Genomic DNA, 72,089 nt, shown 5'->3' on the forward strand with positions numbered 1-72,089 from the left:
TAAACTCTATAATATACTCAAAAGAGGGTGCCCCTGAGCCAATCAAATCATTCCCAAGAGGAAGTAATTTAATCACTCCATCCTCAAAGAGGTGCCAATAAAGCAAAAAAGACCTAGGTTCAGGAGATGTCCTTAGTCCTTTCAAGGATGCACCAGTGGGTATGCCCATATCTTGTAGAGTTCCAAATAATGGTTCAATTTCCTATCATCAAGGTGACCAGTCTACCTTGATCTACCTTCTAGAGTACTAGTCTTGGAGTCATGGAGACCTGAGTTAAATGTCTACCACAGATGATTGTTGTCCTTCATTCTTGAAGAGGACCAAAATGACACAATTTTGTTGGAGTCAAATTATAGTGTGTCTGATTGTGGTTGATCAGACCAATATAAGCTTGGAATGCCACAAATTGGGCACAAATAGTCCATATGAACATTTGGGGTGGAGATGTCTCTAAATTTGCACATCTCATGTTTCTTTTGAGCTACTGCAATTCTGCTTTGCTCATAGAGCACAGTGCCTTCTTTGATACAGGCATGTTATGCTGGGCAGTCCTTTGCCAGAATCTCTCATGTCACACTATCAATTCCAAAGTCAGAAGAAGAGACACAAGGACACTCTTAAGGTCTCTCCGAAGAACTCTGCCACAGATTTTTACTAGCTGTGTGACCCTGGGAAAAATATTTGACCTCTCTAGACCTCAGTTTATCTATAAAATGAGAGGGTTGGACTAGATAACTTCCAAGTTCCCTTGCAATTCTAAATGTACAATCAAATTTATCCAAACAGATGAGTAAACACAAAATAATTTGAAGAAGCAAACAGTACTAACAATGTTCTCTTTATTCTATTTATCCCTTAAACTGGAAGACTTCCCATTAAGATCAGGGGTGAAGTGAGGATGCCCATTATCACCACTATTATTCAATATAGTCCTAGAAATGTTAGCTGTAGAAATAAAAAAAAAAAAGAAAAAGAAATTGAAGGAATTGAACTAGGCAATAAGGAAACAAAACTATCACTCCCTGTAGATGTTATGATGGTATACATAGAAAACCCTAGAGAATCAACTAAAAAACTACTTGAAATAATAAACAACTTTAGCAAAGTTGTAGGATGTAAGATAAACCTACATAAACCACCAGCATTTTTTATATGACCAACAAAGCCCAGCAGCAAGAGATAGAGAAATTCCATTTAAAGTAACTATAAACAATATAAAATACTTGGGAGTCTATCTGCCAAGACAGACCCAGGAACTATATGAACACAATTACAAAACACTTTTCATGCTAATAGAGTCAGATCTAAACAATTGGAAAAATATAAATTGCTCAGGGGAAGGCAGAGTTAATACAATAAAAATGACAATTCTGCCTAAACTAATTTACTTATCCAGTGCCATACCAATCAAACTATCAAAAATTATTTGATAGAAGCTAGAAAAAATAACAACAATATTCATCTGGTAGAACAAAAGGTCAAGAATATCAAGGGAATTAAAGAAAAAAATACAAAAGAAGGTGGCCTAGCAATGCCAGATGTCAAACTATATTATAAAGTAGCAATCATCAAAACTATCTGGTACTAGCTAAGAAATAGTGTGGTGGATCAGTGATAGGATTAGATACACAAGACACAGTAATCAATGACCGTAGTAACCTAGTGTTTGATAAACCCAAAGACTCCAGCCTTTGGGATAAGAACTCACCATTTGACAAAAACTGCTGGGAAAATTGGAAGACAATAAGACACAAACTAGGTATAGACCAATATCTCAACTGTATGCCAAGATAAGGTCAAAATGGGTGCATGATTTAGACATAAAGAGTGATAACATAAGCAAATTAGAAGTGCAAGGAATAGTCTACCTCTTAGATCTATGGGAAAGGGAAAAATTCTTCACCAAATGAGAGATAGAAAGAATTACAAAATGTAAAATAGATAACCTTGATTATACTAAATTAAAAAGCTTTTGTACAAATAAAACCAATGCAATCAAGATTAGAAGGAAAACAGAAAGATGGAAAACAATCTTTATAGCAAGTGTCTCTGATAAAGGCCTCATTGCTAAAATATATAGAGAACCGAGTCAAATTTATAAGAACACAAGCCATTGCCCAATCGATAAATGGTCAAAGGATAAGAACAAATAGTTTTCAGATGAAGAAATCAAAGCTCTCTACAGGCATATGAAGAAGTGCTCTAAATCCCTTTTGATTAGAGAAATGTAAATTAAAATGACTCTGAGGTACCACCTCATACCTATCAGATTGGCCAATATGACAAAAAAGGAAAATGATAAATGTTGGAGAGGATGTGGAAAAATTGGGACACTATTGCACTGTTGGGGGAGTTGTAAACTGTTCCTGGAGAGGAATTTGGAACTGTGCCCAAAGGCCAACCAATCTATGCATACTCTTTGATCTAGCAATACCACTACCAGGTCTGTATCCCAAAGAGATCATAAAAAAGGGGAAAGTCCCTACATGTGCAAAAATATGTATAGCAACCCTTTCCATGATGGCAAAATATTGGAAATTGAGGAGATGCCCATCAGTTGGGGAAGAGCTGAACAAGCTGTGGTATATGAATGTAATGGTATACTATTGTGTAATAACAAATGATGAATAGGCAGATTTCAGAAAAACCTGGAAAGACTTATATGAACTGATGCAAAGCGAAATGAGCAGAACCAGGAAAATGCTGAACACAGTATCGGCAACACTGTGGTGTGATCAACTATGAATGACTCAGTTCTTCTCAGCAATACGATGATCCAAGACAAGTACAAAGGACTCATGAAGGGAAATGCTATCCATATCCAGATAAAGACCTGATGGACTCTGTATGTAGATCAAAACAGTTTTTTCACTTAATCTTTTTCATGGATTTTTTCCTTTTGTTCTGTTTCTTCTTTCACAAGTGTGACCAATATGGAAATATGTTTTACATGATGGCATATGCATAACCTATATTAAATTGCTTACTATTTTGAGAAGGGGGAGGGGAGGAAAAGATTTGGAACTCAAAATCTTATAAAAATGAATGTTCAAAATTATCTTGACATGTAATTGGGGAAAAATACTACTAAAAGTCCTATTTATTGGGGGCAGCTAGATGGTGCAGTGGATAGAGTCCTGGCCCTGGATTCAGGAAGACCTGAGTTCAAATCTGGCCTCAGACACTTGACACTTACTAGCTGTGTGACCCTGGGCAAGCCACTTCACTCCATTGCCTTGGCCCCCCCCCCCCAAATCCTATTTATCTTTAAAGGTTTGACTCAAAGCTTATCTCCTTCCCATGTCTTCTTTCATTATCTCATTTTAAAGTGCTTTATCCTTCTTTGCATTTCTATAGCCCTTATTTTGTACCACACATGGTGCCAATTGTTCCTATAAAATATTATGTATTTATGTCCATGCCAAAAGCAAAGCAAATAAATTTTAAACCATTATTTGGATATAAATGTGTGTGTGTGTGTGTGTGTGTGTATGTGTGCACATGCATGGGCACATGCATACATGCCAGCACATGAAAATTTGTTAATAGTCTACAACTTTGTTTTGAAAATGAAATTTCCCTACAAGATGAGAGAGGTAGCATGTAAAACTCATTATTTTTAAAGCATTTCTAGAATTCTGGGCCTGGGTCAAAAAGACCTGAGTTCAAATCCAGCTTCAGACACTTACTATCTAGGAAAGTCATTTAACCTCTATTTGCCTTGGTTTCCTCATTTGCAAAATGGGGCTAATGATAGCAGCTACCTCCCAGGGTTGTTGTGGGGATCAACTGGCATAATAATTATAAAGCACCAAGCACAGTGTCTGGCACATAGCACTATATAAATGTTTATTATTATTATTGTTATTATTATTATTAATTCTGGGTTTTTAGAAGCAACGTGCCACATGGGCTGAAGAAGATACAGAAAGGGGGGGATTTGGAGTTTTATTTTTTAATGTTGGAAGCACTGATTGTAGACAGTCGACTTGCATGACAACCTCCATTCTGACATCATGCCTGGCTGTTGAATTTCCTTGGCTTGCCTTCATTATCACTTATCTTTATCTCTAGACAAGACTTGTCTCCTGCATCTTGCTATGCCTACTGCTAAATGATGCTATGGACTGGTGAAACAGTTTTATGTCACAATAGCTACATGGGTATTTTCTGTTTAGGTCTTTCCAGCTGTGATGTGAAAAAATTCAGTGCCTGCTGTTCTCTTCTTCCCACTAAAAGTCAAATGGAAAGAACTGTTACAGGGACAATGGGGCTAGGGCATTCTCCACTAAGCAGCCCTCTTACCTCTGCACTCATGCATGTAATCTGGTCTAGTTTCAGTCCTGGGGAAGTATAGACTCTAGAAGAGAGAACAGACTCCTTTTCTTGTACTCTTTGGCTCATTATATCCTGCATCCTAGTTCCCTGGGAGAAAATTACTTAGGTTCTGTCTCATGTGTAGGGTCTCCTCAAAGAAGGAAATAAAAGGTGTCCAGCATGGTAACTCCAGCTACTAAAGATCCCAAAAGAAGGTTCTTACCACCAAAGTCCTTGACATCCTTGAATGGTTCAAAATCAGAAATCAACATGGTTTTAATAATGGAAGTCTTTCAGAATGAAATTTATTTCCACATTTGAACCAAATACCATATTAAATCATGGGTTATTAGATAGTTGTTTTTTTTTGCATAAATACTATGTTAAAAGTTTTGCTAATAAAATGTGACCTCCAGAAAGCATCTTCTTCCATATGTTGAAGAGGGGACTGTGGATATGCAGTGTTAGATGTGCAGTTGGGCTCGAATGATGTGTGATTTGTATTTCCTTAACTGTTTTTCTTTGTTAGGAGAGAGAGCCTTTTGGGAAATAGGACAGGGAAGGAATGGAAATGACTGTGATGAAGACACGAAAGGCAACAATAAAACTTAAATAAGTGTCCCTCAATCTTGGAGAAACATGTTTTAAAATTTTTAAATGTCATAGATCTGCTATTTTATCAGTAGGTGCATTCCTTCCACCAACACAGACTGCAACATCACAGTATTTTAGTCGATGGGTTTTATGAGTTGATATGGCCATAAAAAAGTCATCAAACAGTAATTAACTCTCTTTTTAAAAAACATTTATTTTTAAACATTCTTTTCTTTCTAAATTTTGAGTTGCAAATTCTCTCCCACTCCTCCATCCACTGAGGAGGCAAACAATATGATATCAATTATATATGTGAAATCACACAAAACATTTCTATATTAGCTATTTTTTTTAAAAAGCAAAAAAATAAGAAAATTTTATTTCAATTTGCCCTCAGTTCATCAGTTCTCTTTCTCATGGCGGGTAGCATTTTTTTTTGTTTTTGTTTTTGTTTTTGTTTTTTTATCATGAGTCCCTTGGTCCAAGATAATTATCTTGGACTACTGTATTAATCAAAAAAGCCAAGTCTTTCACAGCTGATCATCATCGCAACATTGCTGTTACTTTGCACAATGATCTCTAGGTTCTTCTCATTTCACTTTGCGTTAGTAGATATAGGTCTCGCCATTTTTTTTCTGAAACCACCCCCTCATCATTTCTTGTAGTACAATAGTAATCCATCACAACCATAATACCATAACTTGTTCAGTCATTCCCCAATTCATGAGCATCCTTTCAATGTCTAATTCTTTGCCACCAATAAAAAAGCTGCTATAAATATTTTTGTATATATAGGTCTTTTTCCTTTTTCTTTGATCTCTTTGGAATATGGGCCTAGCAGTGGTATTACTGGGTCAAAGGATGCTGGATCAAAGAATATGCACAGTTTTATAGCTCTTTGGGCATAGTTCCAGATTGTTCTCCAGGATGGTTAAATGAGTTCACTGTTCCACCAATGGTTCATTAATGTACCTATTTTCCCTCATTCCTTCCCATGTATGCCATTTCTGATAGGTGTGAAGTGGTACCTCAGAGTTGCTTTGATTTCTCCAATCAATAGTGGTTTACAGCATTTTATGTGATTATAGATAGCTTTGATTTCTTCTGAAAACTGCTTCTTCATATCCTTTGACCCTTTGATCATTTATCAATAGGGGAATGGCCTTTATTTTAATAAATTTAACTTGGTATCATATATATTAGAGAAATTAGGGCTTTATCAAAGAGACTTGCTATAAAACGTTTTTATGTTACTTCATTGTCTATGGTACATTTTAGCAAAATACAGTTTCCCTGGTTGTGTCTTTCAATTGGGCCTATTTTTGCTTTCACTTTGCGATGATTACTAACCTGCCCTGTTCATTTTAGTGGAAGCAGAATAGACTCTGCTCTAGCCCTTCATTTCAACTTTGTGTGTATCTTTCTGTTGCAAGTATGTCTCTTGTACACAACATATTGTTGGATACTGGTTTCCAACCCACTCTGCTATCCACTTGCATTCTTTGTGTTAGCTCATCTCATTCATATTCCCACTTATGATCACTGACTCTCTATCCCATTTCTCTCTGTTTATCCTTCTCTCTCTCTTTATTCTGTCCCTCCTCAAAAGTCTATTTTGCTTTCAATCACTGCCTACCCCAACCTACCCTTCCCTTTAAGCCCCTCCCCCCATATCTCTTATCCACTTCTCCTCCTATCTCCCTATTGGGTAAGACAGATTTCTATATTCAACTGCGTGTGTATATATATCCTTTCCTCTTTAAATCAATTCTGATGAGAGTGAGGTTCAAGCATTGCACCCCAATTTCCTCTTCACTGTAAAAGCTCTTTCTTGTGCACCTTCTTTATAAGAGAAAATTTGCTGCATTCTACATTTCTCTCCCCCTTTCTCCCAGGGCATCCCTCTTTTTTACTGCTATGTTTTTCCCAACTTAATAGACTCACACCTATGACCTCTGTCTATGCAGACTCCTTCTAACTGCCTTAATAATGATAAAGTTCTTAGAAGTTACATGTATCACCTTCCCATATAGGAATGTAAATAGTTTAACTTCATTGAGTCCCTTATGATTACTCTTTCATGTTTATATTTATATGCTTCTCGAGTTTTCTGTTTGAATGCCAGATTTTCTATTTAGCTCTGGTATTTTCATCAGTAAAGCTTGGAAGTCCTCTTTTTCATTAAATAAATATTTTTTCCTCCTGAAGGATTATTTTTAGTTTTGCTGGGTAGGTTATTCTTGGTTGTACTCTTAGTTACTTTGTGCTCTAGAATATCAAATTCCAAGCCCTCTGCTCCTTTAATGTGGAAGCTCATAAATCTTATGTGATGCTGACTGTGGTCCCATGATATTTGAATTGTTGCTTTTTAGCTGCTTGTAATATTTTCTCCTTGACCTGGGAGCTCTGGAATTTGGCTATAATATTCTTAGGAATTTTCATTTTGGGATTTCTTTCAGGAAGTGATCAGTGGATTCTTTTAATTTCTATTTGACTCCCTGGATCTAAGATATTGGGGCAGTTTTCCCTCAATAATTTCTTGAGATGTGATCTCTAGGCTCTTTTTTTGATCATCCTTTCAGGTAGTCCAATAGTTCTTAAATTATCTCTCTTGGGTCTTTTTTCAGATCAATTGTTTTTTCAATGAAATATTTCACATTTTCTCCTAGTTTTCAATTCTTTTGACTTTATTTTATTGTTCCTCAAAGTCTCAAAAGTCATTAGCTTATACTTGTCCAATTCTAATTTTTAAGGAATTATTTTCTTCAGTGCGTTTCTGTACCTTTTTTCAATTTGGCTAATTCTTTTTTTTAAGTTCTTTTCTTTAGTAAATTTTCTGCCCCTTTTATCATTAGACCAATTCTGTTTTTTAATGTGATATTTTCTTCAGTATTTTTTGTGCCTCTTTTACCAAGCTGTGAATTCTCTTTTCATAATTTTCTTGTATCACTCTCATTTCTATTGACAATTTTTCCTTACCCTTCGTATCTGTTTCTTTAGCTCTTCCAAGCTTTCTTGCAAGCTTTGGGTCCAATTAGCACTTTTCATTGTTGCTTTGCCTGTAGCAATTTTCACATTGTTGTCTTCATCTAAGTTTCTGTCTTGGTCTTCCCTGCCATTATAGTAGTTTTTTATGGTCAAGTTCTTCTTCTGTTGTTTGCTCCTTTTTCCAGCCTATTCCTTTATTTTTAACTTTATATTAAAATTGGACTCTGCTCACTTGGGGTGGTGGATGCACTGTGCTAAGCTTTTTGTGCTGCTCTTTTCAGAGCTAGTTCTTAGAGTCTACAAGTTTTTGATGCTTCCAAGGTGGTGGTATTCTTGGGAAAGGTGTGGTCACTGCTCTTATGGTCTGTGCTCTCATCTTTACCCAGAAAAGGCCCCTGCTCCCTTGTAGCCACAAGTACAAGTGCTTCTTTTGGCTTTGGAACTGTGACTAGATCCAGCAACCACAAAACTAGCTCTCCTTTTGGCCCTGAAACTGTGACCAGGGTCCCCTATTCCCTTGTGACCTACCACTAGGACTCCTCTCCACCTTGGAATTGTAATCTAGCACTGTTTATGGGCAAAAGAGTTGCCAATCAGTGCCAGCTGCACCCAGTGCCAGCAAAGAGTCCCCTGTAATTTCTGACCAGTTGTCCAGCCTCCTTACCATCTCTGGACTGAGAACTCCCAAAGATGCTGCTGCTGCTGCTGTAGTTGCTATCTCCAATGCCTACTGCTGGTGTTCCTACAGTGTTCTGGGACTGTACCCACTCTGGTGCTAAAGATCTTTCCTGTGGACCCCCTAAGTTGTCTTAGACTGGAAAATGTCTCCCTCTGCAGTTTTGTTGCCAAGTGACATGACAGAGCTTATGCTACAGTATCTTAGCCTTTTAATAGGGGATCATGACCCTTTTTTTGCCTCATGGATTCCCTTTAGCATCTGTTGAAGCCTATGGACCCCTTATCAGAATAATGGGTTTTAAATGCAACCCCCCCAAACAAAAACAGAGAATTACCAAATAAACCAATTAGATTGAAATATAATTTTAAAGATATATTAAAACAACAACAACAAACAACAACAACAACAAGAAAACCAAAATAACAAGTACACAGACTCCAGGTAAAAAGCCCCTGATCAAAGAACTCAGGCTTATTTCCATGTCATGCTGAGGCTTTTGATTTAAAATTTAGTAAAGGACATTTTAAACTCAATTTATTTGCAAATATTTAATATTTTCCTGCTTATTTAAAATCAATAATGATTTTTACTTGTTTATTTCTAAATGAGATCTGTGATTTCATTGGTTGAGGAAGTTCCCTGTGAGAAATTCCTACCAAAGCTGATCCTAAGTTCTTCTTCAACATAGTCTTAATGAGTTGCTTGGGGCAGTAAGAGGTTATGTGACTTGCCCAGGGCCACACAGGCAGTCAGTAGGTATCAGAGGTGGTATTGGAACCCAGATCTTTCTGACTCTAAGGCCAGTTCTCTATCTACAATACTTCTTAATAAATAACAACTTTTACAGACAGAATGAAAAGCATTTTATATATACTGTACTAAATAATTTACCCCTCATAACAACTCTGTGAAGGCAGGAAGGATAAGTTTTATTGTCCACATTTTATAGATGATGAAACCAAAGTTCAAAAAAATGAAATGACTTGACAAAGGTCAAAAGAGCTAGTGAGTGGTGAAGCTGGATTCAAACCCATTTTGAGGAATCAAATTATTAGATACTGTTAGCCTTACTAATCAGTAATTTTTTAATTAGGATTAATTAGTATTCATATTCATTTTCATGTTTTTTAAAACCTTAAGAGTTACTAGGAATAGAAGGAGAATGTTAACTCAATTTGATAGTCATTTGTCCCTTAAAAGTAGATTTCATTCATTTCTAAAGCTTTTGAATCACAGAATATTGTGATGCCAAATATAGTAAATGAGCTCATATTCTGAAATGAAACAATATTCTATAAACTAAAATAAAGTTCTTAGTGAGGGGAGCAAGAAAGACACATTGTTGATTGTCATGAAGATGACATTCAATGCATGAAGACTCCTTTTAGGTTCTGGATCATAATCAGATTTTTACTATTGCCCACTAGACCTTGGCCGATTTGATAATACCTCTGGGCCTAGTTTCCCCATCTGTTATCAGGAAATAATGGAATGGGTCCCATTGTTGCCCCTAAATAGAAGGAGCCTAATAATTTTTAAACTTCATAGAAAAAGATGCTATCCTATAGTTTGAAAATATCACTGGGCAGCATTTTCATGTCACTATTTTAGTCAGAGAACAGAGGAGGAAACAGCTTGCTCTTTTTGACAGAGGGCTAAAGGATACAGGTGTGGACTTCTGCACATACTTTTAGCCAGAGTCACTTTGGAGGTAGGGTTTCTGCTCGATGTTTTCTCTTCAAGGGAACAGTCAGTAGCAGGGGCATATTGGGAAGTGATTCTAATTTTAGAAAAAAAGGCAAAAATGAAAATCAATTCAAAATAAAGCAAAATTGGCCTTGTATATTAGTCCAAAAGGAAGTTTTCACCTAATGACATTCAAAGAAAATCACTTAACCTTTTTATTTTAGAGATGTTTTGAAATGTTTTGAAACTGTGATTAAAACAAAGTCACTTAAATGTCACTGTGCAGAAACTTAAGAAGAGAGTACTGTTTACACTGGCAGTGAGAAAATGTTCTACAATGAAATTAGAACATACCCAATTACCAAAACATGATTGTTTCAGACACAAACTTTTTTGGATGCTTTTGAAGGGAGGGCTGGGAGAAGATGATAAGGAAGAGGCCCAGAAAGACTCTAGAATCAAAGTCCTGCAGGAGAAAGACAATGATAGTCTTGTTCTTTATGTCCCCTCCCCACCCCACAATCACAGATGCAAATCTTGCCTCCACAAGGAAAGCATAAGCTTCTTGAGGAGGGAATCTAAATTTTCCTTGCATTTCCCATAGTTCTTCCAGTTCAGTGCCAGGAACATTTACTGAAATGAATGAACAAAAGAGAAATTTTCACCCTTTTAGATCCATTGCCTCCTAATATGGGTAGTGAGAAATATATTTAAACTACCCCAATATATCCAGAGTAAGAGGCTATAGATATACCCAAATTGGTATGTGGTTTATGAGGTGAACTAGATGCCTCATTTTCTCCTCCTTTGCTTCTCAAAGGCATTTCTAGTTCTCCAAATAAGTTTGTCATTTGACGCTCGGATGACAGTCTTGACCTAAAGCCTACCTTCTTAGGGAGGTTGATAACTCCACATAAATTAGTAAAAGAACAATAGGAATATTTTATGAGAAAGTGTGAACAAAAATCATGTAAGATGAGAAAGTATACAGGAGCTGACAGTTGCACTACTCATACTGATGGATTTATAGACCTACCAAGGTTTTTGGTTTGTTTTTGTTAATGTTATTTTATATGTCAGGTAACAAGTATTTCGGCAGCTAGGTGGCCCAGTGGAAAGAGTGCTGGACCTGGAGTCAGGAAGAACCATCTTTCTGAGTTCAAATCTGGCCTCAGACATTTACTAGCTGTGTGACCCTGGGGAAGTCACTTAACCCTGTTTGCCTCAGCTCTTCATCTGTAAAATGAGCTGAAGAAAGAAATTATCCACTCCATTATCTTTGCCAAGAAAACTCCAGATGGGGTCACAAAGAGTGAATCCAAAATTTCAAAAATTGAAAAACAATTAAACAACAAAATAAGCATTTATATTTTTTCCTCTCCAGTTCACTCCCAAGTTTAAAAGAAAAAGAGAAAACCAGAACACATAGCAAATATTCATTATCAAGCAAAACAAATAACCATGTTGGCCATGTTTATAAATGTATATCTCATTCTGCATCATGAATCTATTTCCTCTCAGTTAAGAGGTGAGTAGCATTGATTGTTACCAGTACTCTAAAATTATGTTTAGTCATCATATTGCTCAAAGTGCTTAATTTTTTTCCTTTATAATGTTGTTGATATTGAATAAGTTGTTGCCTTAATTTGCTTCACTCTGCATCTGTTTATATAAGACTTTCCAACTTTCTCTGAAACCTTTTGCCATTTTTTATAACACAATAGCATTTTCTTGCCTTAAGTTTCTATATTTTGTTCAGCTGTTCCCCAATTGGTGGACACACCCTTAGCTCCCAGTTCTTAAAAGAGCTGCTCTAAATATTTTTCTACATGCAGGCCTTTTTCCTCTTTCTTTATTCTCTTTGGGGTGTTGACCTAGTCAAGATATCACTAGGTCAAAAGATATGTAGAGCTAGCGACTTTTGAGACATAGTTCTAAACTGTTTTCCAGATAGCTGGAGTAATTCATGGGCTCTACTAATGGTGAATTAATGAACTTGTTATGCTGCCCCTCCAGCATTTGTCATTGCCCTGTTTTATTGTCTTCACCAATGTAAGGTAGAGCCTTGTGATTGTTCTAATTTCTATTTCCATAATTATTTCTATAATTTCTATAATTATGAGTGATTTGCAGCATTGTTTTTATATAGCTGTTGATAGCTTAGATGTCTTCCTTTGAGAACTGCCTGTGCATATCCTTTGAGCATTAATCTTTTTTATTTTAATTTTATTTTTTATTGTACAAACATCTTGGTTACATTTTTAATGTTCATTTGAATTATTTTTTGAGTTCCAAATTCTCTCTCTCTCTCTATCTAGCCTTGCCTCCACCCATTGAGAAGGCAGGCAACATGATACCCAATGTATGTGAAGTCATGCAAAACATATTTCCATATTAGCCATGTTGCCAAAAAAAGGTCAAGAAAAATAAAGAAAGTGAAAAATAATATATGTTAATGTGCATTCAGAGTTTATCAGTTCTCTCTCTCTGGAGGTGGATAGCGTTATTTTTTTCATCATGAGTCTTTGGAGTTGTCTTGGATCATTGTATTAATCAGGGTAGTTAAGTCTTTCACAGTTGATCTTTGTAATATTGCTGTTTCCGTGTAAAATGTTTTCCTGATTCTGCTCACTTCACCTTGCAGCAGTTCATGTAAGACTTCCCAGGTTTTTCTGAAACCATCTTCCTCATCATTTCTTTAGCACAATTCCCCAATTGATGACATACCCTCAATTTCCAATTCTTTGCTACCACAAAAAGTATAAGTATTTTTGTACCAATAACTTCTTTTCCTTTTTCTTTGCTCTCTTTGGGATAAGTCCAAAGACCCTAGTAGAGGTATTATTGGGCCAAAAGGTATGAACAATTTTATACCTTTTTGGGAAGATTTTCAAATTATTCTCCAGAATGGTTGGACCAGTTCACAACTCCATCAACAATGCATCAGAATATCTATTTTTCCCACATCCCCTGCAGTATTTGCTATTTTTCTTTCCTGCCATGTTAGCCTATGTAATAAGCATAAGGTGTTCCTCAGAATTGTTTTGATCTGCATTTCTCTAATTATTAGCGATTTAGAGTATTTTTTTTTCATGCGACTACTGATAGCTTTGATTTCTTCTTCCGAAAACTGCCTGTTCATATCTCTTGATCATTTATCAATTAAGGAATAACGTTTATGTTTCTTTTATAGATTTAACTCAGTTTCCTATATATTTTGGAAATGAAGCCTTTATCAGAGAAACTTTCTATAAAATCCACCCCCTGCCTTAGTTTCCTGCTTTTCTTTTAATTTTGGCTACATTGGTTTTGTTTGTGCAAATACTCTTTAATTTCATGTAATTGAAATTATCTGTCTTACCTCCCATGATCCTCTCTTTTTCTTGTTTGTTTATAAATTCTTCCCTTATCCATAGATCTGACAGGTAATATTTTCCATTCTTCTTTCATTTGCTTTTATTACCCTTTATGTCTAAATCATATGGCCATTTTGAGCTTATTTTGCTACATGATGTGAGATGTTGGTCTATGCCTAGTTTCTGCCAGACTGCTTTCCAGTTTTCCCAGAAGTTTTTGTCATATAGTGAGTTCTTGTTCCAAATTCTAGGATCTGTGGATTTATTAAATGTTAGATTACTATGATTATTTACTACTATATATCATATACCTAATCTATTCCACTGATCTACCACTCTATTTATTATCATGTACCAGATTGTTTTGATGATTACCACTTTGTAATATAGTTTGAAATCTAATACTGCTGGTTCTTCTTCCTTCACATATTTTCTCCATTGGTTACCTTGATAATACTAATAATAATAAAGTTATTTGGTAGCTTTATTGGTATGGCACTGGATAAATAAATTAATTTAGGTAGAACTATTATTTTTGTTATATTGGCTTGTCCTAGCCATGAGTAATTAATATTTCTCCAATTGTTTAGACCTGTCTTTATTTATGTGAAAAGTGTTTTATAATTGTGTTCATGCAGTTTCTTAGTGTGTCTTGGCAGGTAGACTCCCAAGCATTTTATACTGTTTGTAGTTTTTTTAAATGGAATTTCTCTATCTCTTCCTGCTGGGTTTTGTTGATAATATATAGAAATGCGATAATTTATGTGGGTTTATTTCACATCCTGCAATTTTACTAAAGTTGTTAATTGTATCAGTTAGTTTTTTAGTTCACTCTAGAGTTTTCTAAATATATTATTATATCATCTGCAAAGAATGACAATTTTGTTTCCTTGTTATCTATTCTTATTCTTTTATCTACTTTTTATTATTGCTAAAGCTAACATTTCTGGAACAATATTGAATAATACTGATGATAATGGACATTCTTACTTCACCCCTGATCTTATTATTAGTATTTCATTTAAAATTTTTGCATCAAAATTTACTAGGGAAATTGGCCTATAGTTTTTTTCTCTGTTTTTGCTCTTTCTTCTTTGACCTTTTGTCAATTGAGGAATGGTTCTCAGCAAAGTATTTTTAGTGCATTTACATTTTAATTATTTATTTAAAATATTCTTTAAAAATTTTTTTGAGTTACTGATTCTTTCTCTCCCTTCAGCCCCACTCCCATCCATTGAAAAGGCAAGCAATATGATATCAATTATATATGTGAAATCATACAAAACATATTTCCTTATTATGTACATAAAAAAGCAAGAAAAATTGAGAAAGTGAAAACATACTTCAACTTGCATTCAGAGTTCATCAGTTCTCTCACTGGAGGTAGATAGCATTTTTTTATCATGAGTCCTTTGGAATTGCCTTAGATCATTGTATTGATCAGAGTAGCTAAGTCTTTCACAGTTGATCTTTGTTGCAATATTGCTGTTACTGTGTACAATGTTTTCGTGATTCTGCTCATTTCATTTTGCAGCAATTTATAGAAATCTTCCCAAGTTTTTCTGAAACCATCCCTCTCATCATTTCTCATAGCACAGTAGTACTCCAACACAATCATATACCACAATTTGTTCAGTCATTCCACAATTGATGGGAATCCCCCTCAATTTCCAATTCTTTGCCACCACAAAAAGAGTTTCTATAAAATATTTTTGTACATGTAGATCCATTTCTTTGTCATTTTCTTTGATCTCTTTAGGATATTGACCGTGTTATTACTGGTCCAAAGTGTATGCATAGTTTTATAGTTTTTCGGGCATAGTTTCAAATTATTCTCCAGAATGTCTGGACCAGTTCACAAATCCACTAACAGTACATTAATGTACCTATTATTACATATCTACCTAAGCTAAATGATTTTTTAAAAAATATTAAAGAGTAAACTCTATGGATCTACTGCCATAATGATCCACTAGTTGTTAGTAAATCCCTCTACAAAAATCAATATTTATCAAGTGCCTACTGCATGCAAGACAATCAAAATGCAGATTTTTTAAATGACAGAGTTCTTGCTTAAAAACTGAGGGATTAATGTAGCTAATTAACTAGGCCCTGAAACAGTTTATGAAACAGATACTGGATTTATTTTTGAGGACATGGAAAGTGGGATTCTTCAAGAAAGTAAAATGTGTTGAAAAACTGGGCCTCCAAGGCTCTGAGCCAGGGGGAAAGCATGCATCATTCACTAGTTTCATGCAATGCTCTTCTCATTCTTTTCTGATCCTTGTTGTTGGAGGAGAGAAACAGCAGCTCAGCTTACTTTGTACTATGGGTGAAGCATCTGCACTTTCTTTGTCTTCTTCCTTAAAATGCAATGCAAAAAGCTCATTTTCTTTCATTCTCATAGGGAACTAGACAATGAGTAGATACAAGGAGGGAATACGGAAGAAAGAATAGTTCCCACCCCTTTTGCTACTCATATCCTTAGTTTCCTTCTAGTGGCAAGAATATAGAGCTTTTTACTATTTCAGGCAGGATACATTTAGGCTAATAGATTAATCTATGTTATGCCTTCATTTTGAAAAGCACACAGTGCTCTACCACTAAAGGAGGATTTATGGATTTATGATTTAGTTTTGAGCCATTGAGGTGTTTAAGTATTTGCCAACCTCCACTCTCTTCTTAATTAATGAGGCTTTGCATGTACTGATTACCATGAGCTCTACTTACAAAAGCAAATGGGTGTATGGAGCATCACTGATTCAATACACAGAGATACTGATTTTAACAAATTGATGGTAATAAAGAGGCTATAGGTAAATGACCTGCTTTGTTGTTGAAAATTTCATTATGAGAGGAAGGATAATAGAGGAGGCATAGAGATACTTGATGTCAGAATGGAGGTGGGGGAGAGTAGGAAAGTGTCATTCAACTTAAACCAAAATAATCTCCAGTATTATGGCAAACATAAAATATGCATCTGGGAGTCTTATGGCAGCGGGAACATTAGAAGAAGTGGAGGAAGCTTGCCTCATGAAGGGGAGGGGAGAGGATTATATTATATTGTCACTTCCGGGGTCTGGTAAAATCTGGTGATTACAGGACAGGGGGTCCTTGGCCCTCAGAAAGTCCCCTAGAATATGCCTCTAGGAGCAGTAGCAGTGGTCTCCTGTTTCTCCATTCTCCTGGGGTCACACAGAAGGTACAAGGAAAGAGTAGGTATCCTAGACTCTACAGTCCCCCAGAAAAGACACCAAGAAAGAAGTATATCTGTTTATTGTATGACCAGCCTTATACAGGTGGTGAATTCAAGGGCCTATTCCCAACTACTTACTGAGATTTGAAATCATCTAACCAGGGGAATAATGATAATAGGTGACATTTACATAATGTTTGGAGGAATACATAGGACTATACATACATGATTTAATTTGATCTTAACACCTTAATGAGAAAGGTATTGTAAATTTATCATTGCCCTCATTTTGCATCATTTGAGGACCACAGTGGTTCTGAGTTATCTGAGTGAGCTAGGTGGTACAGTGAATATAGAGCTGGGCTTGCAGTTAGGAAGACTTGAGTTCAAATTCAGCTTCAGACACTTTACTAGCTAAACCATAAGCAAGTCACTTAACCTCTGTTTGCTTCAGTTTCCTCAACTGTAAAATGGTGGCTTTTCTAATTTCTGTTTTCAGGTTAAATAAATGTGTTTAATAGTCACCATTTGTGTTATTTTGTGTAACCAGCATTGAGTGGGAAGGAGCTAAGTTGTCAAGAGTAAGCTAAGGGCTGTCCTCCTCCTTAAGAATGACAAAGGAAGCAGCTTTCCTTCTGAAACTCTAAATATCTGGAGGCAGATATGATTCTAGCCTGATACCCCTCTTGGAGATAGGTGAGGGAAAGAACAAGCATCCATAGTCATAGTCATAGCCTTTCCCCTGCTCTCCTTGAGGTATAAATAACAATCTCCCTTGGAATGAATGCATAGATAGATAAAGCATTTATTAAGCACTTACTATGTACAAAGCACTGTGCTAAGTGCTAGGGATATGAATAGAAAATTAAGACAGTCTCTGCTCTCAAGGAGCTCACATTCTAAAGGGGGAGACAACATATACATGGAAGATTTCAGCTGCAAGTCAGATGGTAAAGTCCTATTGCCCTTAGGGAGAAGAACCAGAGCAATGTTAATGTCTCCTCCTTAACGGTATTTCCTCTGATAAAATCATATCAGGTTAGGATGTTGAATCATCTGACAGTGAAAAGGCTTTTGATAGCTAGAACTAACTTTCCTCAGTCCTTAGGAGCTGTAGTTGTAGCACCTGTAGGAACAGTCGCCAGGCTGTATGCCAACAGAGGCTGCTTCCCAGGATGATGGCTGAGGGCATTGGGCATGGAAGTGATGCTACTCCTAACGTTTTGGGATGAGAGTTCCCATCGAGATCTGAGGGGAAACGCTGGTCAAGGTGGTGGTGGTGGTGGTGGTGGTGGTGGTGGCTTGACTTGCCTGACATACGCTGTCTCCTGTCTCTAACTCTGATTGCCTTGATACTCCAGCTGGGCTTGCTTGCCTGTCCTGTGGATGGCAGTTGGTGACAGGTGGCAGAGATATTTAGCCCCTTCTCCACAAGAGCTGCTTCCTCTGAAGATGAGCCAGAAGCACACCTGGGGAGTGTGATCTGAGGGGTGCTGCTCCTTCCCGGGATCTTGTTCTTATTTTCCTCTTGGTAGCAGTTGGTCAGCAGTTGCTGATGGTGTGGATGAGGAAGGTGAAACTCCTCTCAACAAAGATTTTCCCCCTCAGTGATAGCTATGGGGGCTTGTATGAAAGCAGATCTGGTAGTTTATGGGGCACTGATATTCCCAAGGCTCTTAGATTCAGGGTTTTGGGCTGTCCCCATCAGGGTCTGAAGGAAGATGATGGTCAAGAGAGTGGAGATGGTTTGACTTACCTGATGCATGCTAGGCCCTGTACCCTCATTGGGGTTCCATGCTGCTTCAGCTAGGCTGTCATGCTTGTCCCATGTGTGGCAGTTGGTTATTCTGTGGTTGTCCTTGAAGAGAGATTGTCCAGATTCCAGACTTTTCTATTCACGCCACCTGCTTGCCATGTTTATACATTTAGAGAACTCATATGAACATAGCTCTTTTACATGGACATACATATCCTACACTTTTCACAAAGCACCCTAAGTTCTCCTGCTATCTTCTCTGCTGATGTTCCACCTACCCCTCCTCCTGGAAGAGCACCATCTAGACAAGAGGACCAGAGATCATAATTTTCCCCCTAGGGAGTTAAGCCATTCAATTTTGGAACTTCACTTTGGAGCTGATCTGTTGTGATTTGAGTGAATGAGGGCTAACTCATTTTACCCACATTTTCTAGGTATTCAAGACCATGCTGTTTCACATATATCCACTCCAAACATGTTACCATATGCCCAGTCACCATGTACTTCTACTGCTCTACTCTCCCCTTTCTTCTTCTAGTTATAGAAACAGTAATCAAACCAACCTACTCTAGAAATGGCATAGAAAGGGGATGACAGCTGATTGATCTATGATTCCTATCACCATTCCCATAACTCACCAGATCAAAACTCCTTTTCTTGCTTACCATTCACTGATAAATATTGTCTCACTATATTAAAATGTAAGGGGCCCCTTGAGGGCAAGACCTATCTTATTTTAGCATTTGCATAACTAGAGATTGGCCCAGTGCCTGGTATTTAGTTAATGCTTAATACATGGTGTTTCATTAATTAATTTACATTTGCTTAATACATACTGTTTCATTAATTAATTCTCATTTGCTCTTTTGGCTGCCATATCAAACCGCAGATTCATATGGATCTTGCAGCCCACTAGAATCCATTGTTTGCTACCCTCCATTGTTGGTTTTCTTTTTTTTACATGAACTACTTCTTAGCTATTTTTGTCCCATCCTATACTTATGCAGTTGATTTTTCTGAATCTAAAGGCAGGATTTTGTATTTATTCCTATTCAATTTCTTCTTATTATCTTCAGCCTACCATTCACAGAATGACAGCACTTAGCGCAGTGCTTGGCACTTAGTATCCAATAATGCTTGTTGACTTGACAGTATCCGACATTTGGAAGCAATCTAAGAAGCTATCTATCAAAACTGTTTTCTTATTTAAAGAATCTCCTATATAACATACCCAACAAGTCAAGATCCAGTCTATCAAAATAATTTTGGATTTTGATTCTGTCACCTAATATTTTAGCTCTTCTTTGGAGTTTCCTATATCTGAAAATTTGATTGACTTGATTGAAGTCAGACCAGGATTTGGTCTGGTGTATTTTGTAGATCCACTTGGAGGAGGTGGGCACATGTGTGGCAGGGAGGTCATCTCACTTTACTTTTTTGCTAGTCCACCATCTTGACTCTGCCTCCATTTATCTATCTTTTCCGTAACAACAGTGTGAAAGATTTTTGCCCAATGTTTTGATAAAGTATAGGTAAATTATATCTACAGTATATGTAAAAAAGGAAATGAGATTAGTCTGGCATGATCTGATCCTCATGAAGCTTTTCTGGTTCTTTGTGATCACAACTTCTTTTTCCATATAGTCATTAACAACTTCTTCAATCATATATCCCAGAAATTTGCCAGAAATCAAAGTCAAAATCACTGATCTATAGTTCACAAGCTCCACTTTCTTGTCATTTTGTTTTTGTTCTTTTGAAAATTGAAACAGCATTTACTATTCTCCAGTCCTGAGGCTCCTGCACATTTTCTACAGCATTTCAGAGATAACCAGCTTTGTGTCAATAATCACAGCTGCTAGTTCTTTCAGTTCTGTGAGTGTCATTCATCTAGGCTTGGTGACATTAAAGGTAAGTTAGGTGCCTTCTTACAATCAATCTCCTTACTTATCTCAGATTTAACTCTTCATTAGCCATTGTCCCCCTAATAGAACATAAACTTCTTGAAGGAAGACATGGTTTTATTTTTGCCTTTGTACCCCTCATTACTGGCTGTTTGAAGTGGGCCTTGTTAATTCAGGCTCAATGACTTGTATGTTATTTAACAGCTAACAAAAGGTTTACTTAGCCATTAAAAGGATATTCATCAAGGATACTCCTGCACTTAGTCCAGGTTGATGCAGCTTCCTTTGTCCCCATATGGATAAAAGCTTGGTCAGCAGACCAGGGTATGGTGACTCAAAAGGTCCCAGGACATCTTCCGGATATGAAGACCCTGACTATGATCAGAGATGGGATCATTTTTTTATGCTCTTAGGTCAAAAAGGCTACCAAGAAACTGCCCCACTCCCCAAACAAGTCCCCTGACAGCTTTGTCACCTTTTAGGGAAAAAGTATACTAACAGATGTTGTGGTAGGAAGGGAAGAACCCTGGTAAATATCACACTAGCACAGTGCCTGACACATAGGACATGCTTAATAAATGATTGCTGATAGATTGATTTACTAATATATAAATATTCTGTCTCAGAAAAAAAATAAAAGTTGAATTGTTCCTGCTTTTTTCCATCATTGTCATAATCATACTGCCTATCCAAGCAGATCCTCCTCTGTGACTGTCCTCATCTTTCCTTGACAACCTTAGCTCATTTTGAGCTTTAACCCTTCTGACATTTCAATAGGACCACATTGTATTTATCTTTCATTGTCTGCCATTGCTTCTATTTTCTGTAAAAACATTTTAAAAATCAAAGCAGCTAATGAGTTCTCTTTTCATCCATACTAATCTCTACACAGTTCCCCCTTTTCCTTCTCATCATATTTGTTTTTCTCAATGTGTTTTCAACATTTCATTCTTGAGAATTTCATGTGCTTCCTAGGTTGACTGTCACTATAGAATTTTAGGACAAAGGCTGCTACCTACCTTTTCTCAGAATTCTTTGAAATCTGCTCTCCTAAAATCCATGCTGTGTGTAATATGCCTCTGACATATACTGATTATGCAACTCTGGGCAGATCAATTCATCTCTCAGTGCCCCAGGGAAATCCCTAAGACTTGGAGTTGCAGGAACTGATTTGCTCTGGTGGAAGGAGTTTCCTTACTGAAAGTTACTCTATACCAATAAAATCATAGGTCTGGTCCAAGCCACAAGCACAATAGAATTATACCAATCCTCATAATCACCCTATGAGAAACATTTATAAATATGTTTCAATCTACTGTCTATTACATTTTATACAGTACTACAGTACTACTCACTTTGTCTATTGTCCAAAGACCAGCCTAGCTAAATATTGAGTGACTCATCACAGAAGATTAGTCTATCACATTTTATTCAATTTAATTACTATTTATTAAGCATCTAGTAGTTACAGAGCACAATGCTGGACAATTAGGAATGGGAAGACAGAATAACATGGTTCCTCAAGGATCTTACACTCTACTATAGAAATATAACATGTATATACATATATATGTGTGTGTATATATATATGCATATATATATGTATATAAATATGACACAGGTAAGTAAATACAAGGCAATTTGAATGAAAAGACAGACAAAAAAATTTGGAGGACCTAGAGTCTATGAAACAGACAAAATTATAAAATGGGCCTCATTCCTTTGTGTAACATAAGTTCCTTGAATGGAAAGACTTTCACTTTTGTCTATGTATCCCCAGCACCCAAATTGATAGTAATAGAGTAGTGACACAGTGACACAGTGATATCTGTGAGTAATTGGCATGTTTTTGTCCTGTAACTGGTATGTTGCTACCTTTGAGGGTGGGTGCTCTTCATGCTGGATCTGCTGGTGTTGGAGTTGCTGGTGGCTGTGGTGGTGGTGCAAGTGTTGCCGCTGCTGGTGCTGATGCTTTGACTGCTTTTCCTCCTTCTCCTGCTATTTTTGCTGTTGGTGGTGCTGGTGCTGGTGCTGGTGGCTGATGTTACTGGAGCTGGTGCTGCTGCTGACCTTGCTGCTTCCTCTACTGGTGCTGCTGCTGCTGTTGCTCCTGGGGCTGTTGTATTTGGTGCTGGAGCTGCTAGTGCTTGAACTCCTTCTGGTTTTGGTGATGCTACAAGTGCTGCCGCTTGCGGAGTGGCTGGTAGTGTTGGTGCTGGTAGTGGAATTCTTGGTTGAGGTGGTGCTGGTCTTGCTGCTTGTGGTGGTGCAGGTGGCTTTCACAGTAAGTTATCTGTTGATGGCCTGCAATTAGTGTGTTGTTGCTGGCTTTCATTGTAATATGTTAGCCTCTTGTTGGTGTGTAACTGGCACACTGGGGTGTAGGGTGTGTTCAGGGAAGACTAGTACCTCTGTTGTAAAGGCTTTCAAGCCCTATTTAGGGTTGCTTTCTACCTTTGGTGTCCACCTGTTCCACCTAACTCTCACCTGTGGCTCCAAGTAGATATAGCTTATGTAGCAGCCACACCGGTAAACTGGGCAGGCTAAACCAGATTGAGGGTAACCAAGGGGTCTCTAACCATTGGTGAGTTAGGGGGGTGTCTACCCCAAGCATGTGAAGACTTCCCCTGGTGGAATGGGTAGATGAGAACAATTTGTTACAATAGCCTTGAAGGCAGCTGAAGCAGGCGCTATGGAGCACATAGTTTGATTAGACTTTCACTGCATCTTAAGCCATCACCAGCCATCTTGATTCTGTCCTGCCACTGGACTATGATGACTCTGGAGGAGATAGTGAGGCCGGCAACTTCATGCAACTCTGTCTCATTTAAATCTAATTTATTCAGGAATCAAAAGACATCACCCATACCAATTTACCTATCTCAAAGTCCTGTGGCACCAGGCAAGTGATGAAGTAGCAGGTGTGGATACAGTGGGAGCTGTAGTCACAATCCTGCATGCAGGCAGCCCAGTCAAAGGGTTGTCTTCTCACTGGAGGCAGTGGTGGGATTTGGTAGCCCCCTGGGTGTCTGAGCAGCCTTTTAAGGATCACACTGTCCACCTCCTGGTCTGAGGAAGGGACTAGAAAAGATGCCCTAAAAATTGCTTACTCAAACCTGGTCTGATTTCCGCAGTAGATGGGGAATACCACGTTGTGGCTGAAATACAAAAAAAAAATGTACAAAAAATGTGTGCAAAGACAATTCCACTCACCATCAGCACACATAATGTGTGCACACTTATAGACAACACAAAATCCAGTAGACCTGAAAGATGAACAGTTGTTCATCTCTTGTTGCAAGAGAACTCATTAGATATTGCATCCAAATAGCAGCCTTCAGTGAAACAAGGCTGGCAAATGAAGGCCAGTTTACTGAGGTTGGAGCTGGATACAGGTTTTTCTGGAGTGGCTGAAGTGAAGGCAAGCGCCTTGAAACTGAAATAGATTTTGCAATCAAAACTAATATAGTCAACAAGCTTGTATGCCTACCAAAAGGAGTGAATGACAGGCTCATGACAATGTGATTGCTACTTGCAGGAAAATGTCACACCACCATCATCAGTGTCTATGCTTCTACCATGTCGAACTCTGATGACATCAAAGAAAAATTTTATGAAGACCTGGAGACCCTTATCATCCATGTGCCAAAAGAGGACAAGCTTGTAATTCTGGAAGACTTTAATGCTAGAGTAGGCTCAGACTACCAGATATGGGAGGGAATCTTAGGGAGGAATGGAGTTGGAAACAGTAATAGCAATGGTCACTCACTACTGAAGGCTTGTGCATCTCATGACCTTCTCATCACCAACACTGTCTTCCATTTACCTAAACCCAATAAAACTTTGTGGATGTACCCTCAAAGCAAACATTGGTATTTAACAGACTATGATTGTAAGGAGAAGAGACAGATAGGATGTGAGAGTGATGTGTGTGCACAGAGCGCTGGACTGATCATAGACTTATCCTCTGAGAGCTAAACATTTACATTCAACAAAAGTGGTAACCTCAAGGCAAAATGACTACCAGAAGAATTAATGTCAGAAGATTAGAGCTCCTCTCTGAGCAGGGGCAGTTTGTTACTAACTTGGAGGGAAAGTTGAGCCAACACACAGTTGGCAACAGTGGAGCAGAAAAGGAGTGGGCAGCTTTCAGAGATCTGGTGTATAGCACTGCATTTGCTCATCTGGGTCAGAACACTTGCAAACATCAAGACTGGTTTGATGAAAATGATGGGGAAATTCAGAAGCTGCTAAATGAAAATGAGAACTCCACAGGGTTTACCAGCAGGATAATTAATCCATCTAAGAAGGCAGATTTTAATTCCAAAAAAGTAAGTACAAGTGAAACTTAGAGAGATGCAGCATTCTTGGCTCAGTAAGAAAGGCAGATGAAATTTAGTTTTATGTTGATAGAAACAATCCAAAGCACTTTTATGATGCCCTGAAGGCCCTTCATGGTACCTATGGTACATTTCAACTACTCAGTGGTGATAGGGCCACTTTGATTAGTGATCAGGATATGATCCTAGAAAGGTGGGCTGAACACTTCCATAGTGTTCTCAACAGACCAGCAGCAATCAATGCTGAGGCCATTCACCTTTTACTTTAGATTGAAGTCAATTCCTCCCTAGCTGAAGAAGAGGTTTTGAATGCCATTAGGCTCTTTTCATGTGGCAAAACACCTGGTGCTGATTCTATTCCACCTGAGATTTACAAGGTAGGGGGTCCATTGCTCATACAAAAGCTAACTGAAATTTTCCAGGTTATATGGCAAAAGGATTTTATCCCCCAGGAGTTCAAGGATGCCTCCATTGTCCATTTCTATAAAAGTAAAGGAAATAGATTGTCCTGTGACAATCACAGGAGGGTTTCTCTCTTAGTCATTGCTGGCAAGATTCTTGCCTGAGTCCTCCTTAATAGGTTGATCCTTCACCTGGAAGATGGTCATCTACCTGAGAGCCAGTATGGCTTCACAAAGGGCCAAGGAATGGTTGATATGGCATTTGCTGCCTGACAACTCCAGGAGAAATGCCAAGAGCAGAACAGAGGTCTGTACACAACATTTATAGATCTGACCAAAGCCTTTGATATTGTCATCATAAGGACTTATGGAAAATTATGTCAAAATTTGGTTACTGAAGAAGTTCATTAGGATTGTATGTCAATTTCATGATGGCATGCTTGCCCTGGTTCTGGATAATGGACAATACTCTTGTGCTTTCCCAGTCACCAATGGAGTGAAACAAGGTTGTGTGCTTGCTTCCATGCTTTTTAGCATGATGCTTTCAGTCATGTTGTCAAATGCTTCCAATGAGAATGAACATGGCATCAAAGTCAGCTACCTCACTGATGGTAAATTCTTCAACTTGAAGAGGCTACAAGCCAGGACCAAAGTGGAGGGAGTGATGATCATGATTTTCTGCTTGCAGATGATTGTGCACTCTATGCAGCCTCTGAAGCTAAGATGCAACAAAGTATGGATCGATTCTCTGCTGCTTGTGCTAATTTTGGTCTAACAATTAACTCCAAGAAAACACCGATGCTCCATCAGCCACCACCACACCATCCATACATGGAACCATTGCTTACAGCAAATGTAGAAGTTTTGAATGCTGTGGATAAGTTAACTTACCTTGGTAGTGTACTTTCCAGGGATGCACACATTGATAATGAGGTTGACTCACACATTGCCAGAGCTCCTTAGAAGGAAAGTATGAAAGAGAAGAGGTTGATACCTCTTCTCTGACTACCAAACTGAAGGTCTACAGAGCCACTGTGCTGACCTCATTTTTGTATGCCTATGAAACCTGGATAGTATACCAGCATGATGCCAAGAAACTGAATTGCTTCTATTTGAATTGTCTTAGGAAGATGCTGAAGATCACCTGGTAGGATAAGATACCAGACACTGAGGTTCTTTCTCAAACTAAACTGCCAAGCATTCAAACTCTGCTTCAGAGAGCACAACTCTGATGGGTTGGCCATGTTGTTCAAATGAAAAATTTACGCATGCCCAAAAGTCTGTTTTATGGAGAACTCACAAAGGGCAATCATTCACATAATGGTCAGAAGAAGCAATAAAAGGACACTCTCAAGGTCTCTCTTAAGAACTTTGGAATTGATTGTGTGACATGGGAGACAATGACACAGGACCACTCAGCATGGCATGACCACATCAAAGAAGGTGCTGTGCTCTATGAGAAAAGCAGAATTGAAATTGAAACAAAACAAAACAAAACAAAACAAAAACAAAAAACAAAAATACAAGATGCACAAGTTTAGAGAATCCACCCCAAATGTTCACATAGGCTATCTGTGCCTGACCTATGGTAGAGCATTTTGAGTTTGTATTGATCTGATCAGCCATAGTCAGACACACTAAAACTTGACCTTAGCATAGTGATATCATTTTGGTTCTCTTTGAGAATGAAGGACAACAACCAACCAATAGATCAGCAGAAAAAAGAGCAAAAGGTGCTTAACATAATACCGTAATCTGGTTGTTGCAATGTCTACAAACATTAATTTAAGTATTAGGGATCTTAATGTGCACTCTAACCAATGTTCAACAAGAAGACACACTGCTTGGAAGAACTGAATCGTACGCATATTGACAGAGAGCAGAAAGGAGGCCACTGATGGGACCAAGGCTCTCAGAAAAAAAAGAAGTTTTGGCTCAGCTCACATTTTTTCCTAGGGTTGTGCCCATTTATCTTCATTGATGAATGGACTAAACTGTAGCTCTACATGTGAAGGTACTTTTGTGCTATACAACTACTGCCCCCATTACTCTGATTTGTGAAGGTGAAAAAGATGCAGTTAATTTCATCATGATTTATAGAAATTTCATTCATTGAGTTCATAGAGTTTAGGACTGGAAGGGACATTAGAGGTTAGTTAGTCCAACTTTATTTTATAGGTAAGGAAAGTGAAGACCAAAGAATTGATTTGCCTCAAGTCATTCAATAAGGCAGAGTCAGGATTCAGATCCAGGTCCTATGCCTTCCCTCAAATCCCCCTTACTAGCAGTCTTGAAGCAAAGACTTGATGTCAATATTGAGGGTATCCTATGGAGGATTTTTTGTTCAAATATGGGTTGCATTAGGTGTCCATTGCATTCTTTTCTGACTCTAAATCCAGGATTCTTTGCATTAAACCAGGGGTGGGGAACCTTCAGGTCAGAGTCCACATGTAGCCCTCTAGGTCCTCAAGTATGGTCTTTTGAATGCAATCAAAGGCCATATTTGGCCTCCAGGCCACAGGTTCCCCAGCCTGCATTAAACCATAGAGTCACAAATCAAGAAGGTTTCACTGTATTTGATTCCTTCCATGAATAGGAAAGGTTGAGTTGCTTCCTGAAGGTGTTATTAGCTAGAGTAAGCAACATACTTAGAAAAACTTCTTACATAAAAATATATCCCCCATAAATTCTGTCAGAACTAGGGATTAGGTGGTGGTGCCAATATGTGCCCAAAACACAAAAGGCTGAGGTAGGAGTCTAGGTAGAGGTTAGGAAGTCTAGAAATTGAGACATCAGAAGAAGGCAAGGGTGTGGACATGTATCAGACCAAACTGGGAAAGCAATTTTGCTGAAAGAGATATCAGCTCCCTCTTTCCCTTTCTTTCCTCACTTTCCTTCATCCATCCAAGTTGTGATTCAATCATTAGGCTCAATTTACCACCTGCCGATGCAAGTTTGTTGAAGACCACACTGCCAGAACATTCTGTTGCAAAAATGTTTTAACTGCTACCTTGTGACTAGTAAATTCTATAAGGTCTTCCTTAGCTGAGTTAGCCGAATTCTGCTTGCTCTGCTTTCTTCCTCCTAAATATATTACACTCCTCCAATTTAGCCTCCAACATCCAATTTTCTGTTTCCTTAATCCCTTTTACCCAGAATTACTGCCCTAAGCACAAAGTCCTTTCAAACTCTCATATTAGTCTAGCTCAATCTCTTTCTCCCCAGGCTCACTCTATCACCATCTACCCTTATACTAGTCACATCCATTGTGACCTTTGGAACTTCCATTTTGTTGTGAACAAGATGTTCTATGTCTTTGGGGAAAAAAAAAACCTTTTCATTAAGCTCTCTCTTTATGCTTTCTTGAAATAATTGAAAGCTGGTTTCCACTACTTCTCTTGTGATTCTCTACAGTGAATCATTCTTCTCTATTCTTCTTGAAATCCCAGGCTACATGAATACATTTTGCTTTCTTTTAGATGCCTCTTTTGGACCAATGTTTATTTCTATGAAAGAAAGGTAGGAGCACTAGACCTCTGAGCATGGAGTTATTAATCAGTCATTTCTGGCCTCAGACACTTACTAGCTGTGTGACCCTGTGCAATCATTTGACTTCTGTCTGCCTCAGTTTCCTCATCTGTAAAATGGGGATAATACTAGCACTCACCTCCCTGGATTGTTGTGTGGATAAATGAAATAATATTTTTTTTTGCCTTTTTTTTGGTGAGGCAATCAGGGTTAAGTGACTTCCCCAGGGTCATACAGCTAGTAAGTGTCATGTGTCTGAGGCTGGATTTGAACACAGGTCCTCCTGATTCCAAGGCCAGAGCTCTATCTCCTGTGCCACCTAGCTGCCCCAAAATGAGATAATATAAAGGGCTTTGCAAATTTTGAAATGTCTTATAAATGCTACCTGCTATTTATTATTATTATCAATTATTTATCCTCATCTATTATGTGTACCATCTGAAACTGAGGGTATTCTGAGGTAATTGCCAAGCTTCCTGTTCTTCTGTAGGGTTCTTAGACAAGTTGGATACCATTTAAACCTTAGCTCTACCCCTTTGAAAATAATGTCTACATTCTCACCTTTATCTAGGCCAGGTTTGGTTTGTATTATCAAATAAAGTCTCATGTCTCAGGCCCTCATTCCACTGACTCTCTTCATGCTGTACTTATTGCACATCATTAGAGGTCAATTGAATGAATACTAAAAAAAAACCAAAACCCAAAAAACAAAAAAAATCTTAAACAGAAATCTAGGTAAGTTGATATAAAAGTATAATCTTCCCAGTCTGTGATACTTCTAATCAATCCCCTTGTATGTAGGGCAACCCCCCAGAAGTTCAGTTCTCACTCTCAGCTAGGAATGGATAAGGGCATTTACCCAGAGATAGTCACTTAACTTCACTTATCTCCTTCCCTCCTACTCCTGGCATTCACCCCAAAGTGGACTGACTTTTTAGTGATACTGTAGTAAAGTTAGAGCACTCTGCAGAGTGCCCTCTCTCTCCTCCTTCCTTCCCTCCTTCCTTCCTTCCTTCTTTCCTTCCTTTTCTTTTTCTTCATTTTTTCTTTCTCTTTCCCTCTCTAAATTTTCTTTTTATTTAATTATGAATTTGACAAACATAAAAACCTTGAACATTCCTTAAACAAGAAGACAAAAAAAAGAATGGCATATAAACTATGAATTTCTATTCCATATAGATGCTTTCTTCTTTTAAAAGTACCTGTAAATTTTAACATGCTAATGCCAATACTGCTCTGATTATCTCTGTCCTTTTCTGGTTTTCCTTTTGCTTTCTGTATATTTTTAAAATGTTTCATTAATTTCCTTTTTTATTTTTTTCTGAATATCTATCACTACTATCTCCCCTACTTCTTTCCCCAATAACTCACCCTATCCTTACCTCCTCCCAAATAAAATCTTTTAAAAAATATATAGTACTCCACAAATTTATGTGTCATCATTGTGTAGGTACTGTGTTAATCTCTGTATTGTTCCCATTTTAGTATATGTATTGTTGGAATGAACTGTTAGTCTCTCTTGAAGGTAGCCAGAGCTGTGCAGACAGAAGGGTATATGGGGTTTGCCATGCTCCCAGTTGACTCCCAATTCTTTCCCTCCTGAATATGTTTAGCTCCCTGTTAGCTGAATACATTTAATTGTATCTCCATCTCTTTAATAATGGGCAAGTCTGATGGGGTTTCCCTTCAACATTAAGATCTAGGTTTCAGGGCTTAAACTTCTGCCTTTCTTCCAGGGCCCTCTCTAGAGGCCATTCCCAGGCCAGATGCACCTCAAATTGCTAGTTCCTGCATTCGGTACTGTCTCCTCTGGTTGTAGCTTTTCCTCTTCTTGCTAATCTCTCAGACCAATACCACCAATCTCAGGACTCAATACCACCATCTACCACAAGGTTGGACACTGAAGGAGGGCCCTCAAGAATCTAATCACCTCCCTCTCTCAGTGGACTTTTTTTCCAGTTACTAATAATCTGCCTAAACTCATTCCTGGTTAGCAGTCTCCCACCCTGTCATGCTCTCTCCTTTCCAGTGAATCCGAATCCCTGCCTGTCATCATATAAATAGTCTCTGTTCCCAACTGCCCACTCCCTTAGCTTCATCTTCCTCAACCTACCCCTAATATCTGACTCTAATTCTACCCAGTCTTTCAACTGTGCTCTTCAGAAAGCCTGCTCCATAGTTAAGAAACTTGCTTGTATTTTAGACCCTCTTCTTTTTTGCTCCTCTTTCTTCTTGCATTCACTGAGACTTGCTTCTCTCTTGATGACATTGATCCTTGTCCAACATTTCTAGCACTGCTTACACTTTCACTCATTCCCTCTGACTCACTGGTCAAGTTGGGGGAGTTGGAATACTCCTTGTTCTCCATTGTCACTTCCAAACTCTTTCTCTACTATCATTGCTTAATAACTTCTCTACCTTTGAGGTTCATTTAATCCATATTTATCACCCAATCAAGATTCTGGTAGCTATTAACTCCCAAACTCCAGGATATACTCTTTCCTTCCTCACTGATTTCATTGTCAGGCTAATAGTCTCTCCTTTTTCTCATGCTAGGTGAATTCAACATACATATTGACACTCCCTCACACACTCTAACTTCCCATTTCCTCAGTCAACTCATTTCCCATGACGTACTACTCTGAGGAAGGGCATTAGAATTAACAGGGATTGGGAAAGGTTTCTTATAAAAGATGGAATTTTAGTTGGGACTTAAAGGAATCCAGGGAAGCCAGGAGGCAGAGATGAAGAAGGAGAGCATTCCAGGCATGGGGAAGAACCAGAGAAAATGGCTAGAGTTGAGAGATGGAGTGTCTTGGTCTTGTGATAGCCAGGAGGCCAGTGTTATTGGATAGAAGAGGATGTAGTAAGGAATAAGGTGTGAGATTAGAAAGGTAGAAGGGAGTTACATTATGAAAGGCTTTCAACAGAGTGTTTTGGTTTTGATTCTGGAAGTGATAGGGAGCCATTGGTTTACCAAATAGTGGCTGAATAGAGGACAAATTGGGGCGGAGGAGAGACTTGAGGCAGGATGACTCACCATCAGGCTACTGCAATAGTCTACATTAGAGGTGGTGAGGGCCTGTGCTTGAGTGGTAGCAGTGTCAGAGTAGAGGAGGGGACATATTTGAGAGATGTTTCAAAGGTAAAATCAAAAGATTTTGGCAACAGCTTCAATATGGGAAGTGAGAGATAATGAGCAGTGAAGGATGACTTCTTGGTTTTGAGCCTGAGGGACTAGGAAGTCAAATGATCTGCCCAGGGTCAAACAGCTAGTAATTGTCTGAGATAGGATTTGTACTTAGTTCTTTCCGACCCCTATGTCCCATGCTCTATTTACTGTACCATCTAGCTGACTAACATAAGTAACACAGTCATTCATACAGCAATAAGCAGTATGCTATCACTGAGAGAACGCTGGATTTAGAAATGGGAAGACCTGGGCTCAAATCCCACTTTAGAGACTGCCTTATTTGACCTCATTGCTCAGGTTAGAACAAAAACCTAGGTTTAAGGATTTACAGAATATTTGTAATCAGGAAGCTAGTATAAGCATGAGCTTTATTAGTATGTGGCATAGCAAGCTGGCAAAACAAAAATATACATACACATACTATATGGCAATAGAGACAGACATTCAGCCACACATACACAAGGTCAGGATTACTCACATGGAGCAGGGAAACATGTGCCATGACAAAGACATAAGAAAGGGTACACACTCAGAGTGGGGTCTGAGTAGGGAATTTTTAAGCCTTAACAATGGGCTTGGTTAAGAACAGGCAATCAATGTTAGATATGGGAAGGGGCATTTCTAATCAGATCCAGATGTCATGGGCAAATTCCCTGGGTCACTTATTGATAATAGATTTGGGGGAGGAGGGAGTTTCATGATCAGGAACAGAAATTCAATGAGATTACATTGGTAATAGGGTCCCAAAAATGATGTTAGCAGGTAGCTGCTTCAATCTGCTTGGTGCCTTTTCCAATCAGGAACATCATGGACATGGATCATGGACATGTTTGACACAGGGTCAGAATGAGTCACAACTATGGAAAGCCACTGGCTGGCTGTCATTGCTTATATGTTTATTTAGGACCACTTATCCCAAGTGACTCCATGTTGGAGTCCTATCATTTATAACTACAACATCAAACAATGTATTTAAAAAATCATAATTATCATAGACTTGCTGGCTGTATAACTCTGGGATCTTAACCTGTTTGCCTCAGTTTCCTCACCTGTAAAATGAATTGGATAAGGAAATGGTGAACCATTCCAGTTTCTTTGCCAAGAAAACCCCAAATGGGGTCACAAAGAGTTGGACACAACTGAAACAACTGAACAACAACAGTTTGATGTAATAAAGGGGAAAGAGGCAAAGATAGCCCTGAAACTTTTTTTGAACATGGTTGGAACTTTGATAGAAACATGATAATCAGAAGGTAGAGTTAGTTTAAAAACTCTTCTAAAAGACATGATTTATTTAAAACATGTTTCCATCATAGCCCAGCATAGTGGACAAAAAACTGGCCTTGGAGCCAGGAAGACTTGAGTAAATTCCCACATCTGACACATATCAGCTGTGTAACCCTGGCCAAATCATCTAACTTCTCAGAGCTTTAGGTAACTCTTCAAGATTCTAAGCTGCAGGGAAGCCGTATTGGTAAAGGGTGTTTCCTCATTACCACCTCCCTGTATCAGTGAAATACCAGGTACTTATCCCTCTTCCAGTGTTTCCATTGATGGTATTGAGTCAGACCAATGCTTAAAGCCTTCTATCATCTTTGATTTCTACCCTTCCATACTATCCTGAATAAATAGGTAATTATTATATATCAACTTATATATAGTTGATAGTTATTGTATATCAACTTATATATTGGATCAATAGTTTGCATTATCCCTGTGACAGGCAGGGTGGTATAGTGGATAGAGACCTCCATTCAAATCCAACATCTTAGAACATAATGTTTGTGTGTCCCTGGGTCAATCACTAGGCTTTCCAGCTCTCTATGAAACTCTCCAAGACTCTTTAAGAGGTACATCAAGTGTTTATCTGCATAAGTAGGGGAAATTTCCTATCCAGAAAGGCCCTGCAACAATGAAATATGTATCTACTCAACTCTAGGCCAGGCCTCATGCTCCATCAACCCATCCCCTTCAGTCATCTTCTTACCAGCTGAAGAACCAGGGAACTACCATCAGGCTAATTTTCCGTTCAGTCATTTTCAGTCACATTCAATTCTTTGTGACCCCGTTTGGGGTTTTCTTCTCAAAGATACTGGAGTGGTTTGCCATTTTCCTTCTCTAGCTCATTTTACAGATGAGGAAACTGAGGCCAACAGGGTTAAGGATCTTCTTGACCAGTCACACAGCTAGTAAGTGGCTGAGGTCAGATTTGAACTCAGTCTTCATGACTCCAGGTCTAGTGCTCTATCCACTATGTCACCTAGCTGCTCTACTAGATTAATATCAGAATTTTAAAGTAATCACCTGCTGATGTTGAGATTTTTGTGGTGAAGCTTAGCCTGAAGATGGTGGTTAAGGTGGTTAAAAGTGACAGGAAAGACTGGACTACAAGGAAAGACAGATTTTATTCCCATGTAGACTGGGTAAAGGAAATGTGGGAGAATTTCTCTTTCAAAATGCAAATAACCTGAGGAAGGCCCAACTATATTCATATATTAGTATGAATTATTTTAATATAAAAATCAAGTCAACATCTAGCTAAAGTAAAAATCACTTGGAAAATGGAAGTTCTTTGGCGGGGCAGGGATAATGGAAGGGATAATTTGCAGGAGAAGGCAGACCTGAATGGAATGAGGGAACTTAGAGGGCAAGCTTGAGATTTTCCAGAGGGCAGTAGTTGGTATCTAGGGCCACTGTCAGAGGCATAAGGTGGAAAGGGGGATTCAGAAAAGGAGAGAGTCAATTAAAACAAACTGCCTAATTCAATTTAAACTCAACTGGCATGCCACTAAATTAATGGGTTCTTGATATTTGGATGAAGGTCAAAGAACTAATTTGGAAGGATAAAAACTTCAGTTTTCCTATATTTGCTCCAGCCTCTCCAGAGCAGGTCAATCTGCTTCAGTCTCTCCAGCTGACCAGAATGTTTTCCTAACCCTTCCTCACTGAAGAGAAAAATGGAGAGATATGTGCATGTTCTTCCATCCCTCATCTCCAACTCTTTCCTTTCCTTTCTTTCCTTTCCCTCATTATTAATAGTATGGTACCATATTCATGGAATTTCCCTATCCACGGGGGCATTAAATATGTACCTCCCAAGAAAAGGAAGTTAATGGAGAATGCAGTAATTTGGCACTTTGAAATGTAGTCAGCGATAAAAATGATGATGATGATGATGATGATAATAATAATAATAAATAGGATTTATATAGCATCTTAAAGTTCTCAGAATGCTTTACCAATACCTCATTTTATTCTCACAACAACCCTGGGAGGTTGGTGCTATTATTATATTCATTTTACAGATAAGGAAACTGAGGCAGCCAGGTTAAATGCCCAGAATCACACAGCTAGTAAGTCTGAGGCCAGATTTGAAATCAAGTCTTCCTCGCTCCAGGTCCCAGTACCCTGCATACTTTGCCACTAGGTACTTAGGTACATATATATAGTATATGCAAAAAAATCCTGCCTTCTGTTGACAGGCAAGTATCCATGTCAGTATACGACAGAAAGAAATCATTCATTTACATAGACAATTTACATGGGGGTAATTGAGGTTTCACCACATTGAAATTAGCGATTTCCCTTCTCATACTAAAGAATTTTACCTTTTAGTAGCTAAAACATAGTATTTTCTATGACTGCTCCATGATTCAGGAATTATTTTTCTATTCTGTTCTAGGAGAGTATGATTTTCTAAAGTTTGGGTATATGAATCAAGATCTGTCTTTTTAAATCTGGCAAACTTGGAAAGCTTAGAAAATGATTATTACTTGAGAGAGATTTGTAGGAATTAAGTTTTGAAAAGCTCTAGCAAGTCAAGCACTCATAAGAGAACTCAACAAATAAGTGGAAAAAAGAACAAACACAATTGTATGGGTTCCATTAGTAGATGAAAGGTCACTCATATGGTCACTGACATTTGTGCATATACATTCCATCTATTGTCATAATAGAAAAGTACAAAATTCTAGGATTTAAAAAATTATTTCAGAGCTAGAACAACTAAATGGGTATTTGTAAAATGAAATTTTATTGGAAACTCTCATATGCAGAATCATTAATACTCTCCTCTTCCCCATTACTGACAGTTAATCTGTACCTTCCATTTAAAAAAAAAAGTGTGTAGATCACTAGGCACATCTCTTTTGAGTGCTAATGGACCTCATCAGGGAGGCCCTGTAGTATTCTGAGAGTTGATACAATCAAAGTATCTATAAACAGGAGCATCTGGAGAACCTATTCATCTATACAGAATCCTTCCACTAGGACACTGAACAAATCATCTCTCAAGTACTTCTCAAAGCTAGCATTTATAGAGTGCTTAAGGTTTGCAAAGTGTTATCTCATGTGGTCCTCACAACAATCCTGTGAGATAGGTGGAAATATTATATTCGTTTTACACATGAAGAAACTGAGGCTAAGAAAGCTTTTAGTGATTTGTCTAGGTTTCACAGGGATGACTTGTAAGTGTCTGAGGCAGGATTTTAACTTAGGTCTTTCTGACTCCAACACTTGGGAGTATCCATTATGCCACCTTGCTGTTCCCAAGATGTGATCCATGTTCACTCAAAAGAGATCACCTTAATATTCCATACAGGAAAAACCAATTGGATGAAGAATCTCTATTGTCCAAACTATGTCATGGAAAGACAGCAAATATTTATTAAGCCTAATTTTGTTTTCGTACCTTAGTTGTCAAAACTATTTGGTTAGAATGCTGACAAGGGCTACACTGGTCCTAATGGAATGTTAAGACCTAAAGAAAGGGGTTTCCAGAATGCTGGATAGGTCTTTTATGGAGCATTTATGTGAAGTAACAGATGAGATTTGCACAGGAAGGAAGGTATGCATATGTTGCAATCTGTCCCACTAGAGAAACAATTCTCAAACTTTTTGGTCCTGGGATCTCTTTATACTAAAAAATTAAAGAGGAACCAAAGGAACTCTTGTTTATATGGGTTATATCTATAGTACTTTAAGGTTTGCAAAGCTTTTGCTATTTATTTCTGCAGCATATTGTTAATGAAAAATAACAGTATTTCCTAAAACAAAAAAAAATAGTGAGAAGAGTGGAACTGTCTTAAGTTCTTTTAGCAAATCTCTTTAATGTCTGGCTTAATAGAAGACAGATGCTCATATCTGCTTTGCATTCTATCTGTTGCAATATGTGGTTTTGGTTGGAGTATATAAAGAAAATCCAGCCTTCCACATATATGTAGTTGGAAAAAAGGGTATTTTAATAGGCAAATAACATATTATTATTATTATTATATTTACTTATTATTATATTGTTTACCCCCTAAGGGAACTTGAAGTGCCTCCCAGGAACTCCCAGGGATACTTGGACCACAGTTTGAGAAGTATTGCTCTAAAGAATCCCACAACATCCCACAAGAAATCATAGCTGCATTGAAACATAAATTATACTTTGTGGTTGTAAGTGCTTCCTATTTCCAAACCATCACTCCCATAAGAGCCCTTCTTCCCTCTGACATTGCCACCATTCTGGTGCTGGCCTTCATGACCTCACTCATTAGCCTGTTGGTTGGTTTCTCTGCCATAGGTGTCTCCCCACTCCAGCTCATCCTTCATGCACCTGTCAGAGTGATCTTCCTAAAATGTAGGTCTCACCCTGTCACCTTTCTACTCAATATACTCTAGTGGCTCTCTCGCACCTCCTAGCACTGTCAAATAGAAATACTTTTATTTGATTTTCAAAGCTTTTTATAACCTGAGCACTTCCACCTCCCCTCCCCACAATCTTTTCAGGTTTCTTATACCCTACACTTCCACACATACACTGCAGTCCAGTGACTCTTGCCTCCTTGATATACCTCAAGCAAGATAATTTATTTCCTCACTCTGGGCATTTCATTCTCTCTTCCATACCTTGAGTGCTTTCCCTCCTCATGTCTGCCTCCTGGCTTCCTTTCTTTCTTCAAGTCCCAGTCAAAATCCCACCTTCTGCAGGAAGCCTTTCCCAATCATCCTCAATTCTTGTGACTTTACCCTGTTGATTATCTAGGATTTATCCAATATATAGCTTGTTTGCTCATGGTTGATTGTATGTTGTCTCTCCCATTAGACTGTTAGCTCCTTGAGAGCAGGGACTATCGTTTGCCTTTATATCCCTAGTTCTTAGCATACTCTGGTACCTAATAGGCATTTAATAAATCTTTATTGACTATCACCAACTGAATCTCACTTTATGCTAATAACCTTCAACTATGGATAAAATATGGGCAGCTAGGTGGCACAGTGGATAGAGTGCTGGGCCTGGAGTCAGGCAGATTCATCTTCCTGAGTTCAAATCTGGCCTCAGACACTTAACAGCTGTGTAACCTTCAGCAAGTTATTTAACCATGTTTGCTTCAGTTTCCTCATCTGTAAAATGAGCTGGAAAAGGAAATGACAATCCACTCCAGTATCTCTGGCAAGGAAACCCTAAATGAGGTTGCGAAGAGTTGGACATACCTGAAATGACTGAACAACAACAAATGGATAAAACATTAGTATCCTCATTTTGTAAGTTGGAAAACTAAGGCATACATAACTGGTCAAGGTCACACTGCCATTGGTAAAAATGAAACTAGAGTCCCCTTCAAAGAAGGAAGCTTGTCTCTGGGATCAATAGTAAGCAATCAAATCAATGCAACCAAACCTTGCACTACAAAGATGTCTCCATTAACATTCTAGAAATCACCCCCTTCTTGTCTATTGCTCATACTAGTTGCTACATTTGGTTGGACAATACAGGTGCAGAGGACAAAAATTCTCAGTCCAAATTACTACTGCTGGCTCCTCGCTCATTCATTCAACTTAGTTAGAACTAGAATAATAACAATTTCCATTTTTGTAGTGCTTTAAGATTTAAAAAAAAAGTGCTTTCCTCACAATCATCCTGGGAGGTTGATAGCACAGATAATATTATACCAATTTTATGGATGAAGAAACTGAGGCCCAGGGAAGGTAGGTGATTTGTCCAGGGTCACATGGTTAAGAAGTTTCAGAATCACTATTTCAATCTTGGTCTCAACTTAAAGTTTAGTGCTATTTTCCATTATATCATAGATAAGATGTGGATAGGTAGAAGAGACGGTCTGGAAAATTTCCTCAAAGAAATTGGAGAAGCTAGGGATAGCCTAAAAGGGACTATATGAGCCACGTTGTGAAGGGAGGAATGATTAATGTGTATTAGGAGGATAATTGTAAGCCTGTCTAGCTGAGTCAGAAGATTCACAACTTACACAGTGAGAGACAAAGTTGCAAATGTAGGTGGGGATTTAAATGTGGAAACCTTTAATGTTGGACTAACGAGTTAGATGTTTTGTTTAGTTAGGCAGTCTTTTAATTGCAGAGTACAAAAGGTCAAAAACCATTTTATTTTTTTCTGCAATGACAAATTAGTTGCAGAACTTGTAAATACATAAGCAATTTTTGAAAATGTTTAATTCTTTTAATTCCTTGAAAGGAAAAAAAAATAGCTTGATCTTTTTAGTATTTTAAAATCTGAATTAAAGGCAAAAAACTATACTTGCTTTAGGAAAACCTTTAAAAATAATTCTAATATAATGAATGGCTTTTTATGAAGATTAAGTCTCTACAATAGCTCAATTTAAAACATTTCTAAGAACTTTGGTGGTAAGGGGAAATAAAAATTTACCAAATATGTATGTATGTTAACTTTACTATTAGTAATTAGTTGTTTGAAGAAAAGATACTTACTTTGACTTATAATTCCCTTCTCTAGACACCACTTTCCTCTGCGTGATTTCTTCACTATTAGAATAGAACCCCTTTTAAGGTAGGGACTATTGCATCTTTTGTCTTTGTATTCCTCAGTGACTAGATCCCTGACACATAGTAAGCAATTATATGTGCCTTTTTATTCACTCATTCACCCACTCACTTACTCATTGTAAAAGGTACAAAAGTGAGAAAACTTGAATCATAGAAAATAGTTATTTCACTTCTTTCACAAAAACTTCAACATTAATTTTTAAAAATTAGCAAATACATACTAAAATAGACCAAGTGACAGCTATACTCTATAGTGCCTCAGTGGGGGAACGAGATTGTTCAGTATGGTTGATTAGTCAAGGAGGAATTATTGAAGGTTTCTGAACAGGAGGATGACATGAAGAAAAGAGTGTCCCTGATTTTAATCTGGCAAGAGTTTACAGAAAATGTTTTGGGGGATGATCAGATTAGAGAAAGACAACCCAGCCCCTAAGGGTATCCCTAGATCCCTGGGGGTAGAATATAGCTGGCCTTGCAGCAGAAGCCTGAGGCCATAGTACTTGTAACACCTTTAACAAAGAAATATAATTAAATAGAAACAATCATCAGTGTATCCATGACTGATGATGTTAGGCAACTATATGTTTTAGCAGTCTCTAATCTCTGCTTAGAGGATGAAAGGATGTTTCCTTACTTATTTTCCAGCACCATTACTGTCTTCTTCATCATTCAGAGTTTGGCTTACTTTAAGTCATCTTTTTATTTGCAATGTTGTATTCGTTATGGGTGTAATTCTTCTAGTGTTGCTGATTTCATTCTGTGTTAGCACATACGAATCTTTCCTTGCTCCCCTTAAACCATAAATTCTATTTGATGGAGAAATTAGTTTTAATGAAGTGACCAGATTGACATTAATATTGAGTTGGAAAAAATATTCTAAACTATTTTGGGCTTTACAACGACTTCCTCTTTGTGGAGGCATACAGTAATAGCCTGGTAAAAGGTCTTTTCTATTTGAAGAAAGAATTCAGACCTGCTCTCTTGGTTTTTTTTCCCATCTAGTTTTAGTAATCCTAATAACACTACCTTTTGTTTATATCACTGTCCCAGAATGAATAAAGAATCAACTTTAAGTTATTTTCTAATTGTGGTGATGGATTTGTACCAATATGTCTAGTTTTCTCAGTTAAAGACTCCCTTGTGACCAAAGGCTATTAGGAACCAGCAATATAGTCTATGGACCTGAAATAAAGAGCAGCTTAGGGACCAACCCTAACTAAACTCACAACAGATATTATTAGAATAGTACCTGGAGCAAGTGGGGTCCTCAGTAGAGTCACCCCAGGTTCAAGGGAATCTAATGGGTCCCCTTTCATTCAAAATCCAGAACTAATGAGCCCCCATCAATGTCTTTTGATATTTTTGTATAGTCAGTCAGAGGACACAATTAGTTTAAAACAAAGGCATTTAATGAAATAGCATAGTTTCAAAAGCTGCAATAAAACATTGCATCCATAATGTCAAATGGAATAATATTTGTAAAGCACTCAGCACTAAGTCTGGCACATAGTAGGTGCTTAATAAATGCTTGTTTCTTTACCCCCATAAATCTGTGGTATAATCTGCTATAAATCCATACAGTGGGAAGAGCAGACATGCACACAAAGGGACTATGTTTGAGTGTCATTCACATAAAGAAAAAGTGTTACCAGAGCATGTTTAAGAGGCCAACTCATATTTTTTGATGCTGCAGGACCACTGATGTATTTTGATTACTATGCTTTTGCTATATCAGATTCCCACTCAGCATGTTGCCACAAAATATGTTGCTCTGCTGGTCCTGGGATTACTGCTCATGATTGCTCACTCAGGGTCAGGCATTCCTAAGATCCTATCTGGCTTGGTATAAAAATGAATTTGGGCAAGGTAAGAAGGCAAGGTCATTGCTGTCCACTTAGTTAGCCCTCATTCCTGCCTTTGTTCTGTCAACTGTAGAATACCAGTTGCTTTGGTACTTTATCCCAGATAACCAAAATATCTGCTTTTCCTGAAGTTCATAGGGTGAAAACCCCCTTATCCCTCAAGGTGGGAGATTTGGGAGTACCTAGTGTGAAAGTTCTTGTTTTTTTCACTTACCACAACAAAAGTCCTAATCAAGAAGTTTTTTCCGTCCTTAAGGAAGTATTAAGAGGACTATCAGTAAAAGAAATGAATGAATGCATTATTCAAGACCATATGCTACCATAATAAGATTTTGGTATGATTCAACAAACATTAGGCACCAACTGTGTACAAAAGGTGTGGTAAGTATGAGATGAGAATGAGGAAAAAGGGAACTGTGATGAGCTCACATTTAGGGGAAGAGTGTTATCCCAGGGAGAAGAAAATGGAGAAAGATGAGCAAAAGATGAGCTAAGACCTCAGTAATGTACAGTAAAATATGCCTCCTCACCATATGCTCATTCCATGAGAACTTCACTAAACCAACATGAAATGAGAAAGTCATGTGCTTGATATTGGAGTTTCTGGCAAGAATTCCCTTTACAAATTTTTTTAATTATTACCTCCAAAGGCTAAATTGTGATGTTCAGTATTAAGATGTATTCTAGACCAATCTATCCTACAAATATAAAGTGTTAGCTTATAAAACTCACCAAACTTTAAAATCTAGTTTATGGGACATCTCTCTGTTTCTCTTTTATTTCAGGCCTCCTTTTCAAGCTCCGTTGTGTTAATGGGTTATGTGTTTCTAGATTTTTTTTTAAATTTGGGTTTGTTTTCTCTTGCTTATGTGAATCCAGCCTTCATGACATAATGTTGCTATAGCAATGAATATGATACAAATAGATCGTTACAAGGTAGGGAGGAGAGGTTAAAACTTGAGCAAGCCAGTTTTTGCATTTAAAAACAAAACCGTAAAGGCACAAATGCTTTCAAAAGGAAACTTTGTTACAGATTACAAGCAAAAAGATTTGATTATGTTTTCCATTATTTCTTTTAAAATAGCAATCATATTCAACTCAACATAAGAGGTCACAAAAATGTTTCCCAAAATAGTCTTAAAAAAAAAAACAAGTGTACAGGTTGTACCAGGTTAAACATTGTTCTAATAATAATATATATAACACCTTATCTGGGCTCACTTTCCTTACACCCACTTACACTGGCAGGTGGGGTCCCCAGAGAACAGCTAAATACCACTCCCTTCAGAGTTCTAGGGAGTAACCCTGAGGTGTGGGAGATTTCTAGTTCTGTCACTCAAATCTTCATCCAGTCTGCTTTCCATCATTAATCAACCAATAGAACTCAACCAATAGAATTAGTATCTTTAAAGGGAATTCCAAATAATAGCTATAGGACAATCCCCCAAGCCAAAGTATAGTCTCTCCTTGAATATGAAAGGGAGAGTGGGCTTAAACCAAAAGTAGAACCAAAGTGAGGCTCATATATAGCCAAGGGGCACCTCCCAACTCCTGGCCCCGGAAGTTCTTCTCTCAATTCATGGAGTCCTCCTAAGGTTGCTTTACTGGACTTGGATCAGAGTCTTTCTAGAATCTAAAATCAGCATTTCTATCTGTCATGAGGTTCATGATTCCTGGCAGACTGGCTGTTTGCTGCATTTCCTCTGTTATCAGCTACCACTAATGTGGGGGGCTCTGCTACCAACTCCCATTGCCAGTGGAAACTCTGGTGGCCTTGAAGGCTCTCTCAACTGCTTGGGCACACACTTTTCAGAATACTCATTCATCTAAGACCAGGAAAGAAAACACAAAAGAAATAGAGGTGCTGTGTGCTTAGAGACATAAATGGAGGGTGAAGAGAGGCCAATTTCCCTATCTCCCTTACCCCCCAACAAGCTCAAAAAAATCTTTCTCATTCAAGAGCGACCAGAGGAAAAAAAAGGGGGGGGAAAGGAAGAAAACAAACACAGGAAGGAAACAGGCACTTATTAAGCACCTACTATGTTCCAAGCACTGTGCTAAGTGCTTCACAAGTATCTCATTTGACCCTTAACAACCTTGCTAAGTAGATGCTGTTACTACCCCCATTTTACAGTTGAGGAAACTGAGACAAATAGAGGTTAAGTGACTTGACCCGGATCATACAATTAGTAAGTATCTGAAACTGGATTTAAACTCAGGCCTTCCTGACCCAATGCCCAGTGCTCTACCCAGAGCTACTGGAGAAACTATTCTGGTTCAGCCTCTTTTGAGTCACTAGCACTTTCTTAAGCCACTGGCTAAAACCCAGCTCCCCCCGACTTTCTATGTGGTCACTTGGGTTAAGACTAGGAAGGGGATATTTATGAATGGGGCAGCTAGGTGGCACAATGAATGGAGTATCAGGCCTGGCGTCAGGAAGACCTAAGTTGAAATCAGGCCTCAGATACTGACTAACTAACTGTGATCCTGGGTAAACCCTATTTCTCTCAGTTTCCTCATCTGTAAAATGAGCTGGAGAAGGAAATGGCAAACCACTCCAGTATCTTTGCCAAGAAAATCCCAAGAGTACGACATGACTAAACAACAACAAATTTAAGCTTACTTTGGGGACTGGGTCTTCGTTGTGCAGTTCTTCCATTACATATAAATTATACAAAGTTCATTACTAAACAACGTCTTAAGTAAAAATAACCTTTTTTTGCCATGAAGCTACAGTTAGGAGATTAATTTGTAACAGTGTAATAATAACTCTGATGTAACTATCTCTTTAAAGTTTACAAAGCACTTTACTAACAACAATACTATGAGAGAGATATTGCAAATATTATTATCCCTATTTTATTTTATTTCTTAGGCAATTGGGGTTAAGAGACTTGCCCAGGGTCACACAGTTAGTAAGTGTCAAGTGTTTGGTCTGAGGCCAGATTTGAACTCAGGTCCTCCTGACTTCAGGGTCTGTGCTCTATCCACTGTGCCACCTAGCTTCCCCGATCATCCTTACTTTACAAGTGATGAAACTGATGCTTAGAAAAATTAAGTGATTAGCTTGTCGTTATACAGTTAAAGACTATCAGTAGGCTTTTGAACCTGGGTCTTTTTAGTTTAAGTTCAATGTACTTTCTGCAATAACACTCTTGTCTCCAATAGTCTACTGTTCTAGCCATTCACTTTTCTTTACTTATAGTTACATTTATTGAAAGGTAGTTGTTTTATTCATCACATATATAGAATCATAGATTCTCAGAGTTTAAGGGACCTCAGAGATCATTAAGATTCTCCTGGAATTTTAATTTTGGAAGAAGAGTTTACATATGCAATGAGATATTTTGGGAGGATGAAAAGGTAGCATTTGAAAGATATTTTACAATGCCTTAATATACCAAATATTTAAATTTGAAAAAATTGACTTTTACCACTAGTTCATAGAACTTTGAGCTAAAGACTCAAAGAGTCCTATCAAGAGATACAGATTCCTTCACTGACTTGCCATGTGATGACTTACAAAGCACTTAAACTTCACTTGCCTTGGTTTACTCGCCCTGTTTTCAAAGTAAAATTGTTATCTATTCACTAACAGGATTCTGTAAGGAAGAAGGTTGAAGAGAAGGAGGACATGCAGTTTGTTGTGAATACTTAAGTTATTAAATAGTTCTGTAATAACAGGATTATTGAGGCTCTAGCTTCTTATCTTCCCAGAGGTTGCAGTATTTTTTTCAACCTACAGATATGGTCATATTCAGTATATAGGCAGTCATCAGTATGCATGGTGCAAGTACTAAATAATGAATAAAAGAAGGCAGTGAAAATCTGATGTTTTCTAACATTTTGTTGCATAAGTTTTTGGTATGTGTATTTTTTTAAAGCATCTGTTTTGTGGGTGTCTGGAAGGCCTTAGAGGCTTGTCCTACCCCCCTATTTTTTTCTTTTTAATTGATTCAGGACAAAATAGGAACAGAATATTTCCACCCTGTAGAGTTTTTTTGTGCCCTTAAAAGAAAAACAATCCTCAATTTCTGCATGGCCACAACTTTAACAGACTTGCAAAATGAATTACTGTTCAGGGATCATCCCATTCCTAGTCCTGAGATGTTTGTGTTCTTTGGACTAATAGGGACCAATTACTGTCTACATCTTGAACCTATTAAGAATAGAGAATCCTGATATTTTTGCTCTCAATCAAGTAAAGGAACAAAAATAGTATGCTTCCTAAGTCTAGAGGAGAGCCTTTGATTCTAAAACCATTAATTTCTATTACTGAAGAAGCCTTTAAAGACAATGAAAGCAATCTTCTTCTAATAGTAATATTAATAACATTAAATATCTTATTTTTAGCTTCCCTGGGTGGCTAAACTAAAAGCATTCAGTTCACTCTCTGCACATGCCAAGACTGGATAAAGTAGAAATGAATTGTGGGTTAATTGTTGCTAATTAGTGATTTCCCCCCATGACTATATTTCCACTCACAATAAGTGTGTTAGTTATAACCATTTAATAGCAAAGCTTCAGTGGCATAAACATAACCCTTTAATTAGTTGGGTTTTTTTTTGGGGGGGGGGTGTAATTTAAAGCTGTGCACATTCTGAAATACACTTCTGTTGATGAGGGTGGCAGTCAAAACGGTCACTTCCAGAGGAAGAAATTTAGGGGGTTGGAAACCTGCGATATATGTACATACTCACAGACACACATACACACAGTACAAATATGTTTCTTATCACCTGGGGCAGGTGACAGTATCTTGTAAAGGTGGGATTGAGGCATCGTGGGTCGAGATGTTAAGAGTGAAATGAAATTTGCAGAACTCTTGAGGGGCTCATCCTAAGCCCATTTACTCAATTTACCATAGTTTTATGGTAGCCAGCTACGAAGTTTTAGGGAGAGGTGGTGCTTTCCAGGTACAGCACATTGGCAGATTCCTGAAGATTTTGGGGGTCTGGGGGTGGAGGCAGCACAGGGATATACATCTGGTAATAGATCGGCACCCTGATTTTTGTGCATTCCAGGCAGGATACAGCGAGTAAACAAAAAGTCATAATAGCTGGGGGCAAGAGGGAAGGTTCGTCATAATGTGATGAAACAAGAGGCATATTTAGAAACAGCCTCGACTAGAAGTCATACGAATACCTGGCTACAGGAACCACTTCCTTCCAGAAACTACTTCCTACAATGCTGACTTGCTAGGGCTCCACTCTTGCTCCCCTTTCCTCCTCTGATAGGTACTCTTGCTTCGTCACTTTCCCCAATCTGCCGGTCTTTTTTGCTCACCTTTCCCCAGTGCCCGGAGGGCTTAAGAGAGGAGAAAGGGGCGGAGGCTCGCTCCGGGAAAGCCGTAGTGTGACAGGCTCTGCCTACCTCCCCCCAAGTCCACCCCCGGCCACGCCTCCGCGACTCCCCGCGTGTCCTCGTGGCAGTTGGGGCCGGTGGCTGGAGCACCACACACCTCCTGCCTAGGGGGGCGTGGGATGGGGGAAGGGGAGGGAAACGGAGAGGGGCGCAGCCACCTACTAGTGGCTACCGCACACTTCAAAAAGCGTCCCCGGGCTGCGCTCTACTCCCGCACCCCGGGAACTTCAGAGTGCCGCGCGCCCGCCTTCTCTCCTTTCCTCCTGCTTTCCCCAGTCCTTCCCCACTTGCCTGGCCTGCAGCCGGCCCCCTGCGATGGCCATGACCCGGGCGCTCCACTTCGCGCTCCAGCAGGCTCTGTTGCTCTTCGCCATCGCCGCCTCTCTCTCGGCAGGTACGGCCGCCTCTCCACCGCCAGCACTGGCGCAGGACCATAGGGGTGTCCAAACACTTGCACAGCTGAGCTCTCCGCGCTCTTGGGCGCAGCGCAGATCTGGTCTTTCTCTACCTTGGGTCGCGCGGCCAGAGCTTTGGGGAGGGGGTGCCCGGAGCAGTGGCCATAGGGAGGCGCAGAGGGGAGCGCGGCAGCCAGGATGATTTTTGGGGGCGGCATTTTAAGGTGCAGCGTGGGCACTTGCTGACTGACAGCCCTGGGGAGAAACAGGTGTATCCAGGAAGGGAGGTTCGAAAGTGCGTATATTCTCTGGAGCTGCAATCCAGGAAGAATTGGGGGGGGGGGGGGGGGGGGGGGATTTTGGGGGGGTTGGTGGAACCCAAGGGGGGGCATGAGGGGGGGGGTCGGGGGAAGTTTAGTGGGTGACAGTTGTGTGGGTATAAGGAGTAGGTTGTAGAAAGCCGAAGGGGTGTGTGTGTGTGAGTGTGTGTATGTGTGTGGACTTGTATGGGGCCGTGGGCTGCTCAGTGCTTGCTAAGGGAGCAGTCTGGAGGATTGGTGCTATGAAGACAAGGCAGCGGGGTCCACTAGAGAGGTCCTTGCCTTTTCAGTGTCAGGGTTGGTTGGACCATGGGTATAATGGGAGGTGATTAAGCGGAATGGGGTAACCGAAAGATGGGTGCGTGCCTCAGGGTAAAGTGGGAGCTGACTGTAGGGTGAGCTAAGTCCTGAAGCAACCTACACTATTTTTGAGATACTATCTTTATTAAGGGTTGCTTTAAAAAAGAGAAAGAAGATTGATAAACGCCCCTGCATTTATGACAGGTCTGTTGCTCAGTTATCTAATCTTAGTAATCATAAATCAAACTTCTTGTTATTATTATTTTTTACTGTATAATATTTATGTGCAACCGGGGAAATGGTTTGTTTTGCAAAATCTCTTGTCCAGTAGTTTCTTTTTAAATAAATAAAAATTCTAAGATCATTTCCATCAAAGTTTCTTTGAGTTGTAAGACTTCTCAATTCATTCTTTCAACAATTCCATGAAAACTACATATTTTTGTATTTGTATATATATAATATCATGCGTATTGTATAAATATACATATATATCTTTTCTATATATATATGTATGTATGCACATCTAGTGCACAAAGAAACATTGTTTTCAGAAAGTTTACTTGGTCCCAAACTTGCCAGGTACTTTTCTACTTCTCTCCCTTTCTTCCTCTCCACTCCCCCCCCCATGTGAGTCTGACTTAAAATAGCTGGATTTATGATACAGTATTTTTAGCCTTAGTGACATGCTTATGGCAAGGTTTTGAATAATTGCTATTGACAGACATTCTGCAATATAAACAGCCTTGGACAATCTGCAGGTTGTAGAGATATGTATTGAGGGGAAATCAGGGGGGGAAGCCTACTTCAAAGCAAAATTGTCTTTGAAGAGAGTATCAAATTCCTATGAAATGGCGAATTTGGTCGGGATAAAAAGGGAATAATGGAATAAAGGGAAAGACAACATAGTTTTCAGAGAAAGTTGATGAAAACAACAAATGGAGCTAAGGTAAGTCTTAACATAAGAAAGGGGTTTAAATTCTGTTAACTGGAAGCTTTAAAGTGAGCTTTAAAGTGATTTAGTAAGACTTTCTTGTCAAACCTGCTAAGTACAATAGTTTTGACAGGAAACCTATGAAAATATTGTTTTAGGTCCTCCACTTGTAGAATACTTATCTGAGTACATAGATATAGACCTCACCTGAACCGGACATCATTTGGTAGGTCTTGAAAACTTTCGTGTGAGTCATTGGGTATTACCATAAAAGAATGCTTAGAACGTTTTAGCCTTTATAATGGAGTTTTTGGTTTCTATAGCAGCCTTAAAAACCCAACCAATGAGACCCAAAGACTAAACTATACATCAACTTGGTTGTTTTCTTAAAATAGTGTTAATTACTGGGATTTAGAATCTTTAGTAATAGAGGCAATATATAAAGATTTACAGTGGGGTGGTTATGAGAGACATGAGTTTATTACAATATCTTTTCTGGGTCAAAAGCAATCATTTAAAAAGCCTGATACTTATCTTTGTGGAACCTGTTAGTATCAATATCTACTGACCTTTCGCTTTTTGTTTCTCAAATTGGTCAAAACGATCTCTCCTTCTTAGAGACCCATGTGAATTCTGCTAAGAGTATGAAGACTTTTAGTTTTCCTAGTCTTAGAAATAGGCATTTAGCAGATTGCTAGTATCATTCATGTAGGCCACATATGTAAGTGTGTGGGTTATCATTGAAAATCTATTTGTAATGGGGAGATTGGCTAACGTGGGCCCAATGTTTAGGGCATGTTCAGTATGCTCTACTTGCTATGAAAGTAAAATATGAGATCCACAAATTAGGGCTCATTCCTCCCATTACATATATACGGGTGCACTTTAGAATAAATACAACAGCTAACATTTGTGTAGTACTTTGTAACTATAAATTCCTTTGCATGCTTTATCTCATTTAATCTTTTCCACACTGCTATGAGATAGATAATGCACATATTATTTTCCACATTTTATGCATATGAAAACCAATCCCAAACTTGCTAAGTACTTGAGAATCCAGAGCTCAAATACGAGTCTTCTGATTCTCAAGTTCAGTGGTCTCTACTTTATGTCATATGTAGAGTGCTTAGAAAGACACACACATGGAACATGCTAGCTGTATATTCTCAATGATCTGAGGACACATGCCAGGTTAAGTTCCCAAAACTATTTGAAAGACTTGGTTAATCAGGAAATCCTTTTGCCTTGTTGATTCATCAACCCCATCACCTCACTCTAAATATGAACAGGTGAGATTTTTCACCCATCAGAAATGAAACAAAGCCCATCAATCTGCAGTTTGAATGCTGAAATTACATTTACTGATCATGTATCAAATATCAAGCCAAAGAAATGCTTCAGGGGCAATGGTTATCTCAAGTAATCTAGATTGTTGATTAACTGAAGCTTGGATAATGAGTACTCCCACTAGACTCCAGAGAAGTCATCATGCCTTATGAGGTAAAGTTAGGTAGGTAGCGTGGAATTACAGCCACCTGAAAGCTCTCTATTTTAAGGGTGTGTTGGTGTTGAGGGTGTGTTTTATTACATTTTAATTGTTTATCCCTCTAAGACATGAACCTATTACATAGGCCTTTAAAAAAAGATGATTAAAGGACAGCTAGGTGACACAGTGGATAAAGCACTGGCTCTGGGGTCAGGAAGACCTGAGTTCAAATCTGACCTCAGACACTTGATCACTTGATACTTACTAGCTGTGTGACTCTGGGCAAGTCACTTAACCCCAACTGCCTCAAAAAAAAAGAAAAAGATGATTGAGATTTTAGAATACTACTATGCAAAGTGCTGAGCAAACCTTAGCTTTTTATGACCTCTAGGATGAGGGTAACATTGTATTTAATAATTTGACAGACTGTATCCCATTTTTCTTTTTCTTTTTCTTTTTCCCTTTGGGAGCATCATTAAAAGTGGGTGTCCATACAAAAACCTGTATGTTATCCTATGGATGAACTGAAAGTGAAAGCTGTCAACAATGTAGATATTAGACACTGAAATTCAGAGCGGGAAAGGGTCCTTGAAGATCATCTAATCTAGTGTTCCTTCATTGCAGGTCTTCCATAGACTGGCATTAGTCAGTGGAAATTTTTCCTAATTGACAAAACTTTATTATCAAAGATCCTTACTTCTTACAACCTGTAAACTTTATACAAAAACTGATCCATCATCCATGTTTATCATTTTTTCATCTCTCCCAGTCTCCTTTTCCCTGGCTATCCCCTTAGGACTACTGAGAGTCCCTTGGCTGAAGTTGTAGAGGGCAGATCAATCTGCTATTGAGAATTTATGTTACTGATCAACACTATATTTTGGGTTGAGAAATACTGGACTTGTCCAAATCTTTTTTTAATTTTATTGATGAGGCTGCAACTCATAATATAACTGATTCATCAAGGTCACCCAGCTAGATGTTACTAGTATTTTGACTCAGTCCCACAGCTAGGACTCTTTAAAGAGAATGTCATTGCTGCAAGATAAACTTTTGAATGAATGAATGATTTATTAAGCACACACTGGGCATACAAATAGAAAAGTAAGATAGTCCCTGTTCTCAAGGAGCTCATTCTAATGGAGGAGACAACACATGTGGAAGGTTTAAGCTGCAAGTCAAATGCAAAGGTCCCCAGGGTCCTTAGGATGCTGTGGCAAAAAAAAAAATGGTAATGATCATTTCCACTGATAAAATCATAGTTTCTGATGTTGAACCATTTGACACTGGGCTAGAAGCATCGTTATTTACAAGACTCTTGGGTTCAGGGTCCTAGCCTATCTCCATCAGGGGCTGAGAGAAGATGATGATGAGGATGGTGGTGGTGACAGTGGTTGATCTCATCTCAGGATACCTTGCTACTTCAGCTAGGCTTGTTTACCTACCCCATTAATAGCCATTGATTGGCATTTGGTGACACTGGCTGGCCTCTTCTCCATGGGAGTCACTTCTTCAGATGATGGCTACAAGGATGGGACTCAAGGTAGGATTGTTGGACTGGGGAGGGGGTGGTGCTGCCATTGCTAGGGTTCTTGTGCTTATCTGTCAGTTGGTAAGTGGTGGTTGTTGGTTGTGATGAGGAAGTTAGGCCCCTTTCTCCACAAAGATTTCTCCCCTCAACAATGGTCATAAGGACTGGAAGCAGGCCTGCTTGTTTGGGGAACTCTTTTTCCCAAGGCTCTTGGGTTCAGGTTCTTGGGCTGTCTCCATCAAGGTCTGAGTGTAAGTGGTGATCAACGTGGTGGTTTGACTTGCCTGCTGCTTCCCATCTCCTTCAGGGTTTCCCACTGCTTCAGCTAGGCAGGCTTGCCTAGTATCAGTCGGTTGGCAGTTAGGAAAAGAGACTGTGGGCTGTATTTTCTTTCTTTTTTTAACCCGGGGTCATCTGGAAACCTAGTCACTAACTTCAAATGTGATTCCTCAAAACTGAGTACTGTATAGCAGATTCAAGGAAATATCAAGAAGAGAGTGGTGGGAGTAATCATTTCCTCCAAATAGCTAAAATTGTCTAAGAATAGAAAATGCATTTTTTTTCTTGCAAGTGATTTATATGCAAGTACTCCCACAGCAGAGTGTGGTGCTTCCTACTGATCTTAGTACTCTCTTGCAGGCTAAAGATTGTGGTTCTCCGAAGTATTGGGCTATTAAATATGAAAAAAAAACAGGACAAGAATACCATAGGATCTTTGGAGAGCCTCCTGTCCCTTTAATCTCTGGCGTTTCTTTCTACTAACTTACCCAGGACAGAAAACATAAAAATACCAGCTCTTCCTCATTGTCAAACTTCCTGTGACTAGGGCTGGCCTCTGTTTTCTTGGGACATCATTTCGTTCTTAGAGAATTTCTTTCTAGTCCTCTCTTTTTCCTCTCAGTTTAGATTTTTTGCCTTATTGTGTTAGGCTTCTCTTTCATTACCCGAGATGGGCTTTTATGCTTTAATATAGAATTTCTTTTCTGCTTAAAGTAACCTCCTCCCCCTTCCCCCCCCCCAAAAAAAAGACAGTTCTAGGTTTAGGACAAAAGTGCCTGCCCAAAAGGCACATTTGATGAGAGTCATTCTGCTATTGTGATTTTACTACTGTGGTAAAGCCCCTAGTCTTATAGTGATTTGAAGACTGGGTCTGAATTAGAATTTTAGTCTGAGATGTTTTCCTTTTTACTAATTGAGGCAGCTGGGTGATACAGTGGATAGAGCACTGGGTCTGGAGTCAAATCTAATTCAAATCTAGCCTCAGACACTTGCTAACTGTGTGACCCTGGTCGAGGCAGTTAATCTCTGCCTGCCTCAGTTTCCTCAAATGTAAAATGGGGATATAACAGAACCTACCTCCCAGGCTTGTGAGGATCAAATGAAATAACTGTTTGTAAAGCACTTAGCATTGTGTCTGGCATAAAGTAGGTGCTCTATAAATGCTTCTCCCTTCTCCTTCTCTTCTGCCCTCCCCTACTCTGTATTTTAAACTAGAAGAAGAAGGGCACAGTAAGTAGATGGATAGTCTTGAAGTCAGGAAGACCTAGGTTCAAGTCCTGTCTATGATGTATACTAGCTGTGTAACTGAAGTACTTTCAGTACTCAAGGCAACTACGATTACATATTATGAATGAATTGCCCAGACCTTCTGGAAGTCATTAAATTTTGAGTCTGGACCTTTTACTCCATCCTTTCCTCCATAAAAAAAAATTTGAACTGGAATGACATCAGTGCAAAAATACTGAGCTAGAAGGAGGTATTCAAGGTGACTTTATTCCTGGATCCTTCTTATACCACAGCAAAGCTTGGTCTAAAGAGTTCTGGAATGAGAATTAATCTTCATTCAATCCTAACTCAGCTGTTGTCCATTTGTCCAGGGGTATGTTATTTTTAATCTCTTCCCTCAAATTGCCTCAGCTTTCTCTTTATAAAAATGAGGATAATACAAATTTTCTACCAGGCTCAAAGGAAGTCTTGATATGAAGTGCTTAGCACAGTGCCTGGCATATAGTAGGTTTTCAATAAATGTTTATGGAATGATTAATATGAAACTTTATGGTAATACAGAAGTAGTCTTCTGAGCTCTTTGGAAGTCAATGATATATAAATATATTTGGCCTGTGCCTGAGATTGTTGTCTTTTGAATACGTTAAGTATACATCTTCTAATGTCTTCTATCTTATTAATCTTTTGCACATAATTTGTGTGTTCACTAAGGAAGCCCTTGAATAGGCCAAACATGGTACAGCTAGTTGCATCTCTACTTCTTTTTTATTCCTGTTATACCAAATGGGGATGGGCCAAAAGATCAATTAGAGCTATCCAAGAACAGTGAATCAATCCAAAAGGGGAATGGGTGTGCCTTCTGAGGGAGGCAGTGGATTCCCTAAATGGAAGTTTTCAAGCAAAGGTTGTATAACATCTTGCCTTTACTGGTTGAAGGAGGCAATCTTGTTTCAGGTTCAGGTTGGTTCAAGTTTCTGAGGGGAGAAATGGGCTAATTTGGAAATAAGCACTATAGAGGAAGAGAGCATGTTATAATAATTGCCTTAGACTTTGATATATGAGGATGTATTCCAAAGAGGACATTTTGTCCCTGCTGTGGATTATTAAGCCTTTTAGTGGTTGTCAATAGATTCTGTATTAGAAGCTTCTGTATTAGCACACTATGGCTGCTGTTTGGTTAGCCAAGTGTTGAGAGTCATATGCCTTGTCTACAGGGGGATTATTTTTTTTTTAAGCCACAACAACTGTAGAAGATCATCTATTAAATTATAGAGTGATTAACATCTGCATTGGTAGAAGGAATATCCCCCGCAATGAAGTCATAGGCCCTTTAAGCATTGATTGTAACATAGTAGAAATATAACATGGTGGAAATAGGAGTCAAGAAGAAATGGGTTTCAATCTTGCCTCAGATACCTACTAGCTATGTGACCATGGGTGAGTTATTTAACTTCCCTGGGACCCATTTTCTATATCTGGAAAATGAGGGGGTGGACTCAATGACCTCAGAGGTTCCTTTTAGATCTAAATTCATGATCCTATGAAGTAAGTACTTCCCCAGATTTGGACATGAACTCTAGAAGGTTCTTACCAACCTGGAAAGGCTTTGAGTTTAGTCCAGCTGATGTACTGTGTCTTTTTTTTCTGAGAATATAGCCTAGCTAAAGGAGAGATTACTTTTTTTTTTAAAGTGGGCCACTCTCTGATTTTTGGTCATGGAGTCCCATCAAATGGCATAATATAAAATGATTCTCAAGTCTTATTCAAGCCCCTTCTAATCCTACAGTGATGGTGGTGGGAACATAGAAAGGGGGGCAGAGAGTACCAAGAATTAGGGGTTAGGCCAGCTACAAATAGGAAATGTGTGATCATTTTCTAACTACTAATGAGTTGGCCAGCTTCAAGAATACCTGAACAATTACCCATGTTGATGTATTCTCATTGAAATGAAAAGTCATAAAGATATTTGTTTTACTAAATTGACAGCTGTCTCAGAGGTTTTTCTCCCACAGGCATATTGGTAGAGATTACTTCATTGTGTACTTGTGATCAGCCCATCTTCTTCTTTGCTGCTGGTTGGTCTCCCTGCCTCAAATCTCTCACCACTCTAGAATGTCTTTCACTCAGTTGTCAAATTCATCTTCCTAAAGCACAGACCTGACCACATGACCTCCCTATTCAGTAAACTTCACTGGCTCCCTATTACTTCTAAGATTAACTATAAAATCCTCTTTTTGGCTTTTAAATCCCTTCATAACCTGGCCCTTTTCATAACCTGTTCCCTTCCTATCTTTTTGTCTTCTTATACCTTACTCCACAATCATGACACCGGTCTTCTTATTTACTGTCCCAACTCTAGGCATTTTTACCAGTTGTCCCCATACCTGGAACTCTCTCCCTCCTCAGCTTGGCCTCCTGGCTTCCCTGGCTTCAAATGTTGGCTAAAGTCCTACCTTCTGCAAGAAGTTTTTCCTGGTCTTCTTTAATCTTAGATTACCTTCAAATTATTTTATATATATCTCATGTGTACATATTGTTTATATGTTATTTTTTGCTTTTCTTCTGTATCCTCAGAACTTAGCATGGTGCCATGCACATAGTACTCTAATAAATTTTTTTTTACTTTACTTTAGTTGCTTATACATTTCTTTGATAACATTTCTTCACTGATTCTATTTCATGATTTCTCATTTATAATGTATCAAAGCATGAGTACACCCACCATATATCCTTCTGTTGCCCTATAAGTAATACTCACTTTTAGCTCTTTGGAGACTGTAGTATTACATGACTTGCAGCCATAGGCAATCAATACTAAAAAGAAATAATCTATTATAGATAACACAAAGACAAGTGAAAGATGCATGGTGGGAATAATTTGCCCATAGGATGTCATCAACAATGACTTTCATACAAAATATGACATAAAAGACATTACCAAAGATCTATGTGACTGCAAAAGAAGGTGGTCTGATCATATAGCAATGGTACATCAAAACAGATAGACAGCTTGAGAGTGTTGCACTGGTGACCATGTAATATTGAAAGAGCCAGAGGAAAGTCTTTAACATGACAGGTTGATTCTCTGTAGAGAATTTGTGGAAGAAAAAAAAACTAGGATAAGAAGTACACAGGGTGAAAAAGCATGGAGGAGTTGTGTTCTGTACTGGTGGAGGGAATCTTTACACTAATGAAGTCAGAGATATATTGAAATATTTGATGTCTAGTAAACCAGGGTTATTTCTGCTAAACTCTTCTGGAACAAACTATCTCCTCTATATTTTGTAGTTGGAGAATGTCAGGCTCAGTGGGTAGAACACTGAGGCTAGAGTCAGGAGGACCTAAGATCAAGTCCAGCCTCAGGCACTTCCTAGCTATGTGGTCCTGGGCAAGTCACTTAACCTCAATCTGCTTCAGTATCCTCAACTGTAAAATGGGGATAATAATGGCATCTACCTCCCAGGGTTGTTGTCAGGATAAAATGAGATATTTGTAATTTACTTAACACAGTGTTTGGCACATAGTAGGCACTTAATAAATGCTTGCTTCCTCCCTTTCTCACTGTGGCATGACAACTCTTTTTAATTATGTCATTTTGGTAATAATCTTGGTAAATAACTCAACGTGGTTCAGCAAAATAACTAATGTATGTCTGTGGTCAGTTTGGTGAATTCCTCTTGAGATTAGAGAGCACTAGACTTGGAGTCAGGGCGACTCTAGTTTGAGTTGTATCTGATACTTACTAGCTATATGACTCTGGTTAATTTACTTAAGCTTTTTCTCCCATAGTTTCATTATCTGAGGAATAGGGATAATAATAGCACCTATATCAGAGAGTTGTTGGGAGAATCAAATAAATTAATACAGTGCTGTGCAAATTACCTGGGAGAATCAGTAATTTTGATTTGATTTCATTTTCTGATAGTGGTCATTAGAGTGATTCATAGCACTTCACCTTAACTAGATGATACTGGATTGAGCTGATCGCTGCCCCTATGGTCAATTCTTTGTCAACTGAGTACTTAATTGGTTGGAATATGTTTCATTGCTCCCTTTTGTTGTGTTTTCAATTCTGTGGTTAAAAATGAACATTACTGAAAGGAAACATGGAAAAAGTTGGAGCTCTTTAAGAGTACATACACCTCAATGATTGTTAGAGATATTGCAATGGCTGTTGGTATGGGAAAGTCAAATATTTTGAGGATCATTCAAGACTATGATGAAACAGGCTCATTCCTACCAAACACAAGGAAAGGCAAAAAAATCAATGCCTTACACTGATAAACTATTGTGGAAAAGAGTCTAATTAATCCTCAGTAAACAAAGATCTTCAGAGACCTGATGTGTAGAAATTATTATTGATTCTCTTATAGTGAAGCATAGATTTCTTGAAGATAAAAGAACATTAAGAAGACTTTTAAAAATAGCTGCTGTGACTATGAAGGAAAAATGTTTGTCATGGGCAAGACAATACAAAGACTGGAATACTGAACACTGGTCGAAGGTTTTTTTTTTTTTTAATGAAACAGTTTTTCACTGAAGGCTATGCCTTTACCCTTATTAGAAAAAGTCTAGGTGAGCCTTTATGATCAAGAGATCTTCATCAAGGTGAAAAACATGCAAACCTCCCCCTCCTCCAAAATGTTTTGAGAATTATTTTTTTACTTCCAATATGCCTAGAAGTCTCGTCCTTATTGAAGGAATGATGAAATCTGATAAATACATTGATATACTGAGCAGCAAAATTGTTTCAAAATTACAGAAATTCCCAAATGGAGATGTGATACAGCAACACAACTTTATAACCTGACAATGTCAGGAAAAGTTTAATAAATTTATACAATGACTGGAGACAAAAATGCTTCCTCAGTCTGGTAATTTACCTGATTTAAAACCCATTGAAAAGCTGTGAGCTATAATAAAGGTTAAACTTAGAGAAATAGACTACCATCAAAGGTATGCTTAATAATCAATGTGATGAAAGTGTGGTTTTTTGACAAAGAACTAAAGAAATTGGGTCGAATATTTTGAACTCAATGTTAAATATGTAAAACAAGTGACTAGTAAAATAAGGATGCATTATATATTAAAAGGTTTTTTAAAATGCAAAATGAATTGTCAGATCTAATTATTTTAATTATCCCACTTAATTTGCATACTCCTACCTATGTAAAATATTTTGCAACCCTTAAAGTGCTATATAAATATCAGCCATTATTAGTATCAGAGGCCATGTGCCATTGTTTTAAGGCATAAAATTACCACCTTAACATGGAATGTGTTTATTCCTATTGGTACCTTGCTGAAAGAGGGTAGAGAGTTTTAAAGTGATTTGTTAGCCAAAATGTAGAAAGATGGACATTTATCATAGGAGACACCCCTCTTGGTCTATAAAACTGAGTTGTGAGTCCACTCTATTATGGTTTCTCTTGCTCTCTTTGAATATCTCCCTGGGATCGCAAAAGGACAGACCAGCATGAAGCAGAGCAGATGTGAATTCTAGGGCTTGTTAGTAATAAGGGTCCCCCCTCATTATCATCAATATCCATTATGTAACTCCATTATATATACTCCTCTCATAAAGTTTAATGGCTGTCTTGGGGTAGAAATATGTGAGAATTATACTTGCTTTCTCACAACTTCTGAGTATGTCTTAGAACGGAGTTCCCGAGACTGGATTTTCCTTGTTCAAGTGGTGATAATTGGTGGGCCACTAATAAATTTCCTGCAGAAGCAGGAAGCAGAGTCAGATATACGTGCATCTACTTGACCCAAGAGGGTAGTTTATGGACAATATTTTCATGATCCTCAAACTTCTGTGTCAGGAGAAATTTTAGATTCTCTAGACTGAGATCTTGATGTCTAGCCTTCTAGATAGATAAAGGATGTTTCCTGGGTAGTACCAGCTTTGGGCCCAGGGTAGCTAGGTGGATCAATGGATAGAGCACTGGGCCTGGAATTGGGAAGACCTGAGTTCAAATCCGGCCTCAGATACTTACTAGCTATGTGACCCTAGGAAAGTCACTTAATCTCATTTGTCTCAGTTTCCTCATCTGTCAAATGAGCTGGATAAAGAAATGGCAAACCACTCCAGTATCTTTCAAAGAAAACCTCAAATGGGGTCACGGCAAGTCCAACACAACTGAAATGGCTCAACAACAAGCAACAACCAGCTTTGAGAAGCTGCCAAGCTCCAGAATTCCAGGTTTGAAAATTAAGGAGTCAGATCTTCTAAAGATAGAAGATTTCCAGATGCAGGTGCCCCTTGGGGATGAGGATTGTCCTCATAGTTTCTTAGCAGTATTCCCTTTGGAGCAAAATCTTATGAATTACTTGGATAGTGCAAGTTCAATGGAAAGGAGATTGATTATTCAGAAGCCCTGGTATATGATTACATTTTAGAGTCAGTCCACCCATAGGGTGGTACTACTATGAATCTTTTGTAGACTGTATCAAACTCTTAGAAAGAAGGACCAAAGTGTTATCTCAATAACTGTTCCCTTTAAACAAGAGCTGAAGAAAATGTGTGCTTTCTGAATCTCTTTATGGGATCCCATAGATCTTTTGTGTTGCTGCATTTTCAGTGGAGTGAAATAAAGGCAGCTAGGTGGCACAGTGGCTAAAGCAGTGTGCCTGGAGTCAGGAAGACCTGAGCTCAAATTTGGCCTCAGACACTTGCTAGCTGTGTGACCCTAGGCAAGTCACTTAACTGCTATCTGCATCAGTTTCCTCAACTGTAAAATGGGGATAATAATAGCACCTACCTTTCAGGGTTGTTGTGGGGATCAAATGAGATAATATTTATAGAGCATTTGGGGCAGTGCCTAGCACATAGTATTTGCTTAATAAATGCTTATTCCCTTCCCCTGTTAACATGCCCAATTTATATGTGCTTCCTTGAGGGCTTGTACTGAAGCTTGGAATCCTCTTTTACCCATATATGGGGAAATCTAGAAACAAGCTATACATGTGAGTATATCAATGTTTTTGGAGTAATGCTAGATGACAGCAAGGAGCCAAAGAATGAGAAAGTGACCCTTTGAGGTTGGGTCCTCAAGGTCAGATGACATTTGGGTAAGCTCAGAGATTTGGGGCAAGAGGGAACAGATTCTATATGCTTTTTAAAAAAAATTATTGATTTTTAGTTTTCAACATTCACTGACACAAGATTTTGAGTTCCAAATTTTCTACCCATCTCACCCCTCCTCCCACCCCAAGATGGCATGCATTCTGAATACCCCTTGCCCTGTGTGCTTTTTAAAAAAAATAACAATTACCTATCACACATTTTGGAAGGAGTATTTTTTTCATATAGGGAGTAGAAAAAAAAAGAAAGAAGCAGACAAGACCAAAGTTGGGAGAAGATCCAAGAGAAGTGTTTAGTAGTACAGGGAATGACTATTGGCCAGCCACACACCTAGCTCTATACTCTACAACTCTTGGCCAAAAAATTTTACTTGCAATATTTGCTACTTGCCTATATTTAATATTTTTCTGGTGGTATAAGTGATTTCTCTGGCTAGTCCCAAGGGAAGTCTTCCATTTTCCTTGACTATTATACTTCATGTATCAAAGTAGGCAGTAGGAATGTCATACTGTTAGGGCCTTGGCATTAGCTATGGGGCACTTTAAGATGTAAGGAACTAGCAGTTGAAAGAGGGGGAGAAGAATGTTCCTAAATTCTCCATGTGCTTTATTGCTTTTTCTACTCTCATTTTCCAACTTAAAAAAGTCCTGCCCTTAGGATTAGCATTATGAAAATATGACTGGCCTGGTAATCACACCCAATTGTGAGTTTCAGAGCTAATGCTTAGTCAGCCTCTCCTCACAGTCTGTATTCCAGGATACTTCCAGGAAATAGAAAATGCACTATATGGTTGAAACACTGAATAAGGAGATAATTGTCAGATTAACAGAACATTCTATCCAAGGATAATAGATGAAATGTTGAATGAGCCTCTTTAAAAACATGCTTTAAAAAAAACGAAGTGTCTATCTCCAGCTCTGTAATATGAAAAGACCTCACTTAGTATTTTACCATGTATGCAATATTATTTTTCTCTTTATTATTATGCTGATATGCATACTGAGAGAAAGGAAATGAAGAAAAAGGGAGCTGACTTGATTATAAAAATTATACAACTTTTAAAACAATGACAGTTACTGTGTTGACTCGAAGGGAAGCAAAATTTCAAGAGGCTCCTAATAAAGTCCACTTACAAGCAAGTATTGGGGGTGGGGATTGATACTTGTAATCATAGCACCTGAATAGAAATTGTGACTACCACCTGTGTAATGTTGAACAATCATTTACTTTCCTGGGCCTCAGTTTCCGTACGTATACAGCTAGGAGGGGTAAAGAGTTTGGACAAGATGAACATCTAAGGACCCTTTTAGTACCATGGTCCTTCGATAGGAGTTTGAGGGTAGAGTAGAAAGAAAGTAATTTGTTTTATGTCAATTACCCTAGTATCAATGGAAGATTCATACTGCCTACAGTTCCATCTTCAGGGAAGGTGACCACTACAGTATGTGAACTATAAGGATAAAGATTTCTAGGAGTTTTCTTAGGGCTCCAGTTTAGATGATCTAATTGTAGCTAATGAATCACTGAAGAAGCTTGAAAACAACAATACAGAAGGTAAAGTCTTTGAGAGGGTATTAGATGTTGAAATAATTACTATATTTCTTCAATGTGGGCTCCTTGAAAGCAGCGACTATTTTAAAATTGTACAGTGTTCATCCTCATTTGTTAGTTTTGTTGTTGCTGTTGAATTGTTTCAGTCATGTCTGATACTTTGCAACCCCATTTGGAGTATTTCTTGCAAAGATACTGGAGTGGTTTTCCATTTCCTTCTCTAGCTCATTTTACAGATGAAGAACTGAGGCAAACAGGGTTAAGCGACTTGCCCAGGGTCATGCAGCTAGTGTCTGAAGCTGGATTTGAACTCATGAAGATGAATCTTTCTGATTCTAAGCCCAGAACTCTCTGTCCACTGCACCACCTACCTACCCTAGTTTTTAATTTACATGTTATTTGTTGAGAGAATAGGAGAATAAGATAATTGAGATTAAAGGTTTATTCAGTCAGTTCATTTAAGCAACTATTTGTTAAATGCTATTGTGTGGAAGGACCTCTAGGAAGGTCATACTGTTATGGCCTTGGCATTAGCTATAGGGCACTTTAAGATGTAAGAAATTAGCAGTTGGAAGAGGGGGAGGAGAATGCTAGAGATTGAGACAAACATGAAGTCTGGTCACTTTGTACTGAGAGGATATGCTGAACACAAATAAGCACATTGATTGAGGTGTGGGATGAAGAGTAATAGAGAGGGGGCTTATAAAAAAGAATCTTTGTTAAGAATGTCTTTTACTTCATGTGAAAATGTGAAAAAAAGAAGACAAAATATTCTCAGTTCCTAGGCCAAGCAAAAACAGGCTGTGGGCAGGATTTGGCCCTCAGACTATAGTGTTCCCTGCTATAAGCAATGGGAGGCCATTACAAGTTTTTCAGCCAAGGGATGACTTGGTTGGACCTGTTACTTAAAAGGATTGTTTGTGGCTATGCTCTGGAGGATGAATTGGAGAGGTAAGAGACTGAAATCAGGCAGACCAATTCAGAGGTTTTTAGCCATGAATCTAGAGAGAAAGGAAGAGATTTAAGAGATGGTATGAGATAGTTATTGGCAGGATTGGCTACCTATTGGACATTTATACAGAAAACAATTATTAGTAACTATATGTAAATTGCTATGCTGTACCCTAGAAAGATTCCCATGGGTTTGTAGTCCTATCACTGTGAATACTACCACCAATGATGCACATCGCAAACCATTCTTGCTCAGTAATGTGTTTCAGCCTGCTCATGCCCGTTGGGCACTTCTCCATTATAGAGATAAATAATAAGTGGTCCTTGTTTTCAGGTAGCATACAATATAGTCTAGGAGATCATTTTAAGACAAAATAGAACCATAGTTCTCAAACTTTTTTTTTTCCTTTTGCTCAAGGTACAGTATTTTTCTTTTCTGTGAAAATTCACAGCACACCATGGAAGAGTAGAAAGAGTGGTATGTGGGCTTCCCGTTACAAATGTATGTTTCATACAGTTCATGGCACAGCTATGGAATTTAGTTCAGCACTGTTGGAGAGATGGCTTAAAAGTCAGCATCCTCTTAGTTGAGATTCAATGTTGGGATGAAATGAGGCCCTCAAAAGCCAATGAATATTTAACAAGAGAGGTTTGCTGTGCCCTGATAAAGCAAAATGACTCAATGACCTCTAAAGTCCCTTCCAGATCTAAATCTAAGATCCTACGAGTTGGCATTTGTATTGGGACTTAAATGACAGGAAGACAGATGTCCCAGTTCCCCTGTTGGTGTAATGAGTCACTTAGAGCCTAAGGTTTTAAATAAACAATGCTTTCAATTAAAAAAAATGTTGAAATGCCCTCAGGTAAAAGAAGTTCCAGGAAGTTAAAAAACAGTTCATAGGAAGATAAAAACAGGTAAAAGTCTCTCACAAGGAAGTTAAAAGCAATGAACAAACAAATTCTCTTGGGTCTCAGGAGCTCCCATGCCTAGGAGCTCCCATATTGGGGCAAAATTAACTCAGTCTGCTCCAGGGTTTTTCCAGACTTTTTCACTTACAAAAGACATGACTGTTGCTGTGAATCTGTGAGGTTAACTCAAGGCTTCCCAGTGCCCTGATTCAGGACCAGAGCAGAAAGGACATGTGAGTTGCAGGGAACAGCACAAACAAAGGCATGGAGGTGGCAAAGAATAGGACATCTTTAAGGACTGCTCAGTAGTCTCCTGCTGTCCTTGAACTTCAATCTCAACACTGTTTGTTTTTTTTTTTGTCAGTTGTATCTGACTCTTTGTGACTCCATATGGGGGTTTCTTGGCAAAGATGCTGGAGTGGTTTGCCATTTCCTTTTCCAGCTCATTTTACATATGAGGAATTGAGGCAAACAGGGTTAAATGACTTGCCCAGGGTCATAGAACTGGTAAGTGTCTGGGGCCAGAATTGAGCTCAGGAAGATGAGTCTTCCCGACTCCTGGCCTGGCACTCTATCCACTGAGCCACCTAGCTGCCCTTTTTGTCTTTAGCCTACCTCAGAAATTCAGTCCAGGATCAATTGAGCTTTGGTGATTTGAGCCTTTGTAAATCTCAAATTATTTTAAAAGAAAGTTCTATTTCTGATTTAAAACAAATTTTGTCATTGTATCTTGACAAATGCCAAATAACATTAGCATTTTGATATGTAAAGGATAGAAAAAGAACTTTTATGTTAAACCATGAACCTCCATTAAAATAGTTGGTCATTGTTTTTAAAGCATACAATAAATTCAAAGTGTTGATTTTAAAGCTGTACTGCTCTGTCATCTTCTGAACTATCTTCTCTTTTCTACTTTATGTATTTAAAAATGCTTCAATGAACTTCTTTTCTTTTCCATTTTCAAAAAATGTCACTATTCCTCCTTTGTCCCCTCACCCACTCAGAATTTAAACACAAAAACAACATCCTCCTTTGTGACAAATAAGCATATTGTCTGAAAATTGTGTATGTCATTCTTCATCTCATGCCAATAACCTCTCTGTCAGGAGGTGGGTAGTGTGCTTCATCATTGATCCTCTGGACCAGAGGTTCTTGATTAGGCAAAAAGGGCTCAAAACAGATTAAAATGTAATTGGGAAATGTTTAACAAAATAAATAAAAACATAATACAACAAAGATAATCTTAACTTGTGGTTTTCTAAGTCAATATAGGGTCCAATAGGATCCATATCTATTTGAGTTTGACATCACTGCTCTGGACCAATGTTTGGTAATTGTATTTATTAGAGTTCTTAAGTGTTTCATAGTTGTTTATCTATATGATGTTGTAGTCATTGTATAAATTGTTGTAGTTTACTCATTTCATTCTGCAACAATTTATTTCTCTGAATCCATCCCTTTTATTTTTTTCTTGTGGTACAATAATATTCTATTACATTAATAGACCCTAATTTGTCCAGTCGTTCCCCAGTTGATGGCTGCCTTCTTCTTTTTTTTCCAATTCTTTGCTACAACAAAAATGTTACTAGGTCCTCAACATCTGGTTTTTAAAAAAATTTCTTTGGAGTATGAGCCTTGTAGTTGTATTGCTGGTTTAAAGGGTTGCACAGTTCAGTGATTACCAAAGTATCTCTCTTCCTCTGTAACATAAAGCCTCTTCCTTGTGATCAAGAAAAACAGGTAAGCAAAACCAACTGATATTGTGATTATGTCATCCAAAATTTATAATCCTGTTCACACTTCGCCCCTGCGAAATCCCGGAAATAGGTTTCATTCTCTGACTTCTTCATTTAATATGAGTTAAACTGCCTTTTGATGTTGTTTTCATATACATTATTCTAGTCATTGAATAGATTTTCCTCTGATTCTACTTTCCACACTCTTCATCAGTTCATACACATTTTTCCATGTTTCTCTCAGGAAGACTCATCTTCCTGAGTTCAATTCTGGCCCTAGACACTTACCAGCTCTATGACCCTGGGCAAATCATTTAACCCTATTTGCCTCAATACCTCATATGTAAAATGAGCTGGAAAAGGAAATGGCAAACCACTCCAGCATCTTTGCCAAGAAACCCCCATATGGAGTCACAAAGAGTCAGACACAACTGACAAAAAAAAAAAAAACCAAGCCAAACCAAATGGTGTTGAGATTGAAGTTCAAGGACAGCAGGGGACTACTGAGCAGTCCTTAAGATGTCCTATTCTTTGCCAACTCCATGCCTTTGTTTATGCTGTTCCCTGCAACTCAAATGTCCTGTTTGCTCCGGTCCTGAATCAGGACACTGGGAAGCCTTGAGTTAACCTCACAGATTCATAGCAACAGCATATCTTTTGTAAGTGAAAAAGCCTGGAAAAACTCTGGGGCAGACTGAGTTAATTTTGCCCCAGTATGGGACTCCTAGGTGTGGGAGCTCCTGAGACCCTAGAGAATTTGTTTGTTCATTTGTATTGCAATAATATTCTATTATATTTCTGGATCATAATTTACACATTCAATAGCCGCTCAGTTCATTTCCACATTTTTTTACTTACTTTCCAATTCACACCCCCGACCCCCAGCAAATACAGCTATGAGTATTTTGGTATGTATGAGAACTTTCTTTTAGTCTTTGACCTTCTTGGAGTACATGCCCAGTAGTGGAATCACTGGGTCAAAGGATATGTTTACAGTTTAGAAACTTTTCTTGCATAATTCCAGATTATTTTTCATCTGTTGTTTTCTTGCCTGTTGAATAAATTAAATCTTACCTCCCCAGGAGGGCCACAAAGGTTAGCATTTAAGAAGGCATAGGGAAGTGTTCAGAAATCTGTGACAGGGAGAAATGAGGTAGGTAAATATCATATTGTATCTCAAATCCCATATCTATTCATTATAACAGATAGCCACAATAGATAGCCAAGAAGGCTACCAAAAAGAAAACAAACTAAGAAACCTATTTCAGGTAAGTATGGAGGGCAAGGAGAATCTTGCTGAAACCTGCAGAGAATGCACATATTTGTGTTTCAGCCACTGCTATGTAACACTCACGCATGTACAAAGTGCAAGCTTATCTCCAAGTGAGAAATGAAAGGGCTGGAGGATGCAGAGGTAGAGAGGAGAAATGCCTACATAGATTTGGCACCACAAAGAGTAACAGTTATGAGATAGGGTGAAGAATGACTAAAGAACAGACTAGCATTATACAGATGACAATATTTAACAAGAGTCATCAATGTGAACAAAAAAACCACGTGATCTTAAATGAGTGTATACAAATGTATGAAGTATGAGTAATAAGTAGGGCAAACTAGATATTCTGATGAAAGGATGCAGGTCTGAACTCAAAGACATTGCTAAAATTTGATGAAATGGGATTCATATTTGCAATTTGGTTAAGAAAAGCCTTACCTTATTCAAAAAGAATAGAATGGATGAAGAGGTAAGGGGAAGGAGAAGAAAAATTAAGAATTAAGAATATTTAATAATGCAAAAGCCTGTATAGACCCTTCAGATATTTTTATTATGGATGCCCATCCTACATGTATCAATTAGTTGCATCAAAAATTCTGGAAAGCAATTTGGAACTAATATCTCCCAAATCACTAAATTATGAATATCCTTTAACCCAGCGGTATCAGTAGTAGGCTTATACACCAAAGAGGAAAAAAAAGATGAAAAAACTGGAAAGTAAGGGAGTGCTCATTAATGGGGGAATGGATGAATAAATTATGATCTCTGAATGTAATGGAATATGATTGAACCAAAAGAGATGGTGAAGGAGCTCAAAGAAACATGGAAACACTTGTATGAACTGATGCAGAATGAAAAGAACAGAACTAGGAGAACAATTTGTACTTACTACAGCACTGCACAGAAAAACAACTTTAAAACACTTAACTCTTATCAGTGTAATGACCAATTCAACTCCAGAAGTCCCATGATATGGTATGCTTTCCGCCTCAGCACAGAGATAAATGATTAAAGGTGAAGAGTAAGACATGCATTTTCAGATATGACTATGATTTGTTTTGTTTGAGCAAATCTATTCATTATAAAGAAGGAGAAGGGTGGGGAGCAAAAATTGCAGAGAATGAAGAGAGCTAGTAATAGTGATGCTAAAAAAGAAGAAAAGAACATCAGTGATTTTTTTTATGCACGGAAGAGAAAAGAAAGAAATTTAGAGAGACAGATTAAACAGGATAGCTTTGGAATTAATGTTTTGAATTGTATACTTTTTAAAAAAGATTATTTAATAGGTCCACAGTTTCATGTACAATATTTCCTTACAACCAGAATTTTTAAAGTTATAAAAAATCTTGTTTCCTCCCAAAAGAAGTTATAGAGGTAAGAAGGTAGGCAAATAGATTGGTGGTAATTGATATCCCCTAGAGCTCCTGTTTTTGGTAATATCAACATTCATGATTATTCCCAATCTTTTATTATCTTCCTTTCATTAAGATATCTTGTAAATCAATCCTTCAGTGCCTTCAATTGTAGCGTCTAAAAAAGGCTTGCTTTATGTATCCTCCATTTGACTCAGCTGCTCTTTCCAATTTTGCTTTCTATAGAGTCATTTCTAAATTCCTTATTCAGGATAATGGATCTAATTATGGTGAGCTAGGTGATGAAGTGTATAGCCCTGAGTTCAAATTTGGCCTTAGATACTTTCTACCTGTGTGACCCTGAGCAAATCGTTTAACTGCTGCCTGCCTCAGTTTCCTCACCTGTAAAATGGAAATAATAATAACCCATACTTCCCAGGGTTGTTGGGAGGATAGAATGAGATAATATATGTAGAGCACTTTGCAAACCTAAAAGTGCTATGTAAATGCTAGCTATTATTATTGATATTATTATGTGGTGGCTTCACTATCATTGATAGAGAAGATGGTTATAGAAGTCTGAATAGCTCTTTTCCATTTTTGTTCATAATTATTCTCCTTCCATTCTCATTCCTAAATGCTTTCAGAATAGTCTGACTTAATTGTGCTTGATGCTCTTTCCTAGTTTTTCCTTTCTACTACTTCTAGCTGTGTGTGTGTGTGTGTGTGTGTGAGAGAGAGAGAGAGAAAGAGAGAGGATATGTTATTTATTATCTTTTCCCATTATTCTATTTGAGATTTTACAGCTTATCTGATAAGTCTCATTCTCTTTTCTCAAATAATATTGAAAAATATAGTATAGCTAGGTAGATTTAGAACTGGTTCAATTATTATAGTTAAAGAGGTATCACTAAGGAGTAGAAGTCACTAAAGTGGATATATGTATGTGTGTGTAATCATCAATGATTTGAATGAAGGCATAGGTAGGTGGTATGCTTGTCAAGTTTTGCAAATAATCTGAAGGTTGGATTGATGGGTATCATGGCTCAAAAAACCCAAATCCCAAAAGACCTCAGGTTAGAATGATGGAACTAATTGAATAAGATCAAATTTAATAGAGATCTTTGTCAAGTTCTGTACTGGGGTTAGAAAAAGTTAATTTTATAAATGTATAATAGGGAAGTAATGGGTAGCAAATAGTTTCTGTGGTAAAAATTTGAGGGTTTTAATAGGTCAAAAGCTCAAAATGAGTCAATAGTGTGACATGGTGGCCAAAAAAAGCAAATGTTAGCTTAGTATATAAGGTCTACAACAGGGGTGGGGAACCTGTGACCCCTAGGCCTCATGTGGCCCTTTAGGTCCTCAAGTGCAGCCCTTTTACTGAATCTAAACCTCACAGAACAAATCTGGGTTAGGGATTTATTCTGTAAAGTTTGGAATCAGTCAAAGGGCCTCGCTTGAGGACCTAGAGGTCACATGTGACCTTGAGGCGACAGGTTCCCCACCCCTGGTCTAAAACAAGGAAGCCATTATTTCTCTAGTTTTCCTTACCAAGTCAACAGTATTTTTTAAAAATCATAATTCAGTCTCCAAATCTTTATATGACTTCTTATTTTTTGTTTTACCTTCTTTAGTTATAAAACAGCTACGTGCAAATGAGCTGAGGTACTCATAATGCTCTGCAGTTCTGAAGACTTTTAACACAGTCCTTCCAATCTTTAGTATCCTTGAAATTGTTTCTTTGAACTTCTATTCCTTCAGTTTTCAATTAAAGATCTTTTTCTGCTCCTTTGTAACATCAATTGTTCCCACACATGAGACATCCTTCTAAAATTTTCACAAATGGATTTGAGTCTTCATATTTATATCATACTTCATTTTATGCCCCAAATTGGTCAAATCCCATCTTAAAATTTTGTTTTTTCATATATATCAGAAATTTTCATTAAAAACAAAGTTTTCTATTCTTTTAGATATCAAAATATTAATATATTATATCAGAAGTATCTTACATCCTTTGATTATTCATATACAAATTTCTCTTCTCTCAAAAATATTTTTGCTCTCCTTTTCATCACTAAACTACTCCAAAAGAAAAGGAAACCTACAGGGACAGCATACCTGACATTTATAATGATTTTATTTTAACAGAATTTATATTTTAAACATATCTTAAACATGTGTCTAGAGGGGAGAGAACCATATTAATTATTTGACCAGTCAAGATCTTTCCTATGAAGATAATTCTGTATTGAGGATTTCAAGCAAAGATCTGATAAGGAAGTACTGGGTATCATGTACAGTTTTGACTAGATTTCTTCTGTAGTCCCTTCTAACTCTTGAAAGTCTATGATTAAATTTAAGTTTTTAGGTGGAAAATTGAAGGGCCAATGCAATGAAACTTGAATGTAGTGTTAATGTTTAGTTTAACCTCTTGACTGGAATCCCAGAAAGACTCCTGTTAAAATTTCCAATTTTTAGTCTTGGTTAAAAAAAGAAGACTGTTTAGTTTTAGTCTCAGTGTTAACAGGGAGAGGAGAACTTATTATATTTGGGAAGTTTTTGTAAAATTGACAAAAAGTTTCAGCTCTATTATGCTCTGCATATTACTAGATTACTTTTTTTAAAAAAAGCATCCAGCAGTTGATAAAAATCATGCTACCATTTCATAGTAAAACAAAAATATTTCAATGTACAGAGAACAAAAATGAATTTTGTATATGACACTGTAAACTTATACTGGATTTTTAAAAAACATATTTTAAGTTTAAGTGCTTAATTGGTGAACTAAGCATTATGGTCACATATTAAATGTGATCTTATATGATCATATGCTGATGGTACATTTCTGTTCCTTAAGCCTTGAAATGAGTTGTGAAGAGCAGCACTATTTATATACCATATAGCATGTTTGTAAACATTAAATTTAATAAGTTTAAAAGTCCATCCTAAGATACAACTTTGCTTAAACCAGATATTTAACAACTCAACAGAAGGACATGTCTATAGCTAATTCATCTGTGCATCTTAATCGTCCAGGATACTATAGTATTTGACATTTAAAGATCACTCACACTATAAAATATGCTGATATTCTCTACTCAGAGTTGTTATACAATAAAGCACATTATAATGCCCTTCAATAATTGAAAAGTAATGTTTAATCAAAGGATTTTAATTAGATTGCTTAACAAATGGAAAATTAGGTAATTTGAGCCAGAAATGCCTACTTTTACTTTAATTCTGTGGACCTGCTTCAGCTCTTGACTTTGGAGAGGTACAAACACAATGGTTAACAAAGATGATTTTGCACTCCAAGGGTAATCCCCCCACCAAAACACATCACAAGGTAAATTCATAAGAGACTATTAAGTAGACTTGATCCATTATTGAATAAATTAACAGTGTTAGAATAAATCTTAAAAAATCTTCCATGATATTGAAATAGGAATGATTTTTTGTTAAAAAAAACAGCAATAAAAAGTTGAACTTGGATAACTCAATCAAAAGCCGAGACAAATCAGATCTCTTAAACGTTATTGTGGCTTGAACTATGACAAAAACACAGAAAAAATAATCATGTTCATTTAAACGCAAAACTACCTAATTATGTAATTCTTTTAATAGAACTTCTGAACAAACTTTTTAAAAAATCGTTCATTATCAAAGTAGAGTTTTGGTACCCATAAAGAAAAGAAAAGAAAAGAAAAGAAAATTTCATCATAAGAGATGTGTCCTTTTAAGGAAGCAAATAACTATTATTAATTGATAGCTATTTTGTGATATG

The 72,089-nt window shown here is 38.0% G+C and overlaps 1 non-coding gene across 1 annotated transcript; it reads right to left on the reverse strand.

The window, feature by feature from the left end:
• Positions 1-30,151: 30,151 nt before the first annotated feature.
• Positions 30,152-30,253, reverse strand: LOC114045988. Its single transcript, XR_003569451.1, has one exon. It is a non-coding gene; the product is annotated as a U6 spliceosomal RNA (small nuclear RNA).
• Positions 30,254-72,089: the final 41,836 nt, after the last annotated feature.

This window comes from Vombatus ursinus, unplaced genomic scaffold (genome assembly GCF_900497805.2).
Source record: "Vombatus ursinus unplaced genomic scaffold, bare-nosed wombat genome assembly UNPS02014779.1, whole genome shotgun sequence".
Classification (NCBI taxonomy): domain Eukaryota; kingdom Metazoa; phylum Chordata; class Mammalia; order Diprotodontia; family Vombatidae; genus Vombatus; species Vombatus ursinus.